This window comes from Schistocerca piceifrons, chromosome 5 (assembly GCF_021461385.2).
Source record: "Schistocerca piceifrons isolate TAMUIC-IGC-003096 chromosome 5, iqSchPice1.1, whole genome shotgun sequence".
NCBI classification, from domain to species: domain Eukaryota; kingdom Metazoa; phylum Arthropoda; class Insecta; order Orthoptera; family Acrididae; genus Schistocerca; species Schistocerca piceifrons.
Genome location: NC_060142.1, coordinates 143,311,743 through 143,383,831, shown reverse-complemented (window position 1 = coordinate 143,383,831; position 72,089 = coordinate 143,311,743). Strand labels below are relative to the sequence as shown.

At 43.5% G+C, this 72,089-nt stretch overlaps 2 protein-coding genes across 2 annotated transcripts; both read left to right on the top strand.

The window, feature by feature from the left end:
• The first annotated feature begins 18,752 nt into the window (after positions 1–18,752).
• LOC124798812 (probable cytochrome P450 6a14) lies at positions 18,753–31,888 on the top strand. The gene is made up of 7 exons (XM_047262341.1): positions 18,753–18,972; positions 19,970–20,208; positions 22,090–22,352; positions 24,055–24,224; positions 25,858–26,096; positions 28,204–28,390; positions 31,716–31,888. The coding sequence occupies exons 1-7, from the start codon at positions 18,753–18,755 to the stop codon at positions 31,886–31,888; spliced, it is 1,491 nt and encodes a 496-aa protein (XP_047118297.1).
• Positions 31,889–57,325: 25,437 nt separating this feature from the next.
• Positions 57,326–68,540, top strand: LOC124798811 (probable cytochrome P450 6a14). The gene is made up of 7 exons (XM_047262340.1): positions 57,326–57,545; positions 58,542–58,780; positions 60,657–60,919; positions 62,612–62,781; positions 63,856–64,094; positions 66,228–66,414; positions 68,368–68,540. Exons 1-7 carry the CDS (start codon positions 57,326–57,328, stop codon positions 68,538–68,540), a joined length of 1,491 nt encoding a protein of 496 aa, XP_047118296.1.
• The last annotated feature ends 3,549 nt before the right edge of the window (positions 68,541–72,089 follow it).

Genomic DNA, 72,089 nt, shown 5'->3' with positions numbered 1-72,089 from the left:
CACCACACATTAACCCGCCAAGGTCGCTGACGTTCCACTTGTCGCAGCCATCGTGGATTTTCTGTTGCCCAATAGTGCATATAATGCCGGTTTACGTTACTGCTGTTGGTGAATGACGCTTCGTCACTAAATGGAACGCGTGCAAAAAATCTGTCATTTTCCTGTAATTTCTCTTGTGCCCAGTGGCAGAACCGTACACGACGTTCAAAGTCGTCGCCAACGAAGCAAATACCGTCCGCACTGGCGAATGTTACGTGATACCACGTACTTACTCGTTTGTGACTATTACAGCGCCATCCATCACAAAGCGAAAAAAGTGGTCCAACAAAAATATTTATATTTCCTTACGTACTACACGAATATGTAATAAAAATGGTGGTTCCTATTTTAAAAAACGCAGTTGATATCCATTTGACCTATGGTAGAGCCATCTAGCGGGCCAACCATAGCGAGCGCCATCTGGTTCCCCCTTTCGAGCTAGACGAGTTTCGTTCTTTGTAGTTTTTTCGTTCGATGCTTATTCCGTGAGATATTTGGCCCGGTCACTATCAATGGACCATCCTGTATATTGTGAGGCCAACGTCAAAATACCCAGACTCGTGAACAGGGGTCGACAAGAGGTTTTTCGAACTTACATCACTTATTGCCCCAACCGCCCGTTTCTGAACCAAAAATATCATTTTAGAATGGGAAGAGTACCCCAAAATATAATACCATACGACATAAGCGAATGAAAATAAGGAAAGAAGACTAATTTTCCTGTCGAACGATCACTCACCTCAAATACCGTTCGAATAGTAATAAATTACTGGTTAGGAGCATTGATAAAGATTTACAGCCGCAAACTAAAAACAATACGGAATAATTGGAAGGAAGAGAGATGAGGCTTTAATGTTGTTCCGAAGTCTAGTTCAAACGCAGAATACTCAGATTACTTGAAGCCTACTGTACGAAGACCTTTTGCTTGCATCGGTGTCCGCAGCTCGTGGTCGTGTGGTAGCGTTCACGCTTCACACGCCCGGGTTCCCGGGTTCGATTCCCGGCGGCGTCAGGGATTTTCTCTGCCTCGTGATGACTGGGTGTTGTGTGATGTCCTTAGGTTAGTTAGGTTTAAGTAGTTCTAAGTTCTAGGGGACTGATGACCATAGCTGTTAAGTCCCATAGTGCTCAGAGCCATCTGAACCATTTTGAACCTGCATCGGTGCGTCCCATCTTCTTTTATTGAAATGCGTTTTAGGGATGGAATGGTAAACCTTATATTGACTGGGGACTGCTGGAAAAAAAGAGAGAACAAACTCAACGGCAGAATTTCAAATGGGAACATGGGGAAAAAGTAATTCCTTGAAAAGAGCTTTCAAAACCGATCTTTCTTTGTCTAAAAAGTTCTTTGCTCTTTTGCTCCATTTCGATAATACCAAGAGAAATCTCATATTTGCAAAGCGCTACGCCACGCCAAGGCATACCACTCAACTGAAGCGAATGGGGAGTGTCAGTCTACCCTAGACAGCGTTATTAGCATTTAGCCGCTAGTACTGCTAGTACTCGCGACTAACTAGGGACGTTTTGCTGGCCGCCTTCAGTTAGTTTTTGTTACTCTTGCAGTAACGCCTTATTCTAACGAATAAATACTTATGGTGATGGGAAAATGTCGCCAGAGTTACGCACAAGCAGAGCGGATTTGTACAGAGATATGCAGATGAACCACACGGGTCGGAATCCCGGTCTCCTCTTTAAACTCCAAACCTACGCCCTGCCTATCAATTTTGTCCGTCTGGTCGCTTCCTTCCTCTCGCACCGTCCTTCCTATGTCACCCTCCACAACACCAACTCCCGTATCTTTTATCCCACGGCTGGCGTCCCCCAGGGTTCTGTCCTCTCCCCTCTCCTTTATCTCTTGTATACAGCTGATATGCCCAAGCCACCCCCACCAGTTCACCTTCTCCAATATGCTGATGACACCGCCTTCCTGGCTCTCTATCCTACCCTTCAACGCTCTCAACGTACCCTCCAAACCCACCTTAACCAGTTCACCACTTGGTGTAACCAGTGGCTCCTCCGTCTCAACCCCTCCAAAACCCAGGCAATCATCATAGGCCGTACCACTCGCTCCTTTCGCCTCCAAGATTTCTACCTCACCCTTTATGGTCGTCCTATCCAACTCACCCCCACCCTGAAATACCTTGGCCTCACCCTTGACCGACACCTCACCTGGACCCCTCATCTCCTGACCATCCAGCAGAAAGCCCATTCCCGCCTCCGCCTGCTGAAACTCCTGTCCGGCTGGACATGGGGATTGCATCCTTCTACCATCCTCCACACCTACAAATCCCTCATCCGTCCTATCCTCTGTTATGCCAGCGTCGCCTGGATCTCCGCCCCCACCCGCTTTTACAAGGCTCTCCAAATCCTTGAACGCCATGCGCTCCGCCTTGCCTTCCGTATCCGCCTTCCTTCCCCCACACGGCTCCTGTATGAACTGATCCCCTTCCCCCACCTCCTCTTGTTCCTCCAACATCTCCACATCCTTTACATTGTTCGCAGGGTTGATCCCCCCCACCCTCTGGTTTCCTCCTTCCTCTCCACCCCCCACCCATTGCCGCGCCTCTATCGCTGTATCCCTCCCTCTCTCCACCTCCACACCCTCCATCTCCTTCATCAGGGCAATTTCCAACGCCTCCCCCTCCCGGATGACGAACTTCGCCGTGACATATACCCTTCCTTCCAACTATAACCCGGCCTTGTTCCCCCCCCCCCCTCCCCAGGGCCCCCTTCTCCTCTTTCCTCCTTCTCCCAGAGCAGATTTCCCTCCATCCCCCCCTCCCCTGAGACCCTGCGCCCCATACTTGCCTCTCTCCTTCCCACATCCCTCCCTACCTGGCCCTCTTCCGAGCGCCCCCCATTCCCCTCCCCCATCTCTTCCCCTACCTCCCTTCTTCAGGTCTCCCTCATCTCCTTGAACCTGGCAGATCCTCTGTATTGATCATCATCAGTGTGCCACGTCAGTGTTGTGTTTCGTGCTGTTTCTCGTGTGCGTCAAGAGGTGTGATTTTAATTGTGTACTGCCTTGAGGTTCGCCGTCAGTGTTACGTTGTGTGCTATGCCATCCGTCAACACCTTTATGCTCCAGTCATGCTGTGCCTTGTGTTCTTTTAATCGTCACAGTGTGTGGCTTTTGTGTGTGCAACTTTTCAACAGTTTTTTATCTCCATTTTACAGTCACCCCGTTTTTTGTATATTGCCTTCCATGATGTTCTCCCTTTTTTATATCTATGTTCGCCTTCTTCTCTCCTTTGCTGTTTTTAAATGTCTTCTATTGTTTTGTTCTATGTCTTTCGGCTGAAGAGCAGCGCATATGCTGCTGCCAGCCCGCCCCGATGAGGAATTGAAATACAATAAAAAAAAAAAAAAAAAAAAACGGGTCGGAACGCGGTATCAGTGGTTGAAGACTCAGATTCACAATGGTGGCAGGCGAAACCAACCAGTTTGTAGTATGTCAGAAGACACGTCACGAAACGACAAAAGTGCAATAAATCACGACCATTATTTCTCGCATAAAGAATAGCACGATATTCTACGACAGAATTCTGTATAACAGTTCTCTACATTCGCATCGCATCCATGTTCAACAGACTGTCAGGAAGGTAATTTCTATAAGTGAATTAGCTTCTGTACCTCGGTTTCTACGTCAAAATTTAAACCACACGGAAGCCAAACTGTAGCTGTTGAAGCTAAATTCAAATCTAACGGCGAGGAACATATTCACAATGTTCGTTATTGGTCGGAAGAAAACCCTCTCTGGTTATGCCAGCAAAATACTAGCACGTCTGTTGTTAATTATCTCATCAAAAATATAAATTTATGTAATTAATTTTTTGTTTGTTTGCAGTCCTGGCGCAGCCCACACCACAATATCATAGCACGGCGCTAGAAGAGAAAAGACAAAATGTCGTAGCCCACATATAAAGTGGTCTATTGTGGGCAAACTGATAAAGCAGTTAATGTTGTCAAACAAGTCTGTATGACCAGGAAAGAACCAGAAATCGGATGAGAAGTTGAGCCCATGGTGCTCGAAGAGCGATGTATCACAGTTGAGGGACTAGTGGAAAACTTGACAATAAGTCGTGGATCAGTAGATTATATCTTGCACAACGTTTTGATCATGAAATGGTCGCCACCAGCTGTATTTCGCGACAGCTCACACCATTACCAAAAGCACGATGAACCGAGACAGCAGCGGAAACGTTGCAGCTGTGACAGACCAATCAAGAGGACTCCTCTAGCCCCCAAATCACCATGGACGAGTGCTGGGTGTATCACTATGACCCACAGACAAAGATCTAGATTCACCTTCGCTGAGAAAGGCGAAGATCCAACCATAATTGAGCAATTTTTAACAAAGAAAAATCACCAAATAGGCGTACTTTTTCGGAAGTTGTTATTTAATTTAGACGACCAGTTTCAGCATTTCCGTAAGGCCATCTTCAGGCCCTTGCATATTAAAAACAAGTAGCATGTAGTGTATGTCAAAGTATGCCTCAGTTGACATTACAGAAAATGAAGTGAATAATTAAAGTCCTTAGAACTTGCAAACTCATAGTTATGTCTCCTTGAGATTTAGAACAGTGAGGTTGTTGCTGTTACCCTGTGGTGTGACTTGCTGTAATCAATTCGTTTGCATAGTTTTATTAGACTGTTGCATTTTTGACCCAAACTGACATATTACCCGGGTCAAATGTTGGGTAATTCTGTGTATCGTGACTGCAGCTCATTAGTTGCATTTTGGTTGGTTTAGTATAGTTGTAGGTTTGTGACCTGCCCGAGATTCCTGGCATATGTAGGCTTGTACTACTACTTTGGTTGTTTTATCCACTTCGTTTTCCTCATTATTTAGAAGTATTTGATTTAGTATTGATCCATTCCATGATTGGTTTACAGTATCAGGTCATTTAACAACTCCTTTTTCTCTCATAAACATTGCTCCTTTCTACACCATTATATTCATTAATTAGTGGGCTTTTTACTCTTATTGGTTTTCGCACATTCACCTTATTTTTTCACTTGTTCCACCCCCACACTACCTTTTGCGATACAGCTTGCTATGTATGTTCACCCCTCACTCGTTGTCAAGTGGAAGATCATTCCGAAGTTTGGCAGGCAGCGAAAAACTTTCTGTGGGGCCGATCGTAGGGCCTCCCTAGTTCGTTTGATGAACAAGTTTCGGGCGTTATCTGTGGCTGACGAAGTCTCTGAGTCGGATGCAGTCGTCCACCCTGTTACAGAGGAAGCTTCTCGGCCCGCATAGTCTGAGCATTCACAGAGGGTGGGTTTGTTGGTAGTTGGGAACTGCAACGCTAGACGCGTAGTGGGGCCCCTTAGGAACATGGCTGCCAAGGAGGGGAAGGAAGCCAGTGTGCACTCCAAGTCCATATCGGAGGGAGTCATGCCGGATGTGGAAAGGGTGCTTCCGGATGCCATGAAGAGTACAGGTGGTAGGCCATGTCGGTACCAATGACGTGTGTCGCTTTGGATCGGAGGATATTTTCTCTGGTTTCGGGGGCGAGAGGAAATGGTAATGACTGCCAGTCTTGCTTCCGAGATTAAGGCGGAGCTCACCATCTGCAGCATCTTCGACAGAACCGACTGTGGTCGTTTGGTGCAGAGCCGAGTGGAGGGTCAAAATCAGAGGCTCAGGCCGGTTCTGTGACCGTGTAGGCTGCAGATTCCTTGACTTGCTCCATCGCGTGGTGGGTTTCCGGGTTCCGCTTGATAGGTCAGGAGTCCACTGCACACAGGAAGCGGCTACACGAGTAGCAATGGCTGTGTGGAACGGACTGGGTGGTTTTTTCGGCTAGAGGGTCTCGGGAACCACAGAAAGGGCGTCCGTCTAAAAGGGGGCAGGCAAAACACAGTAAGGCAGTTGTAGAAACGATCTGTATTGTAGTTGTAAATTGTCATAGCTGTGTTGGGAAAGAACCAGAGCTCCAAGCCATAATAGAAATCACTGAAGCTCAAATAGTTGTAGGTACAGAAAGCTGGCTAAAGCCGGAAATAAGTTCAGCCGAAATTTTTTCAAACGATCTAACAGCGTTCAGAAAGGATAGATTAAATACAGTTGGTGGTGGAGTATTTATTGTTGTCAGAAGTAGTTTGCCTTGTAGTAAAATTGAAGTAGATAGTTCCTGCGAAATAGTATGAGTAGAGGTTATACTTGACAATCGGACTAAACTATTAATTGGATCGTTTTACCGACCCCCGCTTAAAGAAGATATAGTTGCTGAACAGTTCAAAGAAAACTTGAGTCTCATTTCAAACAGGTACGCCACTCATACAATTATAGTCGGTGGTGACTACAGTCTAACCTCGATATGCTGAAAAATTATTCATTTAAAGTCGGCGGCAGGCATAAACGTCATCCGAAATGGTACTGAATGTTTTCTCAAAAAATTATTTTTAATAATTAGTTCATGAGCCTACTGGAAGCGTAAATGGTTGCGAAAGCATACCTGACCTCTTAGCAACAAATAATCCTGGACAAATAGGGAGTATCATGACGAATACAGGGATTAGCGACCACAAGGCAGTTGCTGCTAGGCTGAATACCGTAACACCCACAACCATCAAAAAGAAACGCAAAGTACATCTATTTAAAAAAGCTGATAAAAATGCTCTTAACGTCTTTTTAAGAGACAGTCTCCACTCCTTCCGATCTGAAAAATGGTTCAAATGGCTCTGAGCACTATGGGACTTAACATCTGAGGTCATCAGTCCCTTAGAACTTAAAACTACTTAAACCTAACTAACCTAAGGACATCACACACATCCATGCCCGAGGCAGGATTCGAACCTGCGACCGTAGCAGTCGTGCGGTTCCGGACTGAAGCGTCTAGAACCGCTCGGCCACCGCGGCCGGCTCCTTCCGATCTGATCACGTAAGCGTAGAAAAGATGTGGAATGATTTGAAAGAGATAGTATCGACGGCAATTGAGAGATATGTGCCACATAAATTAATAAGTGATGGTACTGATTCCCCATGGTACACAAAAGGGTCAGATCGCTTTTGCAGAAGCAACGTTAAAAGCGTGCTAAATGTAAAAGAACGCAAAATCCCGAAGGTTGACAAAGTTTTGCAGGAGTTCGAAATATAGCGCGTGCTTCAATGCGAGATGCTTTTAATAATTTCCACAAGAAAACTCTGTCTCTGAATCTGGTAGAAAACTCAAAGAGATTCTGGTAATATACAAAGCACACCAGTGGCAAGACGAAATCAATACCTTCACTGCGCGATAACAACGGCGAGGTCACTGATAATAGTGCCATCAAAGCAGAGATATTAAACACGGTTTTCCGAAACTCCTTCACCAAAGAAGACGAAGTAAATATTTCCGAATTCCAATCAAGGACATCTGCGAACATGAGAAACATAGAAGGTGTAGCAAAGCAGCTTAAATGACTTAATAAAGGCAAAGGCTTCCGATCCAGATGGTATACCAGCCTGGTTCCTTTCAGAGTACGCAGATGTAATAGCTCCATATTTAGCAATTATATACAACCGCTCGCTCACAGAAAGTTCCGTACCTAAGACTGGAAAGTTTCTGAAGTCGTACCAATACCCAAAAAGGGAAATAGGAGTAATCCGCTGAATTACAGGCCCATATCACTAATGTCGATTTGCAGTGGGGTTTTGGAACATACACTGTATTCGAACATTATAAAGTACCTCGATGAAACCGGTTTACCGACACATAGTCAGCACCGATTCAGAAAATATCGTTCATGCGGAACACACCTAGCTTTTTATACTCATGAAGTAATGAGAGGTATCGACAGGGGACATGAAATTGACTCCACATTTTTAGATTTTCAAAGGGCTTTCTACACCGTTCCTCATAAGCGTTTTCTACCTAAACTGCGTGCCTATGGAATATCGCCTCAGTTGTGTGACTGGATGCGTGATTTCCTGTCAGAAAGGTCACAGTTCGTAGTAATAGACGGAAAGTCATCGAGTAAAGCAGAAGTAATACCCGGCGTTCCCCAAGCAAGTGTTATAAGCCCTCTATTGTTCCTGGTCTGTATTAACGACATAGGAGACAATCTGAGTAGACCTCTTAAAAAATGGCTCTGAGCACTATGCGACTTAACTTCTGAGGTCATGAGTCGCCTAGAACTTAGAACTAGTTAAACCTAACTAACCTAAGGACATCACACACATCCATGCCCGAGGCAGGATTCGAACCTGCGACCGTAGCGGTCGCTCGGCTCCAGACTGTAGCGCCTAGAACCGCACGGCCACTCCGGCCGGCCGAGTAGCCCTCTTAGATTATTTGCAGATGATGCTGTCATTTACTGTCTTGTAAAGTCATCAGATGACCAAAACGACTTGTAAAATGATTTAGATAAGATATCTGTGTGGTGCGAACAGTGGCAATTGTCCCCGAATAAAGAAAGGTGTGAAGTTATTCACACGATTTCTAAAAGAAATTCACTAAATTTCAATTAGGCGTTAAGGCACACAAATCTGAAGGCTGTACATTCAACTAAATACTTAGGGATTACAATTACAAATAATCTAAATTGGATCTACTAAAGATTTACTAAAGAGACTGCTTACACTACACTTGTCCACCCTATTCTGGAGTATTGCTATGCGGTGTAGGATCCGCATCAGGTGGGACTGACGGATGATATTGGAAAAGTTCAATGAAGGGCGGCTCGTTTTGTATTATCGCGTTGCGACGGGATCTTCTCATGAAATTTCTATAACCAGTTTTCTTCTCCGATTGCGAAAACATTCTGTTGCCACCCACCTACATAGGGAGAAATGGTCATCACGATAAAATAAGAGGAATTTGGGCTCGCACAGAAAAATTTAAGTGCTCGTTTTTCCCATTCACCGTTCGAGAGTGGAACGGTAGAGAGACAGCTTGAAGGTGGTTCATTGAACCCTCTGCCAGGCACTTAATTGTGAATAGCAGAGTAATCACGTAGATATAAATGTAGATATAGACGTAGACGTTTAGATGGGTTTCGTCATTCCATAAACGACACGATAGTGTGACATCTTATATTACCAAGGGAACAGTAGTTACATAGTCAGCTCATATTTTCGGTAGACTCCCCTTGATTAATATGGCACTTGGGAGTCCCTGTTTGTCTCTTCGATCATCAAGTAATTGATATGTAAGGATCACCAAGACACATCTTCTTATTTTTTTTGTGTGGTATATAATATTATGCCTTCTAGGTATTTTATAGGTACTCCTTGCAAGTTCTTTGCTTGTTGTTATTCACTTAGTAATTTGTCGGACGATGGGTTGCGTTTCTGGTAATGTGACAGATAATTTTGATATATCACTAGTATTGATAATACTGTCATTAGATGAGCACACTATTTTAAACTCCATAGGTTATATCGCGATATTTTTGTTTGAATGAGGATAGGTTTACAAAATTAACAATATCAGGCCCAGTTAGTTCAACTAGTCATCTTATCCACACCATTTATACAGGGTACGTCAAAAAAATGTATACACACTTTGAAGTGTCATAGAAAATTTATTTCCTGTTCTACAATGTTAAATTTCTGGAAATGGAAAGCTTTAAGTCCAATTGGAAAAATAAATGTACTTTGCAAATGTGATTAATGTTCAAACTGGTGGCCTTCAGCATCAATACATTTCTGAGAACGAGTCACCACTGATTCCGTACATTGTACCAAAGTGTCCAATGAGATTTCTGCACACACTACCTGAACCTCATTCCAAAGTGTGTCCAGGTTACGTGGTTTACATTTGTACACCTCATCTTTTACTGTGCCCCATAAGAAGAAATCCAGCGGCGTGAGGTCTGGAGAGCGTGCAGGAAGCTCGATTGGTCCCCTGCGTCCTATCCACTGGCCTGGCACATTGTGATCCAGGTATGCTCGTACATCCCTATTATAGTGCGGCGGGGGGCGATCTTGTTGGAAATAAAACTAATAATTACCGTATAATGCACGAATAGTGGGGAATATGGAGTCAGCAAGCATTGTTAGGTATGTTTCTCCAGTAACAGTACCTTTAAAGTGGAAAGGCCCAATGAGTCCCCTTGCAGACAAACCACACCACACATTTACACCAGGCAAATTCACAGCCTTTTCAACTGTAATGTGAGGATTATCTTCAGCCCAGTACACACAATTGTGCCTACTGACAGTTCCATTGAGTTTGAATTGGGCTTCATCCGACCAAATTATGCTACCCATAAATCCCAGTTTACGTCTCACCATCTCCTGAATCCATTCACAAAATTCTAACCTTCGATCTGGATCGTTGTCACTTAGCTGTTGCACCAGCCTTGGAATGTACGCACAAAACTTGCCTTTCTTCAGAATGCGTAGCACACTACTAGCACTTACATTACTGTCATGTGCCGCTTGCCTTGAAGATTTTTGAGGCGAACGCTGAAGCAGTTCCAAGACAGCAGTTGTGGAATCATCACTTGTAGCTGTACGAGGTCGCCATGATCAACCTTTATGCACATCACACACTGTTCCATGAACTTCGAATTTGTCTCGCAGAAGTGTAACTGTTAACCTTGAAGGTGGTTCCGTACCATACTCACTTCTCCACTGTCTTCGAACTGCATCTACATTCTCAAACTTCCAGTACCACTTAATTATCTGCTTCCGCGCTTCAAAGCTCAAACGCACGTCCGCCATGTTGCAGTTACTTCTTTTCCACTGCTGCCACCTGTTGAAGAAACATAACATTACTTTCTCGCAGATATTTAACCTTGTAGAACGGGAAATAAATCGTCTATGACAGTTCAAAGTGTGTATACATTTTTTTGACGCACCCTGTATTTTGAACTACAAGACCGTCACATCCAGTGATACACCATCGTCTTTATAGAAACAGGAAATCACGTAAGAAGTGGAGGTGGTGCCCGAATACCGGAGTAGCACAATCGAAGGAATAGTGGAAAACGTGAAAATCAGTTATGGATCAGTTTTCGACATCTTCCTCGGAGTTTTGAACTCGACAAAGGTGGCCGCCCGCTGTTTTCTGTGACTGTTCGCGCCCATTCCAAAAGCTCACTGAAGCGAGACAGCGTCGGAAATTTTGCAGCTGTATCGGGCTAATACAAATATTTCATTAGCCGCCAAATCACCATGGTCGAGTCGTGGGTGCACATCTATGACTCCGGTACAAAGGAGCAACGCAAGCAGCGGAAACATGTATATCCCCATCGCCGAGAAAGCTGGAACAGCGACCTACTCGTATATAAACAACATAGACTGGCGTAGGCGCCGCCATATTGGAAGCCAACTGAAAACTTTGCCGCCATGTTTTGCAATGTCAGGTTGGGAACTAGTCGTCTGCTGGCACGGGATCATATTTCGTTTGTTTTTGCTATACAACAGCATTCGCTGCTACCAGTCGCAGAAACGACCCGTTTCGGGAAATGATCCCGAAAATGAAGTGCGTTTGTCGTGTACTGCGTCATCAAGTGCGAGATATTTGCGATGTTCGAGCTCCTGCATTATTTTATTGACATTGCTGTAAAGTCAACAAGCGTATTTTTGTAATTACAGATGCATCTTTCCGCATAAACAGAAGCGAATTCATTTATAACCTTTACATTCGTTTATTCTATTTCTGACTCAAATGACATTTCACCTTTTGAGGTACTGTCTTGCATATTCATCAGAGGTATCTTCAACAGGTCGTTGGTATTTATAATAAAAGCAAATGTTGAGTAAATAAAGATTTAAAAACGTGCTTCAAATTCCTAATTATCATTGTTGTTGAAGAGGAAACGCTCTTCGTATTCCTAATAATTGTTGTCGTTGAGGAGAACTGCATATATGTAGGCAAGGTTTTTATTCTTATAGCGTAATGTCATTTTTGTGTGGCTTTGAGCAGTTGTAATGGAAGCTAGGACAGTCGTGTTTTACATCATATTGCTTTAGGATATTTGTTTCTAGGAAAAGAGCAAACACGAGATCCCCTACGATCAGTTTATTTACGATGAATATTAATATAATTGCGTAACCTCCTCTATGATTCAGTATCCTACAGGACACCGTAAATCTCATATCATCCAAATACTGTCATTGTATAAAACAAATCTTACTGTTTAACAAGCAAAATCATTGTTTTTAGCGATGAAGGCTTTTAAGCACCATAGTGGATAAAGTGAAACTGTAACGTATTGTTGTGTGTCGTGCACTGAGTTAAAAAACAAATATCTACTGGCCATCTAATATTGCTCTTATAAGACTTATACGAATAAAAAGAAATGAAACAAAAAACGTTTATGATGTACAGTAACTGACAAGTTCAATAATAATAAACATTGCCGATTACCTAGGCCTACAGTTGTTCCACAGTAAAATGTATCTAAGACTATATTTCCACATTAAGTAGGACAATTTACAAGAAAGGGCCGTAATTGCCTTTTAAACAGAATTAAATTTATGTACATTTGTCTTACCTGTTTTCCTCTGCCCTTCATTGTTTTAGTTTTGCACAAATGATGTAACCCACAAGTGAAGTGCCAGTAACCTTAGAACAACAGCTTTATTAGAATTGACTAATGACACTCCTCTCCAAATTCAGAGGAAACTATTAGGTGACCAAAACCAGTAAACAAACTCTGTCTATAGACATGAAGGAATTAAAGACACTAGCTGCCTGTGGGCATTCATTTATAACAATGGTTCAAGTTGAAAATATATACCGGGCCGGGATTCAAACCCGAATTTTGAACTTGCCCCATTGATATAAATCAAAGGCTACAGGCCGCTAATGTCTTTAATTCCTTTGTCTTGATTGATACAGGCTGCAGGATCAAAATGGCGTCTGCTTTTTGGGGCATATCGAAAAGAAGACACCACATATGTAAACTAGGTCTATGTCCCAACATTCTCAATACATCTCACCTATTGACGTTAGACAACTTTTTAATATCCTTTCTGCCACTTTGAACATTAACTAGGCATGATTCATAATTTAGACTAAAATAATTCCACGTTACATTTCGATCACAAAAGAAAGATAATGTTGCACCAGTATGTTTATTGAGGTCGTTGTGTTATACCCACCTTGTTAACAAATTGAGTGTGTTGACGTTACAAAATTATATACCTCTTTGCGCTAAACCCAACCACCATCAGGGAAAGGTGGTGCTGAGTGGTTTTTTTGGGATGCCATGATATAGTGCTAACATACTACGCTCGTAAGGGAAACCGTCACAGGAGCATTCTAACGAAATCTACTGTGAAGGTTGCGTGAGGGTGTCAAGTTGAAGTGTTGCTCGAGGCTGTCCAAGGGAGTGTTCATAATAAACAACAACGCCCCAACTATTTTTCAGCGGGAACAGTCATTCATGCTGCTGCTTTTGACTACTAAATTTTCCCTTCCGTCTCCCTTATCCTAGTGACACGACATGCAGCGATTTCCTCCCGTTTCCGTGCATAAAAAAGAATCAGTGAACTTCCGGTGTGAACGTACAGCTCTACAACAAAAGTCTCCTACAAGTAATGCACAGCATGGAACAGTGTGCTTCAGTCCAGAGTGAATGTGTAGGAAAGGATCAAATTTAAAGGTCACAGCTTGAAATTTTGAGGTGATAATCAAAGTTTTATGACTACCCTCGTAGAATGATCGACTGCTGTGCTAGTACGACAATGTATTTCAGTTAGGCACCAAATCATCAAAAGCTCACGGATTACTGTCGATTAATCTTGAAATACCGGTAGTTTAATGCGAACGAACTTTACCTAGAAATATAGGTCAACGTACATCTTGCAATCTTTACAGACATGGAGGTGAAACAGACTAAGATACAATCCACGTGGTGGATTAACGGTCGTTAGTCTGGTAAGCCAGCCTGCCTAGAGTAATTTTTCGACTGTTTTCCATGATCATTTAGGCAAAGGGCGGGCTGTCGCCGTCACAGGAAATACAATACATCAACTTTTAAAATACGAATACGCACAGAACAAAGTTCAAACGATTCAATAGTAGATGACGAACACGATTTCCCTCAGTTAGGTTATCTGAAGAAGTGTAGCAACAGGAAGGCCATCCGGCCGCAAAATTCAGTACAATGAAATTGCCGAGTGACGTAATACAGCTGATTCCATACATGGTGACAAACGCGAGAGAGGTGAGAGAGTGTGAACGTAATTAGCTGCAGTCTTCCTGTCGGTTTGAATCGTCTCTCTGTCACTTATCTCGTTATCTGATGACACAGACCTCTTATAAACACAGATGCCCCGCCATAACGCCAGTCAGAGCACAAGGTACATCACTGCAAGCTGCCTAAATCAGCCACGTGAAGATATCTTGGGACTGCACGTGGTAAGCATCTGACAAATACATGTTCTCAGCAAACGGTGTTTTAGGTGTTGTACACTAGTTGCGTATGGTGGAAAGGATCCGAATATGCAGACGGATCTGAAGGTGTAGCCTTCGTAGGCCTTCCTGATACAGTAACGGAGCTTGGGAGCTTAGAGATCACTTCATGGCTAGTTAACAACTCGTGTACAGTTCCTTCTATAGCCCAGTATGTCTGTGTTTGACTGCCTGTATAATATAACATTTGAATCTGCTTGGACATTCCAAACAATACGATTCTAGTTTCTTCTTAACTTCTTTCTTTTATTTCGATCTCGTTATCATCTGCGCTGCAGCAGGTTTTTGGTCACTGATACCAGATCTTTATTTAATTGAAAAACCCTTTAGATTCTGAACCCACTATCGCATGGTATTGCCATATGGCAACAAACCGTAATTTTACGTATAATGTTATGGAAACCACTCGTATAAGTATGATGTTGCCGCCTGGAAACACACACAGTCGGGCTGCACCGAGCTAGACTGTGTTTACCGTCATTATGCCGGCAGAAACAGTTGAAAATCTCTGCTGAATATCGAGTGTACGTAAACACACGCGAAAGCAGTTGAAACAATGATTTATATCTGCCACTTAGATCAGATCTATTTCGATTTTGAGACATCGTCGCCCAACACCGAAGGTAGAGTGCTGGGAAGGTTAAAAGTCGGTCGTAGAGTGACTAAAATTGGGCAGTCCACCAAGATGTGGACGGCAGTCAGAAGGGAGCCACAGCGACACTGTGGTGGGTCCTCGCAACTGTGAAGGTAACCATCTGTTAGCCACGTATGACCAATACGGAGCCGGCAAAGGACAACTGATTCCCTGCGAGAAGCTCGCATGGATGACCGCCACACATTCGTCGTCTCCGTAATAGCACGAAGTTTATTTGGTGTGCTCAGGGTGCGCCATTCAGTGTCCCAAATCGCGAAAGCTTTGCGGTGGAAGACTGCTCGCAAATCGGTCTCCAGGAGGCCAATGTCCAGAGATGGTTTACTGGTGGCCTGTTTGGCCAGGCGGTCAACATGTTCACTGCCCGGTATCCCGACATGGCCTGGAGTCCAAATAAAGATCACTGATCGGCCACTAGTGCAGAGGGCATAAAGAGACTCATGGATTAACAGTACCAAAGGATGCCTAGGGAAGCACTCGTCGAGAGCTTGTAGGCTGCTTAAGGAGTCACTACAAATGACGATGGACTCACCAGAGCAGGAGCGGATATGTTCAAGAGCGCGATAGATGGCAACCAGCTCTGCAGTGAATACACTGAAGCCATCCAGCGAGGAGCGTTGTTCCGTATGGCCAACGTGAGCGAAAGCCAAGCCAACAAGACCGTCGACCCGTGATCCATCTGTGTAGATTATTTCTGAGTCCCCAAACTCGCCAAGAACAGAGAGAAAATTCCGGCCGAAGACCTAAGGTGGGACTGAGCCTCTGGGGCCAAGCGATAGGTCGAGCCGAAGACGTTTTATCCTCCATCGGACAGATTGCCATTGGCGAGTATAGCGTGAATCATCTTACAGCAAAGCATCCAGGCAGGAGTAGGGAGCGTTATGATGTGGAGAAAGTTTTCGCTTCCTTTCCTAGGTAATCTAGTCATTCTGGAAGCCACAGTGGATCAACACAAGTGTGCTCTCCTCCTTGGGGATCATGTCCACCCCTACATGCAGTTTTCTTTTTCTCGGCACTATTGCATCTACCAACAGGACAACGCGTCATATAGGTCGCGGTGTACGTCTATGGTTCGTAGAGTACCAACCGAGTGTCTATGGGACCACTGTTCGCGCCATAGATCCTCAACCGAGAAATCTGGGACAGGTGGCCACGGCACTTATGTCAGCATGGTTCCATATATCTTTCGGTACCTTCCAGAATCTCACTCTTCCCGCACGTCTGAGCTGCAAAAGCTGCTTATTCAGGCATCTGAACAGGTGCTCACATTAACGTGCCTAGACCGTGTGTTTCATACATCATTTATTGCCAACAAACACGCAAAATAACATTGCATTCTTACTCTGTGTTTCTTTTTTCAGTTCAGCTCCCCATGTGGTAACTATTGAAAGGAGACTCGTTGTATACCTACATCAGCAGTCCCATACCACACCCTTGTGGCACACCTGACGTACCTTACACGTTTGGCGATTGCTCCCCGTTAAGAAAAACGCGCTGAGTTCCATTTGCCAGGCAGTCCTCTGTCCAATCACGAAGGTGTAGTAGAGTCTAGAAAACAAGATCGCTGACTGTGGTGGGGTTGGCGCTCGTGCTTCATGCTTCAACGTCAACCAATCACTTAATGCGCTTTTGCATACGTCTCTACGGCAATAGTGCTATCACAGCTCAGCAGACGACTGGTTGCTTCGTCTGCAGCTGTGGAAGCTTCGCAGGTGGAAGTCCGCATCAGCGCTGCCAGTTGTTAGGCGTCTTCTTTTTACCGACTCTTAAACAGATTGCTGTCCCCAAGCTTGTATTCGCGTTTGTAATAAAACGTCCACAGCAAGCAGCATATGACAGCGCTGTATTCCAGCCTATCTATTCCAACAAAATGCAGCTCAAAGGCAATGTGGGCCTGACTTACATTTTCACTAAATAACATAAAAAAATGATATGTTATTTTTTGATATAAACACTAAATCAGTGAATCAGTCATTGGAAATATGTACACTGCTGGCCATTAAGATTGCTACAACACGAAGATGACGTGCTCTAGACGCGAAATTTAACAGAAAGGAAGAAGATGCTATGATATGCAAATGATTAGCTTTTCAGAGCATTCACACATGGTTGGCACCGGTGGCGACACCTACAACGTGCTGACATGAGGAAAGATCCCAACCGATTTCTCATACACAAACAACAGTTGACCGGCGTTGCCTGGTGAAACGTTATTGTGATGCCTCGTGTAAGGAGGAGAAATGTGTACCATCACGTTTCCGACTTTGATAAAGGTCGGATTGTACCCTATCGCGATTCGGTTTATCGTATCGTGACATTGCAGCTCTCGTTGGTCGAGATCCAATGACTGTTAGCAGACTATGGAATCGGTGGGTTCAGGTGGGTAATACGGAACGCCGTGCTGGATCACAACGGCCTCGTATCACTAGCAGTCGAGATGACAAGCATCTTATCCGCATGGCTGTAACGGATCGTGGAGCCACGTCTCGATCCATGAGTCAACAGATGGGGACGTTTACGGGACAGCAACCATTTGTACGAACAGTTCGACGACGTTTGCAGCAGCATAGACTATCAGCTCGGAGACCGTGGCTGCGGTTACCCTTGACGCTACACCACAGACAGGAGCGCCTACGATGGTGTACTCAATGACGAACCTGGGTGCGCGAATGGCAAAACATCATTTTTCGGATGAATCCTGGTTCTGTTTACAGCGTCATTATGGTCACATCCGTGTTTGGCGACATTGCGGTGAACGCACATTGGAAGCGTGCATTCGTCATCGGCATACTGGCGTATCACCCGGCGTGATGGTATGGGGTACTATTGGTTACACGTCTCGGTCACCTCTTGAACGCACTGACGGCACTTGAACAGTGGACGTTACATTTCAGATGTGTTACGACCAGTGGCTCTACCCTTCATTCGATCCCTACGAAACCCTACATTTCAGCAGGATAATGCACGCCCGCATGTTGCAGGTCCTGTACGGGCCTTTCTGGATACAGAAAATGTTCGAGTGCTGCCCTGGCCAGCACATTCTCCAGATCTCTCACCAATTGAAAAGTCTGGTCATTGGTGGCCGAGCAACTGGCTCGTCACAATACGCCAGTCACTAATCTTGATGAACTGTGGTATCGTGTTGAAGCTGCATAGGCAGGTGTACTTGTACACGCCATCCAAGCTTTGTTTGACTCAATGCCTAGGCGTATCAAGGCCGTTATTACGACCGGAGATGGTTGTTCTGGGTACTGATTTCTCAAGATCTATGCACCTAAATTGCGTGAAAATGTAATCACATGTCAGTTCTAGTATAATATATTTGTCCAATGAATACCCGTTTATCATCTGCATTTCTTCTTGGTATAGCAATTTTAATAGCCAGTAGTATATTTCACCACACCCTTCTTGAGTGCCCTCCATTGTCAACATACAGCAGTCAGTTAGGCATGAATAGAGGAAGGTTACTTCATCAGCCCCACCATCAGTTCAGCTGCGTTACTTCGATTTTACGGTAGTATCTGTATACTGGTCTCTGCCTCGTAATGACTGTGTTGCGTGATGTCCTTAGGTTAGTTAGGTTTAAGAAGTTCTAAGTTCTAGGGGGCTGATGACCATAGCTGTTAAGTCCCATTTTTTTGTACACTGTTCGCAGAGGTCAGGATCATCTTGATAAGCGCAGCCTACACCAGACCCTCACCATGTTGGTGGAACTGGACTCGTGGATGGACGAACTGGCCCTCATGGTGATCGCCGCCGCGCTGGTGCTGTGGGTGTGCTACTTCCGGCACTTCAGCTACTGGACAGAGAAGGGCGCCCCCCAGTCGCGACCCTGGACGCCGTTTGGAAACTGTTACAAGTCCATCGTGCAGAAACAAATGCTGTCAGAGGACCTCGACGAACTCTACCATCAGTTCAGAGGTATGTACACTGTGGAGAAGAAATCATCAATCTGCAAAATACTATGGAATGCAGCATCACATTTAGATCAGCTACTTTTCGGCAGTTACCAACTGTCTACACACAGGAATCAGTAAGCTTCTTTCAAGACTATCACGATTTACACATCTGTGATAGGCAATAAAACCTCGTCACTCCAACTGTCTGCGGAAACCGCGTAATTCTAGTAACCAGTAAATCCATTATCAAAGACAAATTTGAAAGTGCATGGGTTTCTCTAATATGTCAGTAAATGGGCTTTCACTACATAGTTACACATGCAGGAAATATATCTGTAACACTTTTTTGCTCCTCCTTCAAAATTTATCAAAATGAAGTTACAATGTTTTCATTGCCGACCATCGATATGTGAAAAATATTAAACTTCAATGGTGTTTGCGATCGGCACAGAACTGTTAAGTTCTTTTACAATTGGCCTAGGAAGTAAGTTGGAAGGCTGTACCACCTCCAGTAGGGCCTTACGTAGTGAAGCACAGTGGTATTCATTCTTCATCACATAAAAAGATCTAACGAGAGTAATGTGGTGTTATTGACATGACCTGCAGGCGAACAGAAGCGCCAATCTGTGACGGACACTACATTATATTTTACTCCACTGAATCGTAATGATAACTGGCCTTCAATGCCACCTAAAAGCGTACAAACGGCATTTTGAGTCATACGACACTTCGTAAATTTGACGTAACCCTTGGTTCACTCCATAAGCGTTACAGGTAACCATCCTCAAGTTTCTCCAATCTTTCTCATCAAGGCCATTGGTGGCTGCTCCAGTTAACAGTATAAAACTTTTATGTGATTGCGTAAAATGGTAAGAGTGTAGTGACAGTCTTTTCATTGCATTTAATAAACTGTGGCAACCTTTTCGTCCATAAGACAATTGCTCGGTAGTTATTAAAATATACAGATCATATAGCAGGTGGAGTGCTCTTTTAACAGTCACTAATTGGATTTTTTTCAGATAAGCGCTACGTGGGCTACTACCGTGGACTTGAACCCCGCCTGCTGGTCATCGACCCAGATCTCATTCGTCAAATACTGGTCAAGGACTTTGACTACTTCACCGACCGAGAACCTGTCCCTGTAGACGACCCAATACTGGAGGGTCAGCTGTTCTTCATGAAGGGCGATCGATGGCGCCGTCTGCGCAACAAACTCAGCCCACTGTTTACCAGTGGCAAGCTGAAGAACATGTTCCAGGTGAGCAAATGTTCCAACGAACACAGAAAATTTTAACGAGCCCAGTCACGCTTTTTGAGCAGCGTGGTCTTTCTTCTACCTGGGATGATAGTAAGGTTATTAGGCATTTGTCACATTCTAAACAACAACTTTTATTTGCTCTGAGAGGCCTTGAATACTGGTGAAAATGATACGCATCAAACTGCCACCTTTAGAAATAAGATATAATGCTCTGTGTGTTATTAGTTGGTATCTATAGACACCCTGTCACTTTGGTGAGTGTGAACGCGCAATTTTTTAAATGGCTACAGCAATGGTTTTAGGTACTTAATAAAACAATTATGAAGTGCGTGAGGGTCCTATTTTCAGACTTTCGCATCCCAGAAGGATTAGGGAAACAAAAATAGAACTTATAATTCGGTAACATGCGACGCTTACTACTGTATCATAGAAGACCGATGACCAAGGTCTCACTGCCAGTTTTTATTATTTTTACTCTTATTTTCACAATTTTTCTTTTGATGTTATTCTACTCCCTCGTCCCTCAAGCTTAAGGGTGGCTGGCAACAAGCTACTATTAAGCTATTCAGCCAAGAAACTTTTGAAATACGAAGTTTGATATAAATATCAAAAATAAGATGGAATATTTCTATTGTTTTATGATTATTAAACTAGTTTCTATAGTGACCTTATTAAAACTACAAATAGTCACTGTAGACTTCAAAAGCTGTGTTTCTAAGATGCTGAACTTGTCGAAGGAAGTACTGTACTTTGCTGACTGGAAAGAAATTGCAATTGGAAAGAATAAATTAGGTGAGGTTAAGTGGACTGGCTTCATGGGGGTGTAAGAAGTGAGTTACCACGGCGTCATGGTCAATGGAATCTTGATTTACATGAAGTGAAACAGAAGTTGCGGTGAGATAGAGGAGTTTGAGTATGGGTAAGAGGAAAGGAACTCAGGGTATATATCGGATACGTGCAATGTGTCGATACAGTAGTGCAAAGGTTTATCAGTACTGGAAATTGGTGGTTTAGGGTTAGGGTTAGGGTAATAAGATTATTGGGGTCTGTTTTCTGGGAAGCACAAAATGTAAGCACAGGCGATCAGTGTAGATGAGGATGAAGGGTAATTTGATGAGTTGATAAACGATTATTGAAGACGAGGATAGGCGTGACCGGAAAGCAAGATAAGAGTGTACATGGCTCTGGAAGAGAGGTAGTTTGGTGGAGCGGAAACCCAGCTAACTCTATAGAGAAGGATATGTCATGTGAAGGCTTTGCAGGTGTGGAGGATGGTGAAGGAATGCAATTTCCATGTACGGACGATTAGTAGTTCTATTGGTTCTAGTTTACTGTGTGATTAATATTGGTTGGACAGTAATGGAAGAATGTCAACTACTAATTTAAGGAGGAAAGTTTGCCGAGGTATTTTATCGAGCTGGATATATTGGTCGTAAATGTAGAGGCAGATATTTTGGGATGTCTCTACTGTAGGTTCGTGGGACATGGTAGAGTTTGTCATAAGGGCCATTGTGTTTGACGAAGATGCAACCTTCTTCATCCACTTTTGGGTGGGATTTTTAAGATGTTCAGAAGCTCATAACAGTGGTGTTATTGGCACACAGCTGTGGTGATTTAACCATTTCAGTAGTGCCAAGGATATATAGAAATGTAGCTTACACGAATCCTTGGGCACAGATGTAATTCGTTGGGGGCTGTTAATGGTTACATGTCTTGGGTTATTGTGAGAGGCAGGTGCAACAAGCTGACGTAGAAAATGTAACTGTTTGGGTTAAGAGTCTGAGAATGAGATTAGAATGCCATACACAGTCAAGGGGTTTTAGAGGTCAAGGGACAGATCGATAGCTGGTGGACTTACCCAAAGCTGCGTTCCCTTCGCAGACGCTGAACGAGTGCGGCAGCGAGATGGTGGAGGTGCTGGCGGACGCCGCGCGGGAGGGCAAGGTGCTGCAGTTCCGAGAGGTGTTCGCCCTCTACACCACGGAGGTGATCGCCACGCTCGCCTTCGGCGTCAAGCTCAACTGCCAGAGAAACCCGGACTGCGACTTCAGGATGTGGGGCCGCATCCTCTTCCAGCCACGGGCCAGGCCCTTCAAGGAGATCGCCACCGAAATCTTTACGCCTCCGCTCAAGCGGTACTACGAGTGAGTAACTCATCTTTTTACTGTGGAAACTGTACCAAATTTGAAAATGGCATCTGGACTTCAAAGCACTATGAAAGTGTTCAAATTTTCTTATATATTCCTTTACTGTTGACCAACAGCATATCAGCATTTCCTTTCTGGTGCCTTCAAATGAAACTGTTCTTTGCTTAGTACCTTTTGAACGTTGTTTTGTTCATCCTGTACATTATTTAAGTCATCAGTTTGGAACAGTCAGGTGCAGACATGATAGTGAACTTATCTAACACCTAGGCTATAATTACAGGACGAACCAAGTTACCCTTTTGCCTCCATGGCCCCTACATAATAACTAAAAGCTGCCCTGACACTTAATAGCATTAAAACTGTTTACCTGACTGAAAACTCCTCCTCCTCAGACCTCTGCCAGAAGTTACTCTTGCTGCGTTATAGATTCAGGAGCGACTCAGGGTCCATCCACAGCTTCAATTCGGGCAGTATCTCTCTCCTGCGTTTCTGATTCCCAATATAATTAGTCTCTGCTGCATCCCTTGCTGGACTAATCGACCCAAAAGAAATGACATCACTGAGCAATGTCTTTTCCACAGCGTAGCGATTGTTTCCATAAATCTGCTTTCACTCTACTGTGGAGTGAGTGCTGTTTACAAAACGTTCTCCCACTAACCTCAGAGCGCAAAACAGCACATATCTCTTACCTCCTAACATCCAGTACGGTACTCACCGTAGTCTAAATATCCCCAAAATTATTGTAGGGCGAATACGGGGACTGCATTATCCCAAATTCGTCCACATTTTTAAAGCGTTGAAGTAACACATCTTCCTCTATGTAAACCTCACCCTGATTATCTCTGCCACACTGTTAAATCATTATCTTAAAACTCTATTACGCCTTGATCTGCTTCTCAGAATTCGCATTTGTTCGTCCTTTCCATCAAAAGACCTACACCATACCTTTATATTTCCTTCGCCCCCCTGTCCGTATTTTTTTCGTTCCGCAAACTCGATACGAACCATTTCATTTCCTCCTCTTATTTTTTATCTTTATCCATTGGTGCCCCTGTACGATACATACCCTGCACATTCTTCAAATATTCTCACAATGTAAATATAACGGACATCCACCCTGGTCCGAGAAAACTAATTACAGTCTTATCCATCAGTGAACTGTATTGGATAACATGAGTTTTAAGTGCAATAAATTTTAATGTGAATCTCACGAAGACTATATATTGAGTAATGTCCATGTCCTATGCGCACGAAAGATGTACATACTGGGGGAGTAATTCAGTATACCACTGTTGGGTTGCCAATTAACTGCATATTCTTATTCGTTTAGAGGTTTCATAACGTCAGCTTATTTCTGCAGAATTATTGTATGTACGTGGATGTCCGCATTGCTTTATCTAGTAAATGTTGCACACACGTGTTCTGTTTCACTGTCGTAGTTTTTTAATTTGAGATTCGTGAAGCTCACTAGCATTATTGTACTGCAAATTATTCCTCACACACAACCGCAAAAAGATAACTATGAAAAATAAAACTGCGGTAAATATCTCACCTAAATAACTAACAGAAATGTCTTACTGTTAGCAATTACAAGTCGCTTCATGACTTTTAGGATTCAAGTATTGTAATAGATATAGTTCTTGGTTAGCTATAAAAAAATCTTTCTGACATATTTCACAATTTTCCTTTTACACTTCAGTTCCAGAGCTCCTAGGAACAATACACTGCAGTTTTTCGACAATATGGTGAAGGAGACAGTCCACGATCGCTTAGAAAATTCCATCAGAAGGAACGATTTCATGGACCTGTTTATCCAGCTGCACACGAAGGGTTTCGTCGAAGGCGAGAAGCAAGGAGGCACTGACTGGAGTAAGTACCGACTTGTTCAGTTATTATTTTACGAGTAAATGTGTCTATTGATACTCTAATACTACAGAAAAGGCATATGCGCTTATAGCACGTAGCACCCCGTTTCGCCCTGATGACGGATGCAACGCATCGTCCTATGGATCAACGAGAGGAGAATATGTTGGAGAACTTTCGTAGTCCATAACCGCCCACCCCTACCACTCAAGCAGACTGCTTGGATCAGCAGAAATCAGGTCAGGTCACCAGGGGACAAACCGTCATGTACATGGTGTGGCCCACAAATCATCCTCTCGAAAGTCGGGGGCAATGGGCTGAAGCACTGTCTTTCCAAATGTTCAGGTTGACTGGAGTCTGCTGTAGGCATTCAGTTAGTTTCGTGTGAGGAGCAGGAGGAGATTCGTGGTGAACGTCCCGTCGACAACGAAGTCATTTGAGACGGAGCACAAGCTCCGATTAGGGAAGGATGGGGAAGGAAATCTGCCGTGCCCTTTGAAAGAAACTATCCCGGAATTTGCTTGAAACGATTTAGGGAAATCACGGAAAACCTAAATCAGGATGGCCGGAGACGGGTTTGAGCCGTCGTCCTCCCGAATGCGAGGCATTTCATGTGATAGTAGGGTATTGTTCACCTGGGAAACAACGGCAGGCGTGTCATGGAATCTAGCTGACATATTGTAAACATGCCCCACGGAAGGATACCTCCAACTCGTGCCAAAACAATCCCCTGTTGGACAATGAGTTGCATCGCCTCATATTTTCGACGAGTACCGTGCCATCAGCGCATAACAGCGCATCTGAAAATGTTCGACGACCGAAACCGGTCACAGCATGATAAATCTGTAATACAAGAGTTGGTGGTTTTCACTGATAATTGACTGAAATTTAGGAGTACGCACGTTAAATGAATGTCTGACTAATTCTTCTTGGAGCCATTTTCTTCAGGAAGGTCACTATTTGCATTTGTGTTGGCTTCAACAACAAATACATCTACCGAGTGAGGTGGCGCAGTGGTTACCACACTGGACTCTCATTTGGGGGGACGACTGTTCAAACCCACGTCCGTGATTTCCCTAAATCGTTTCTGACAAATGCAAGGATGTTTCCTTTGAAAGGGCGTGCCGATTTCCTTCTCCATCCTTCGGTAATCCGATGGGACTGATGACCTCGCTGTTTGGGTCCCTAACCTTGTACAAGGCGAAATCCTCATAAAACATTTAGTGCGGTGTCTTGTCAGCAGAAGAACAGGGAAAACAGTCAACAGACAAAGAATTTCATGTAGACAGTTGAGGAAATTGGACTACTTGTTTTATTCTTATTTATTTATTTATTTTTTTGGCTGGATAAAATTCATGGATGAAGCAGATGTAGAAAAGGGATAGGGTGATTCTTCGATAAATCTGAACTTTTACGTGATCGACGCTAACTACTTCCTCCAGATAGGACAAGCGTAAGACACTGAGGGCATATGCTCCAATAATAGTTCACCTTGACCTGGCAAATGTCCAAAGTTTCACGCCGAACTCTACATTCCACACATACTCACTCAAAACTATACTATAAAGATACTGTCCTGTGCAGTGAGGGGAGAATCTGAACTGTCCGTATTAAAAAAGCCACTCTCTTTGCTTCGCAGAACTGTCGGAGAACGAAGTGTCGGCGCAGGCCTTCCTGTTCTACATCGCCGGCTTCGAGACGTCGTCGACCACGATGAGCTTCGCTGCTTACGAGCTGGCTGTCAACCCGGACATCCAGCAGCGGGTGCTGAAGGAAATCGACTCCGTGCTGGCAGAGAGCGGCGAGATCTCGTACGACTCTCTCGCGAAGATGAAGTACCTCGACAGAGTGCTGTCAGGTAACACGCCCACTGTTATCGTACGACTGCATTCGAGCTTTCTCCAGATTCATAGCAAAGTGTGTGCGTTCATCAAATGTTAGTCATTTGGCGTTCCATGAACGATAAATGCGGTCTTCAGTCAGTTGTTGAACGTGTCATTTTGTGTAAACTTTTTCAGTGAAGAAGTTGGTAGCATACTTAAAACTTAAGTGACTTCCTTTCACGTGAATTCTACGCTAGATTTAATTTTTTTCACATGGTTTTTTATTCGTAACTCTATAATGCTACAGATTTAGAAATTCTTCTGCGAATTGGATAGACTTGTCAAACCACTATGACCTCGATAAACCTTCGTTTTCAGAGCAGTTCAATAGTGTTGTATGTCTTTAATCATGAACGGGATAAGCGGTGTGCATACAGTGCTGAATCTGTCAACATGCCTTGAATAATCGTTTAAAACATAGTCAGTGTTAACAGCGTATCTTCACAACAGTAAGGTTTGTCAGCTGGTAAAGTGCCCCGGTAACTGGCAAACCACACAGCGACGTCATTCGAATATTCATCCACTATTAGGGAACGGAAAATTTTGAAGATCTGTGTCATACTGATCGCCCGTGGTGAACTATATGTCTCGTTTGTCCCCCCAGCAAAATGCAACAGAATTGCACTTTGAATTTTGGTGGAAACTGGAACGGCTTTGTCGACGTTTGCATAGTTCAAAAATGTCTCCACACGATTAATGTAGCCTGTAGGTGTCCATTGCGAGAATAATAGCTTCAAGCACCATGGTGGTCTAACTAGGTGAGCAACGAAATGCATGGAATGAGACTTGCATCAATGTTGCTATGTTTTACTGGTTGACGAGTGCAGTATTCTTAGATGTATTAAGGACAACACTGTCACCTTGGTATACTGGTTTTATTTGGTGCTCCAGTGGACAGAAACGAATAAAATCAGTAAACACAGCTGACGTTGTTTTCTTTGCTACATGCAATATCCCAATACATACCAGAAGATCGATATACTAAAAGTGTAGGATTTTTCTGACACTTGATGATTGCTGTAAAAAAATGTGAGTCGGCCAGCTACCAATGTACGTCTCAGGTGTGCAGTCTTACGGGTTCATCAATGGTCGGTCAACCACATTTTGGGACATTACTATGTACAAATGTCAGTCGCTTCTCACGGTCTTGAAGGGTAGCATGAATGCTATTCAGCGTTGGGACAGGATTCTCCAACATCTTGTCCAGCTGTACAGTCAGCATTTCAATAACAACTTTCTCTTTCAATAAGATGATGCATGAAAACACCTCACTCATCTCGGGAACAAGATTCAATTGAGTAGGATACCATGAAACTGATTAAGCGTGGTTGGCAGCGTAGTCGCTGGAATGCTCCTAAAACATTAGATGACAGCAGTACCACCCTCCAAGAGCTGCAGACAGCTTCAAAATGGGTTGGGTGGAAGAACATGGTATTGAATATTACTCAAGAGCAGCTTTATGTTTCACAGATGTACAAAAATGTACAGTTCCGAAAAGACTATTTCTAATTTTAATTTTTTGTTTTTACTTTCATAGCACCTACTTTTCATCCCATGTACACATTGCATCTCAACCCACTTATATTTGTTGATATGCAAGATGTGCAAAACGTATTTGAGCACTGTATTTCAGCATACCCAGTAAATAAAGAAGGTGAAGTAAAAGTCGTTGATACAGCTCATATTTTTGCGACATGTAGACATCTTCTGGTTAATATGTTGTTTTCGATTACTCCATACCCACTCTCCATTCATCACTTCCAGCTTGTCAGCTTTCTTAGGTACCCCACACATAAGTGCAGCCTAAGCGCAGTCGTTGCTGAAGTGTAGCTATATATTGCGTTATGGTGGTTAGTAGTTGCTGCATCTCTCTAAGACAGTTGTCAGTCCCACTAATTTGTAATAACTCTGAATCCAGTTACCTATCCTTGGTTCCCCACTTGTGTCGTTTCCTCTGAGCTTCCCTACACCTGGCGGCCCACACTGCGTGTGCTGACGGGACGTTCGGCGCCGTTGCAGAGACGCTGCGCAAGTACCCGCCGGTGCCGACGCTGACGCGGCAGGTGCAGCGGCCGTACCGCCTGCCCGGCGCCGACGGCGAGGCCGAGAAGGGCGCGCTGCTCGAGCCGGGCGTCGTGGTGATGGTGCCCGCCTTCAGCCTGCACTACGACCCCACCTACTTCCCGGAGCCCCACCGCTTCGACCCGGACCGCTGGACCGACGAGGCCAAGGCGTCGCTGCATCCCTTCGTCTACATGCCGTTCGGCGAGGGTCCGCGCTTCTGCATAGGTCAGTTATGCAACTTCCGTGATTTCACTATCTTTTTTTGTCAAGGAAATTGAGGTAATGCGTGTGTTTGGTGCCAACTGCTTTACCGCATTGGTAGCAGTGGTGGTCTGTCAGATCACCGAAGTTAAGCACTGTCGGGTTTGGGAAGCACTCGGATGGGCCACCATCCAGGTCAGCCGAGCGGTGTTGGCAAGTGGGGTGCACTCAGTGCTTGTGAGGCCAACTGAGGAGTTACATGATTGAGGAGTAGCGGCTCCAGCCACGAAAAAAGACAAGGGCTGGGAGAGTGCTGTGCTGACCACACGCCTGTCCATATCGACATCTAGTGACGCCAATCGCCTCAGGATGACATGGCGGTTGGTCGGTATCATTGGGCCTTCCAAAGGCTGTTCAGACGCAATTTAGTTTCCTTTTTATGTTGATTTAGTGCGCTCACAATTCTGGGTTCATACCAACAATTAATATTGATCAGTTAGGTCGTAAGTGTATTTTCGACATGGAACTTTCACTTTTACTGCTGAATCTCATTACTGTTGAAGATTTTCGTTCAATCAGTGTGGTTCAAATCGAATCTTTCTGATTTTACATTAGTGATCTCCTCGGGAGGTATAAGTAGGGGGAAGCAATATATTCGATACCTCATCCAGAAACGCACCCTCTCGAAACCTGGACAGCAAGCTACACCGCGATGCAGAGTGCCTCTCTTGTAAAGCCTGCCACTTGAGTTTGCTAAACATCTCCGTAACGCTTACCAAATAACTCTATGACGAAATGCGCCGCTCTTCTTTGGATTTTCTCTATCTCCTCTGTCAACCTGACCTGGTACGGATCCCACACTGATGAGCAATACTGAAGTATAGGTCGAACGTGTGTTTTGTAAGCCACCTGCTTTGTTGATGGACTACGTTTTCTAAGGACTCTCCCAATGAATCTCAACCTGGCACCCGCCTTACCAACAATTAATTTTATATCATCATTCCACTTCAAATCGTTCTGTACGCATACTCCCAGATATTTTACAGAAGTAACTGCTACCAGTGTTTGTTCCGCTATCATATAATCATACAATAAAGGATTCTTCTTTCTATGTATTCGCAATACAATACATTTGCCTATGTTAAGGGTCAGTTGCCACTCCCTGCACCAAGTGCCTGTCCGCTAAAAATCTTCCTGTATTTCGCTGCAGTTTTCTAATACTGCAACTTCTCTCTATACTACAGCATCATCCGCGAAAAGCCGCATGGAACTTCCGACACTATCTACTTGTGATGGGAATTGTTTGCAACAGTACTGGAGGTGCTGTTAGGGTAGGATGATACACTTCAAACGTTCCTCTTAAATGCCTGCTGGGTTCAGAGATTGCGAACCATGTTCCTTCTGGGTGAGAGTCCAATACTTCAACCACTGCACCACATAACTCGGTATATGAAGTTTATAAATCTGTTATCTAGTGGATCGGCGCCTTGTACTTATTCTTCTGGCAAAAGAAGTAAAAGAAAGAATAGTTTCATGTGAGCATGAGCTGTCCTAACCTAGCGATGTAATTTGTTGATTTGGGAACCCTGTGCCTCCTGGATGACAGTGAAATGCTTTAACCGCCGCACCACTTCGCTCGATATATTTAATTGATGAATCTGTTAAGTTGCGGATTTTAATACTCTATACTTATCCTTGCGGTAAACCAAGTAACAGAAAAATGATTGTCCTTGTGAAGAAAGTGACCCTTTAATTAAAGGAGTAAGTAGGGCAGTTTTCCAGCAATTCTTTAATCTCAGATGCGAATACAACCGTTCCTTCCTCTGGTAATGATTTATTGGCGTGAAAAATGCAAGCTGTACCACGGTCCGGATTTGCGTTACACTATGGGTCCTTCTGTAACTGTGTTGGTAAGCCAGTTCAGAGGTCAAAGTAGTGAAAGGATATAAAACGCCCAATAGGATTACACTTACGAAATCGTTATGACCCACTCACCAAACTTCAGATCGAGGACAGCTTTATTTAATTTTTGAGGCAGAGGCTGGGCAGCAGAAAAGATGTATGCTCTGGAAAATGTACTGCAAGCGCGCTGCACACCAAAAAGAGAGTAAAACATGTCGTTCCTGCAGCAGGGACTTTTGTTAGTTGTTATCACTCTCTCTGGCCCCCCTTTTTTTCTTTTCTCTGGACTCCAACAATCCCTGAGAAGAGGACGGAGGATTACAATGTAACGCTTCTGTGCAATCTGATTTCTACCTGGCTATAAATTTTGGTAAGATAGTACACGTATTGTTACTTTGTGGCGGTTATTAATAACGGATCAGTTTGGTGTCTCATAAGATTGGTGAAGGAAAATGCCTACATGTTGTCTAGTGCACCGTGATATCACTCATACTGTCGGTTTGAAGTACATAGCCGGCCGTGCTGGCCGAGAGGTTCTAGGCGCTTCAGTCCGGAACCGCGCTGCTGGTACGGTCGCATGTTCGAATCTTGCCTCAAGCTTGGATATGTGTGATGTCCTTGGGTTAGTTAGGTCTAAGTAGTTCTGTGTTCTAGGGGACTGATGACCTCAGATGTTAAGTCCCATAGTGCTCAGAGCCATTTGAACCATTTTTATCTGAAGTACATACATGGTACAATAATAAGAGCCTTGGTTACCGTACCCCCAACGAGTACCTGTCTCACGTAGATGTATCAAAATTTTCAGAGGTCCTGACCACCACAGGTTATGCCAAACCATCTTCCCGTGACCTATCAAGTGAGTTTAGGAAGAAAATATTAGGCTCTCGTTTGGGTGGGCTAAACTAAAACTAAACTCCGTCCGAACAGGCCTAACGGTACTGACCGACCGTCGTGTCATCCTCAGCATTTAGGCGTCCCTGGATGCGGATATGGAGGGTCGTGTGGTCAGCACACCGCTCTCCAGGCCGTTGTCAGTTTTAGTGATCGGAGCCGCTACTTCTCAGTCAAGTAGTTCCTCAATTTGCCTCACAAGGGCTGGGCGCACCCTGCTTGCCTAAAGCTCTCGGCAGACCGAACAGTCACCTATCCAAGCGCTAGCCACGCCCGACAGCGCTTAACTTCGGTGGTCTGATGGAAACCGGTGTTACCACTGCGGCAAGGCCTTTGGCCATATGAGTGGACAGATAGTGAAAACTCTTCTAATGACTTTGAATGTTGTCAGGTTGCACGCAAGAATGTGGAAAAGCGTTAGCTTATTCGTGTTATGTAATCTCTTAATTTGTCAAAATAATAATGACAGGAACATCTTGACAGCCACTTTTAACGTTGGCATTGCAATTAATGTAGCGATGTGTACGTTGTTAAGAACGTGTTGGTGTTGCCGCAGGTATGCGCCTGGGGCTGCTGCAGTCGAAGCTGGGCCTGGTGCACCTGCTGTCGCACTACAAGGTGGACGTCTGCAGCGAGACAGACATCCCTCTTCCACTGGACCCCATGGCTGCCATCCTCGCGACAAAGAACGGTGTCCACCTGAAAATCACCAGTCGGAAGGCTGTCTAGGTTGCTCACTGCGAGGACAAAGCTCTCATTACTTCTACGTGTCTGTGTTACTTCTGAGTGTGACGTTGACTATTTATGTGGACGCTGTCTAGAAAGGATCTGTATAAGTATCTGTACATTTGTATATATAGTACGTTTTCTATGTAGTTGATCGTCTATCGTCTTTCAATTTTTTACATCGTTTCGACTATATATATCATGTAACATTAAATAAATATAATTAACACAAGGCATATCGTCTGTCTCCTGTTTCCATCCACTGCACTTTGTTCAGAGAGTATGGTTAAAACGCAGCCGGATCCAGAGGTCTACACCTACGTCTACAGGGATACTCTGCAAATCATATTTAGGTCCCTGGCAGACGGTTCATCGAACCACCTTCACAATAATTCTCTATTATTTCAATCTCGTACAGAGTGCGGGAAAAACCAACACCTATATCTTTCCGTGCGAACTCTGATTTCCCTTATTTTAATATGATGATCTTTCCTCCCTGGCCGACCGGAGTGGACGAGCGGTTCTAGGCGCTTCGGTCTGGAACCGTGCGATCGCTACGGTCGCAGGTTCGAATCCTGCCTCAGGCATGGATGTGTGTTATGTCCTTAGGCTAGTTAGGTTTAAGTAGTTCTAAGCTCTAGTGGACTGATGACCTCAGATGTTAAGTCCCATAGTGCTCAGAGCCATTAGATCCATTTTTTTCCTCCCTGTGTAGGTCGGCGTACACAAAATATTTTCGCATTCGGAGGAGAAAATTGGTGATTCAAATTTAGTGAGAAGATTCTGCCGCGACGAAAAACGCCTTTGTTTTAATGACGTCCACCTCAATGACGTCCTGTATCGTTTCAGTGACGCTCCCCTATTTCGCGATAATACAATAAGTGCTACCCTTCTTTGCACTTCCTCGATGTGCTCCATTATTCCCATCTGGTAAGGATCTCACACCGCGCAATAGTATTGTAAAAGAGGACGGAGAAGCGTACTGTAGGTAGTCTCTTTAGTAAATCTGTTACATTTTCTAAGTGTCCTGCCAATAAAAGGCAGTCTTTGGTTAGCCTTCCGCACAACATTTTCTATGTGTTCCTTCCAATTTAAGATGTTCGTTATTGTGATTCCTAGGTATTTGGTTAAATTTACGACCTTTAGATTTGACTCATTTATCTTGTAATCGAAGTTTAATAGATTCCTTTTAACACTCACGTGGATGACCTCACACTTTTCGTTATTTAGGGTCAATTGCCAATTTTTGCACCATACAGATATCTTCCCTACATCGTTTTGCACATTTTTTCGATCTTCTGATGACTTTACTAGTCGATAAACGACAGCATCATTTGCAAACAACGTAAGACGGCTGCTTAGATTGTGTCCTAAACCGTTTATACAGACTTTTATAAGTCACTGAAGAATACATCATGGTTTAGTTACAGCCAGCGTGACATCCGGAAATTCACTCGTTTAGTTAAGAAATTCTGAATTTCATGTCCCTATAAATTTTATTAACTCTTGAGAAAAAATCACGAGTGGAAGTCTGTCGGGTCAGCAAATATGTGGTGGCCAAACTATAAGAGGCCCCGTGTTATTTTGAACGTGATATTTGAGCTATAACCTATCTGAGTGTTGTTATTTCTTAAAGCTAGGACGGCCCTTAAGCGGCGTCAGGTGATGCCAACGGCAATTTAGTGATCAATGCTGCGTTGTCAGTAGTCAGTATGAAGTTTGTTGTGAAACAGTGCTGCAGAATGCTTTTTTCAGTCGAACAAAGAGTGTTTATTGTTGAAACTTTGGATGTAAATCGTTTAAAACGTTAAATGAAGGGTTCACGATAAAATATCCAGAGACAGCTGCTCCTGCAAAAAATGTTGTGCAGAAACTGATCACTAAATTTAGAACAACAAATTCAGTCGCTAACACCAAACGCAACCGAGTAAAGAAAGTTTCTCGCAGAAAATACTGAACATATTCATGCCACACTGGTAAGATGTCCACGAAAATCAAGTAGTCGTCTACCCTCCCTACTAAACATCAAACGAACGTCATGCCATAACATGTTGAAGTGTCACAAATGTGATCAAACAAACTCAGTATGATGTAAGCATTAAAGCCTACGGATTACGCACTACCAGAACACTACTGCAAATGGTTACTCACGCATGTCACTGATGGTTATCTGGATCAAAATCTTTACATCAGCTCAGACGAAACATGGTTTCACCTTAGTGGGTACGTGAACTCTTAAAACATACGGCCCTGCTCAACAGACAATCCCAGGGAACGCTTTGAGATGCCTCTGCGTAGTTTGAAAGTAAGCGTTTGGTGGGTCAGTGGATTGCAGCCCCCATTTTCCTTTACACCGTGAAGTCTCAAGTGTTTGTAACAAAATTGTTGCAAACCATTCAAAGCGCAGCTAACAGAGGAAGAACGATAGTATTCTCTTTTCCAGGAAGAAGGCGCTTCGACACCATATGCCCATGAAGTTTTCGGAGAAGAATGTACAGTTTCCGCTGATTTATGGCTTCCCAGATCGCCCGGTTTTTATTTATGGGGTAATTTAAAGGGTAAAGTCTACAGCAATAACCGGCATGCAATTGAAGATTTGAAAACAAACATTTGCAATGTGATTGCGGAAATCACACCTTGTGAATGCCGAAAGTTTCCAGAAACACATTGAGAAGTTCTGAGTTGCGTATTGAAGTTTATGGTGAACATCTTCAGCAGCTTATGCCAACTGTTGACCTACTGAATGTTCAGTACGTTGTTTTTCGTAGCTACTCCGCATTCTGTATTTACAATAAAGGAGTGAATTATCTGTATGCTGTTCATAAGACAAGGAACATCTTTAATTTTGGCCACACTGTTTTTAAAGATGTTGTCAAATTAGATAAACATAAATCTCTTCACTTATATAATATATGGAGCGCACAATATGTGGTGAAACTTGTAAGAGTTATTATCATTTTCACTTCTAGTTTTCGTGTTGTAGATCGTTATTAATCTACATCTTCATACATACTGCTCCGGAAGCCAGCGTACGGCGCGTGGCGGATGGTATCCTATACCACTACTAGTTATTATTGTTCTTGTTCCAGTCGCAAACAGTGCTAGGGATAATTGACTGTCTACATGCTCCCGTAAGAGCCCTAATTTCTCTTACCTTATCTTCGTGGTTCTTAAGCGAAATGTTCGTTGACGGCAGTAGAATCCTTCTGCAGTCACTTTCAAATGTTGGTTCTCTACATTTTCTCGGGGCCCAGGAAATGACCTGGAGGGGGGGGGGGGGTCTCTGCAGACACCACGAGACTCTGGCATAAAATGGGTGTGATACGCGATTGCAAGAACTCAGCAAGAGAGTTCTCACAGCCTCTGTCACCTCAATTCTCCAACTTCCTACCTACACGTGGTGCCCCTGTTAAGCCGAGCAACTCAGCGAAAGGTTGGGTAACCAACCCCAGCGGGAAACTGAGTCGGTGAACAGATAGGAGTTGGAGGACAGTGGAAGGCAACGGGAAACCACCACTGAACTATCCCAAGAAAACCCCCTGGCTTCGCTCAGCTCAAAATGTTCGGGGGTTTCAAGTTCCCCGATCGGATCTCGGGGGAACCAGGTTGAGATGAGCTTCACGAAGAGTAAGATGGTGCAAAGAGAAGCACTGCATAGGAACATGGAATGTAAGATCCATGTATCAAGGAAAATTAGACATAGTGAAAAGAGAAATGGAGAAAATTAACATCGACATATTGGGAATAAGTGAAATGAGGTGGACTGGCATGGGAGAATTTGCTTCGGATGGCCATATGGTGTATTATTCTGGGCACGATAACAACAGAAGTAATGGAGTAGCCTTCATAGTTAGTGATAAAGTGAGAAAAGCTGTAATGGGATGCAAATATTAAAAATGCTAGAATGATGTCCATCAGACTTCAAGGTCAGCCCCTCAACATCACAGTAATTCAAGTTTATGCGCCAACAACCGATGTTGAAAAGGAAATTATTGGCCAGTTCTATTGAGATTTACAAGAATTACTACTGCCAACACCAAAAAAGGATATCGTCCTCTGTTGGAGATTGGAATGCAAAAGTGGGAAATCAAGCTGTAGAAGGTGTAACAGGGAAATATGGTCTTGGTACAACAAATGAAGCAGGACAGAGACTCCAAGAAATCTGCCAAGAAAATTCATTGATAATTACTAATACACTGTTTCAACTACCAAGACGACACCCATATACCTGGACTTCGCCAGATGGCCAACACCGGAACCAAACTGATTACATACTTTGTAATCAGAGGTGGAAGAGCGCGGTTCAGTCAGCTACAACAAGACCTGGGGCTGACTGCGGATCAGATCATGAGCTCCTGATTGCAAAATTTCGGCTGAATCTTCAGAATGTAGCAAAAAGTATCCCAACTTGCAGATACGACCTTAACTCTATACCCTCCGACTACACCGTAGAGGTGCAAAACAGATTTAATGTATTAGAGCTGGAGGACAAAAGCTCACAAGAGATGTGGACAGAAGTAGCTAATACTGTCAAGGAGGCGGCAGAGAAACACATTCCCAAGAAAAGGCACAGCAAGAAGGCTAGATGGCTATCAGTTGAGGCACTGCAAGTTGCAGAAGAACGAAGGAAAGCAAAAATCAAAGGAGATAGATCATCTATGTTTGAATTAAATAAAGATTTTCAGAAATTAGCTAGAAAAGATAAAAATATATTCTTTAATGAACAGTGCAAGGAAGTTGAAGATAGTAGCGGAATGGGGAAGACAAGAGATCTTTATAAGAAAATTAGAGAAATTAAAGGAAAATTGGAATGATAAAAGATACAAACGGGAAAGATCTGAGTGAAGCAGAGGATGTTAAGGAAAGATGGGCAGAATATGTAGAAGACCTATACAAGAAAGAACTGCATAATGACAGGGCTCCTACTGCTGATGTTAATGTTAATTTAGAACTAGAGCCAGATATTTTGGAGAGCGAAATCCAGTGGGCCCTTGAAAATATGGCTGATAACAAAACTAGTGGACATGATGAAATACCAGCAGAATTGTTAAAAGTCACTGGAAAGGATGCAGTGAAACTGCTGCACTCAATATGTCAAAAAATATAGATCACGCAGCAGTGGCCAGAAGACTGGAAAAGATCAGTATTCATCCCCATTCCAAAGAAGATAAGTTCTAAAGAATGCTCAGATTACCGAACAATCGCACTTATCTCAAATGCTAGCAAAGTCATGTTGAAAATCTTACAAAATAGACTTCGCCAATACCTAGATCGAGAGCTACCAGAAGAACAAGCTTTATTTAGGAAAGGAAGAGGAACTAGAGATCAAATTGCTAACATTCGGTGGATCATGGAAAAAGCAAGAGAATTCCAGAGAGATGTGTACCTCTGCTTTATTGACTACCGAGCGAGGTGGCGCAGTGGTTAGACACTGGACTCGCATTCGGGAGGACGACGGTTCAGTCCCGCGTCCGGCTATCCTGATTTAGGTTTTCCGTGATTTCTCTAAATCGCTCCAGGCAAATGCCGGGATGGTTCCTTTCAAAGGGCACGGCCGACTTCCTTCCCCGTCCTTCCCTAATCCGATGAGACTGATGACCTCGCTGTCTGTCTCCTTCCCCAAACCAACCAAGCAACCTTTATTGACTACGCCAAAGCCTTTGACTGCATCGATCACAACAAATTATGGAACGTACTGAAAAACGTGAGTGTACCAGATCATCTCGTTCATCTGATACGGAGTTTATACCTTGACCAAGAAGCCACGATGAGAACTATGTATGCAACAACGTAATGGATAAAGATTCAGAAAGGGGTCCGGCAAGGCTGCATACTGTCACCGTACTTATTCAATCTGTATGCAGAACGTGTTACGAGGAATGCGAAGCTAGATGAAGGAGAAACAGGAATTAAAATAGCTGGAATAAATGTAAACAGCATAAGGTACGCGGATGATTCGATCCTGATGGCAGAAAGTGAAGAAGAATTGAGAACACTCTTGCTGAATTTGAAAGACGAAAGTGAAAAGGCTGAATGTGAAGAAAACGAAAATTATGGCAACTACACTTACCAACTCGTGGGATATAGCAGGAGAAACCATGGAGGTAGTGACCACATTCAGTTATCTCGGTTCCCAGATATCTGCTGATGGCGACTGCAGCCATGAAATCCGGAGACGCCTGTTGCTCGGTAGACAGGCGATGTCAATCCTTGACAAGGTTATAAGGTCCAGAGATATAACACTAGCAACAAAGATCCGTATTGTGAGGGCTATGGTCTTTCCAGTTGTGATGTATGGATGTGAGAGGCTGAAAGGCTGAACGGCGAAGAATTGACTCCTTCGAATTGTGGTGTTGGAGGAAACTTCTTAGAGTTCCATGGACTGCAAAGAGAACCAACAAATCTTGGAGCAAATAAAACCAGATTTCTCACTGGAAGGTCTAATGTTAAAACAAAAGTTGACCTACTTTGGACACACAGTGCGAAGGCATGCCTCGCTGGAAAAAACATTAATGCTGGGGAAGATTTAAGGAACTAGAAGGAGAGGACGTCAGAGGGTGAGATGGATCGATGGCATCACAGAAGCAATGTGTTCCAACCTGGAAGGTCTACGGGAGAAACTGAAAGACAGGAAAAAGTGGCATGATTTGGTTCATGGGGTCACGAAGAGTCGGAACCGACTAAACGAACAGAGAGAGAGAGAGAGAATTTTCTCGGCAGTGTTCCTCGAATAGAACGTCGCCTTCTCTCCAGTGATTCACATTTGAGTGCCGAAGCATCTCCGTAATACTTGCGTATCGTACGAACCTACCTGTAACATATCTAGCAGCCCGCCTCTTAATTGCTTCAATGTCTTCCTTTAATCCGACCTGGTTCGGATTCCAAACACTTGATCAGTATTCAAGAATGGATCGCACTAGTGCACAAAATTCGATCTTCTTTACAGGTGAACCACACCTTCCTAACATTCTCCGAATAACCCGAAGTCGACTATTCGCTTTTCATACTACAGTCCTCACATGGTAATTCCATTTCATATCGCTCTACAACGTTACGCCTAGAACGACTTGACCATGTCAAGCAGGACACTACAAATACTATATCCGAACATTATAGGTTTAATTTTCCTACTCATCAACTTTTCTACTTTTATAGCTAGCTGCCGTTCATCACAACATCTATAGATGTTATCTAAGTTATCTTGTATGCTCCTACAGTCACTCAACACCGATAAAGTCCCATTTACCACACCATCATCAGCAAACAGCCGCAGATTGCTGCTCATCCTAGCTGCCAGATCATTTATGTATATAGAAAATAATAGCAGTCCTATCACACTTTCCTCGGGCACTCCTGACGACAACATTGTCTCTGATGAACGTTCGCCGTCGAGGACAACGTGCAAAGTTCTGTTACCTGAGAAGTCATCGAGCCACTCACATATCTGGGAACCTATTCGGTATACTCGCACCACCGTTAACAGACTGCATTGGGCAACCGCGTCAAACGCTCTTCGGAAATCTAGGAATAAGTAATCTGCCTGTTGTCCTTCATCTATGATTCTCAGGATTTCATGTGAGGAAAGAGCACGTTGAATTTCGCACGAGTGATGCTTTCAATAACCATGTAAATTCGTGGACATAATCTTTCCCATCACATAGAAATTTATTATATTTGAACTGAGAATATGGCGAAGAATTTTGCAGCAAAGTTGTGTTAAGGATATTGGTCTGAAATTTTGTGGAGACTTAGTGTTACTGGATACTGTGAAACAAATTATCGACGTAAGTACAACCGTATAGCAATCAGCAGAAGTTATGTAACTGCGGTGAGCAAATTTTTGAGAGGGAATGTATTTCAAATCTTAGAAACTAAGAACATATAATGAACCGATAGGCTTAGCTAACCTTCATATCCAAGACGAAATTCCAGATTAGTGAATCATTATTTAGCCAGGTTAATTCTGTACAATACTGTAACATAAACCAAATAACAAGAAATGAATTTGTAGCTTTCACTATTTTCAAACTTACACATAATTTCTTAGAGTAAAAATATATTTAAAATCCGCAGAAGTAGAAATATACTAGACTGCTGCACCTGGGAACATTTTTCAGACTTCCGCCTCTATCCAGCTCTGTAACAGAAGTCTAATATATTTTCTTGTTCCTTTTTAAACGATAGCATTCCCTGTTTGAGTACTGCAGAATTTTGCTGAAATTACAAAGATTACTCTCGAAAAGTGACGTTTCTCCACATGTCAGGAAATACTATTTACAGGATTAACTATAAACAATACATTATTAAAAATCCAGTTTACAATTATATTTATTGGAGTAAACTTAACATTCTTCCCTCAACACTTCTTAGGGTTAGCAGGAATACCACGACGATATTCAGACTACCCAGGCGCATATACATCATGAAATGTAGTATCAAGAATTGGATCTACAATTTCTATTGTAGGAATTACCATATTCATTGTAATCATATGAGAAAGATTGGTTACAAACCGAGCAATTATATTTAGAGCTAATATAAGAAGATCAACAAAATGACTACAAAATAATCCACAGTTACTCAGAATTACCATTAATCTCTAGATTCTAATATGGCAGATTAGTGCAGTAGATTTAAGCTCTACAAATAAAGGTTTGACCTTTTATTAGAAAATATTCAAATGGCAACATGATCAAACTTATCCCTTCCTCTGAATAACATGGTCATGTTCCTACAAAAATAAATATTCCATTGACATTTGAAAGTGTTGTAGTCGTGAAAATCTAGTCAGTATGTAATCTCCCCACGGAAAATTACCCTCTACCACGCAATAATTAATAATGGTCAACCAAATCATCCACATGTATTTACGTTTGAAAAGTATCTGATCAGATTTTCTAGTAATATATGCGCCGACAGCTCGTCGACGCCAAGGTATTTTTCTAGTACGTTTATTCTTTGGAACAACAGAGGTACAGAAATGTATGCTCCATGGTTATTATAGAGAGAGAGAGAGGAACAGCTTCGGAAGTATCGGTTGGAAGATTGTCGGATTGCTAAAGGAGATTTATTTACTCTTCTTCGCGCTAAAGCGAGCAAGGAAAGTTTGTGCCGCTAGCGTGATAGACAAAGAGAAAGAAAAACCTGTAAAAGAAAATTACATGAGACTTGGAACCAACAGAAAACGGAACATGTACGGAAATGGATTCAATATACAGTTTTCCTCAGAAATAAGGTTTGTGACCATTTTATTCTAGAGTGAATGACGAATGAGTTCTCTGTCTGAACCATTGATGATTGTCTGGGCCCTGTAATTAATTGGGAAGTTTCAGCTGTGACGAAGAGAGCCTGCAATCTCTGAGTTTTTTGAAATCGTCCAAAAAGGCTTCGTCCACATCTGAAATTTTAGATCTGTCGTAAACTGAACGAATTGTTCAAACGATCGATTTTCCCAACTGAATGCAGCGCTTAATAATAATAACAAATGTAAAGATCTTTTCTAGCAAGCCAGCCGCTGAATATTAAGACGAAGGGCTCCCCCAGAGATTCTACTAGGCTGATTTCACGTAAATAATATATTTTAACTGTACACAGATAAAGGACAGAGAGAGAGAGAGAGAGAGAGAGAGAGAGAGTGAGAGAATCCTCCATTAGCATAATTGTTTCTCTGTCTTTTCACGGATCAGCCTAACTAGAAAACACGAAGCCCTGACTTTATTGTACCGATTTATGTGTGAGAGGAAAAGAGCGATAAAGGCGACAGATACACTTCTGTACAGACAAAACATTACACCAAGTTAGCGACAAGCTGCATTCACATAGACTTTCATCATTTACAAAAGCAGAGTAGAATTCATTATAAGTACTGAATCCAATAACTGTCTGTCATAATATTAATCTAGCGCCCACCAATAATCACTAAGTGAAATGAAATTAAATTGAAATATTATATAAAAACAGTTACAAGTTAAATACAAAATTTCATATTTCCATTTTCAAGACAGATAAAATTGTTAAGACCTTAAAGAAACTCCGCTCATTAGCAAATATCATATGTACCATGGTAGAAGACCCTCTTCCGTTTCACGGCATAAGACAATACACAGTAGGGATGGCGATTACCGCTGAAACAATCGATTTTCGCCAACACCGGCTTTTTGGTCTCCACTGTAACCTACTAAAACCGCTAAAAATAATAGGCTTGTGAAATAATCGGTTTTATTGTTACCGTTTCCAGTGATAAATGCTAACGTTGAACGAAGATTGAAAGTTCTAATGAATCTGAAGGAATAGGAGATCTGCATCGATATAGTGTGGAGGTTGTGGCAGAAATCGTTCTCTATGTCTCCGGCAAAGACGGCGGAGGTCAAGGAAGCGGGCGTTGTGACAGCGAGAGGACTTTTGGACGGTATCAATTTTTCGGCCTAAAGCAACACCGATATTAGAGATTCAGTTATTATCTCAAGTCTATAGCACGCCAATAAAATTATAGGTATATCAATCAAAATTACCTTCTCTTCCAAGGAGCGCTGTGAATGTTTTCTCCTTACATGTTGTCGCAAGTTTGTTGTATCTACACGTATTCTTAATATTTCAAGGCAAACGGTGCGTTGTACTTCGTTGTTATCACACTTCATAAAATACTTCCAAACTAGGGGTGATGTTAATCTGCAATAGAACCGATTACCGAAGACGACAGTGAGAAACTATCGTATTGACCAAATATGCCGTTTAACAGGGCACGCCATACAGCAACAGGTCCATTATAGTCTCTGAAGTGCTGTACCTATTCTTTTGTCGTATGTTTATTGCTCGTTACTAGCTCCATAAGTTGTTAAAATAGCACTGATTGCCTTTCCGATTTTATGCAATAACCCCAGAAGGCTTTTGACACTTTTACCACACAAGTGGCTTTTAGAGAAATTGCGTGCATATGGAATATCGTCTCTGTTATGTGACTGGATTCGTGATTTGCTGTCATTGACGCCACAGTTCAGAATAATTGGCGGAAGGTCCTAGAGTAAAACAGAAGTGATTTAAGGCATTTCCCTGGTAGTGCTATAGGACCTCTGCTGTTGCTTATCTATATAAACGATTTAGGAGACAATCTGAGCAGCTGTCTTAGGTTCTTTTCAGATGATACTGTCGCTTCAGAAGATCGTCATCAGAAGATCAAAGCAAATTGCAAAACGATATCTGTACGGTGCAAAAATTGGCAATTGACCCTAAATAATGAAAAGTGTGAGGCCATCCACATGAGTGCTAAAAGGAATCCGTTAAACTTCGGTTATACGATAAATCAGTCAAATCGAAACGCCGTAAATTCAACAACGAGTACGTACCTAGAAATTAGAATAACGAACAATTGAAATGACGAACACATAGAAAATGTTGTGGGAAAGGCAAATGAAAGACTGAGTGTTATTGGCGGAACACTTGGAAAATACACTCCTGGAAATTGAAATAAGAACACCGTGAATTCATTGTCCCAGGAAGGGGAAACTTCATTGACACATTCCTGGGGTCAGATACATCACATGATCACACTGACAGAACCACAGGCACATAGACACAGGCAACAGAGCATGCACAATGTCGGGACTAGTACAGTGTATATCCACCTTTCGCAGCAATGCAGGCTGCTATTCTCCCATGGAGACGATCGTAGAGATGCTGGATGTAGTCCTGTGGAACGGCTTGCCGTGCCATTTCCACCTGGCGCCTCAGTTGGACCAGCGTTCGTGCTGGACGTGCAGACCGCGTGAGACGACGCTTCATCCAGTCTCAAACATGCTCAATGGGGGACAGATCCGGAGATCTTGCTGGCCAGGGTAGTTGACTTACACCTTCTAGAGCACGTTGGGTGGCACGGGATAAATGCGGACGTGCATTGTCCTGTTGGAACAGCAAGTTTCCTTGCCGGTCTAGGAATGGTAGAACGATGGGTTCGATGACGGTTTGGATGTACCGTTCACAATTCAGTGTCCCCTCGACGATCACCAGTGGTGTACGGCCAGTGTAGGAGATCGCTCCCCACACCATGATGCCGGGTGTTGGCCCTGTGTGCCTCGGTCGTATGCAGTCCTGATTGTGGCGCTCACCTGCACGGCGCCAAACACGCATACGACCATCATTGGCACCAAGGCAGAAGCGACTCTCATCGCTGAAGACGACACGTCTCCATTCGTTCCTCCATTCACGCCTGTCGCGACACCACTGGAGGCGGGCTGCACGATGTTGGGGCGTGAGCGGAAGACGGCCTAACGGTGTGCGGGACCGTAGCCCAGCTTCATGGAGACGGTTGCGAATGGTCCTCGCCGATACCCCAGGAGCAACAGTGTCCCTAATTTGCTGGGAAGTGGCGGTGCGGTCCCCTACGGCACTGCGTAGGATCCTACGGTCTTGGCGTGCATCCGTGCGTCGCTGCGGTCCGGTCCCAGGTCGACGGGCACGTGCACCTTCCGCCGACCACTGGCGACAACATCGATGTACTGTGGAGACCTCACGCCCCACGTGTTGGGCAATTCGGCGGTACGTCCATCCGGCCTCCCGCATGCCCACTATACGCCCTCGCTCAAAGTCCGTCAACTGCACATACGGTTCACGTCCACGCTGTCGCGTCATGCTACCAGTGTTAAAGACTGCGATGGAGCTCCGTATGCCACGGCAAACTGGCTGACACTGACGGCGGCGGTGCACAAATGCTGCGCAGCTAGCGCCATTCGACGGCCAACACCGCGGTTCCTGGTGTGTCCGCTGTGCCGTGCGTGTGATCATTGCTTGTACAGCCCTCTCGCAGTGCCCGGAGAAAGTATGGTGGGTCTGACACACCGGTGTCAATGTGTTCTTTTTTCCATTTCCAGGAGTGTACAACAGATCTACTAACGAGAGCCGCGCGGTATTAGCCGAGCGGTCTCGGGCGCTGCAGTCATGGACTGTGCGGCTGGTCCCGGCGGAGGTTCGAGTCCTCCCTCGGGCATGGGTGTGTGTGTGTTTGTCCTTAGGATAATTTAGGTTAAGTAGTGTCTAAGCTTAGGGACTGATGACCTTAGCAGTTAAGTCCCATAAGATTTCACATACATTTGAACATTTTATTAACGAGACTGCCTACACAACGTTTGTCCGTCCTCTTTTCGAGTAATGCTGCGCGGTTGGGATCCTTACCGGATAGGATGACGGAGTACATCGAGAAAGTTCAAAGAAGAGCAGCACGTTTTGTATTGTCGTGAAGTAGAGGAGAGAGTGTCACTGACATGATGCAGGATTTGGGGTGAACGGCATTAAAACAAAGGCGTTTTTCGTTGAGGCGGAATCTTCTCACGAAATTTCAATCACCAACTTTCTCCTCCGAAATATAAAATATTTTGTTGACGCCGACCTACAAAGGGAGGAACGATCATAATAATAAAATGAGGGAACTCAGAGCTCGGACCGAAAGATATAGGTGTTTGTTTTTCCCGCACGCTTTACGAGATTGGAATAATAGAGAATTATTGTGAAGGGGATTCCATGAAGCCTTTGCCGGGCACTTGAATGTGATTTGCAGAGTTCCCACGTAGATGTAGCTGTAGATGTCGATGAATATTTCTAAGCAATAGAAATTTTACGAATAAACATTACTAGCTTTTTTTAAAAAAAAAAGTTTATTTCAAAAAACAAACATTTTAGCACTCCTGCTATGGAAACTGATAAGCTGTTTTTTTACGTAGTTATTGGCAAAAAATGAAAAATGTTACAACCGTGACCAAACAAATACAGAAAACTACTGGTTATTCAGCACTAAAATACCGATATCGGTTTTAACCGGTCGGTTTTTCGCATACCTAGTGCACGGCCCATTATGTATGGCTTAACCGTCCACACGTCATATAGCTTTGTCTAAAAATAAATAAACGTACGTCACTGAACCACTAACAATACTTTCCAGTTGGTTTACCCGCTATACAGCTGTTAAATGTGTCTAAATCAAAAGACGACCTCATGTCTCGGACAACAAAAACAGTAGAAAACGCCGGAAAGTGCTTATGGTGGTCTCTATGGTGGTCATGATTCTAAAATCGGTCACTAGGCTGAAACACCAACCAGGATACATCATGTGCACTAGCCTCAAGGTACAACACTCTCCCCTACGAACGGAAATTTGCATGGTTCCATTTACAGTATTGCATTATTTGTTTCTGCCAGTCATTATTTTTATACATTCTTTTAATCTTGACTATGGCACGTTTCGGGAAATAATTCATATTGTAGAATGCAATTTTTATTAGCTATGTCGTCTCAAATTTTAAAAAAATGCGTTTTACCTGTAAGCATCGTCTGCAAGATAAATTAGACGTCAATGATTTGAGTTTTGATTTGAAACCACGATTTTTAGTGTGTCAGTGATTCAATAACCAATTTATGACAACAAGACAAATACAAACGAATTTTTGCAGTGAATATTAAGAAAAAGAATTGATTAGTTGAGTGAATATTTTGAAGAAGTTCAATGGACATTTTAAAAGAGACTGGAGGCTTAAAATGGACATAGTAACGAAATTTAATTCCTCTCTTTTCTGTAGAATGAGGTATATCAGCAGTAAAAGTGCTTCATGAGAGGATGTACAGTTATTTGAAGGCTGTATGTTCTATTAGTGTCAGCAATCAATAAGTATATTCTATTCCCATGTTTGCCACATACAATATTACAATAATAAAGCAATAAGAAGTGCACCTTTAATAATGTAAACAGTATGTTTTGTTCACGATTTCTGTGATCTAGGATGTCTGAGTTATACCAAGAAAAATATATGTTCAGAAAACGAAAATGCAGATGTTGGAAGATGGTTACCAAGCAAATTAATGAACTTGTTTCTAAGTAATGATCTGTTCACATACTGTAACAAGTTGAGCGCTAGGCTACGAGACGGAGAGATGAGGCAGAAAAATCTCGAATCTTCGCACTACTAAGCTGCAGACCATTAGTTTCCATTATCGTAATTTCCTATCACACAATCACACAAATTCGGCTCTATCTCCTCTTCAATACATAACACGCAAATACCGGCAGTTAAAGCACAAAATACACGTCGATCACCAGGTGATCAGTTTTGTTAGGAGAGCAGCAGTAGATGCTGAACAAAAGTATACAAGGAAATTAAAAAATCAAAAAGAGACTAAAATATTACTTACGGAATAGAGGAACTGCCCATTAGAGCTTAAATTGCAATTAAATAATGGCATGAAATGTCGATGAGCGAGCAGGCTGTAGAGGCACACACAGCAGAGATTACACAGTTGCGAGACTGCGGCAGCTCTTCCATGGATGATGCTGTAGGGTCCGAAAGACACTAGTAGACAGTGGCTACTAGCCACTGATATCAGTGACAGTGTCATGACGAACAAGGTCTCTCGCTTGTGAACGCTGTTATGTAGGATATTGCCAAAAAGAAATTAATTACATTATTCTGATAAAAGTGTGAGATGTGCGTTAAATTGGAATAAAAATAAGTTTATAATTTGATATTTACTCAGATAAGTGGCGATGAATATTGTACTTCATGTCCTATACAATTAGATAACAACATATGTAAAAGTAAAATATATTTATTTAGAGTGAAGCACGAAAAACAGTTCTACGTATTATTGCTCTGTTATCAGCGAACTAAAAGTAAAAGTTTCCATCCGGCACTGATATTATGCTTGTGCAGCGCAAATAGCTAAACCTCTTGTTGATCTGCACTTCTGCACGTTCATCCGCTATAGACTGTCAAGCTAGTACAAACGTATGGGTAATCATTACCGTGTCGTAGAACTGTGTGCCTCATTGTTAAATTGAAGATTTTTGGAGTACTGTGCCCAACTATTTTTGATATTTGAATGGTTTAAATGACTTATCGAGCAAATAAATGTGATATAAACATTCCTGGCTGTTATTTTGCAGTACCCTTTTTCAGCAACATCGTCTTTTGAACTGATTTTCAGCGTCGCCACTTTCTGCAGCATTATTTCTTCTTCTTCTTCTTCACCTTTAAGTCTTTCATGACAGTTATTCACCCCATTTCCGAGACCCATTGCTAAATGATTGAAGTTTTGCCTTGAAAGAGTTTTTCGTTGAATAATTGTATATAAAAGTTAACCCAGCATTTTGGTATTTGCAAAATACCAACGAACACACATATCTTTAAGTTCTGTTTCATCTGCACATCACAAGGAAATGAATAAATATGCTTCATATTACTTTTTCGATCCAAAAGGTAATAAAAAAACAGTGTGTTTCAAGTGGTAGGCAAACAATATGTTGCATGGCAGGAAGCAGAAGAATAGCACTAAAACCGGAACAAAGACATATACAGAGCAGCATCTACGAAATTAGCCACTGATGGTGCCTCTCAAATAATAAAGGTGGAACGTGTATATCACGAAAAATTCGTTTTATTCTTTTGTAATCATATGAATCCAAAGTGATAATTGTCAATATAATAAGAGACAGATATGTTCTACTGGACTTATGTGGGCTGTGCCGCGTAAAAGTTATGAATGTACTTTTTAGTCATGGCTTATGAGCTGTAAATATACACGACATTTTGCGTTCTTCTTTTATATTTTCTTTGGTAGAATATGTGAGGCGAAACAAGCGCTTTATCATTGTAAGAGGTACAGAGGTGAGCGACTGTTCTGGGACTTACACCAGTTCACTACTACCAGCGCTACGTCATCATAACGTGCCTGTGCTTAACATACAAAGAATTGCACCAAAATTTAAGAGTGAAATTAAGATTAAAATAAACTTCTTCAGTATATGCTTAAGTACATTAATATTAACATTAAAAAGTCGCAGAATGATCAAATGAATATGTTACGCAAAATGTAGCATCTTAAGAAACAATAATTGGCGCTGAATAATACAACTAGAAAGCTATTTTTCGGTTTGGTGTATAATATTATGCCTTCTAGGTATTTTATAGGTGTTCCTCGCAAGTTATTTGCTTAATGTTATTCACTTAGTAATTTGTCAGGCGTAGGGTTCTACTTGTGGTTTCGTTTCTGGTAATGTGACAGCTAATTCTTGTATATCACTAGTCGTGATAATACTTAGTCACTAGATAAGCGCACTATTGTATACTCCATAGGTTATATCGCGATGTTTTTGTTTGAATGATGATAGGTTTACGAAATTAACAATATCGGGCTCAGTTAGTTCAACTAGTCATATTATCCACACCAATTATATCTTGAAGTACAAAACCCTCACAGTCAGTCATACACCATCGTCTTTTTAAAACCAGGAAATCACTTAAGAAGTGGAGGTGGTGCCCGAAAACCAGAGTAGCACAATCGAAGGAATAGTGGAAAACGTGAAAATCAGTCATGGATCAGTTTTCAACATCTTCCTCCGAGTTTTGAACGCGACAAAGGTGGCCGCCCGCTGGTTTCTGTGACTGTTCGCGACCATTCAGAAAGCTCACCGAAACGAGACGGCGTCGGAAATTTTGCAGCTGTATCGGGCTAATATAAATATTTCATTACCCGCCAAATCACCATGGTCGTGTCGTGAGGGCACATCTATGACTCCGATATAAAGGAGCAACGCAAGCAACGGAAACATGTGCACCCCCATCGCCGAGAAAACTGAAGCAGCGACCTGGTCGTATACAAAGAACATAGGCTGACCTAGGCGGCGTCATATTTGAAGCCAATTGAAAACTTTGCCGCCATGTTTTGCAACGTCAGGTTGGGAACTAGTCGTCTGCTGGCACGGGATCATATTTCGTTTGTTTTTGCTATACAACAGCATTTGTTGCTACCAGTCGCAGACTCGACCCGTTTCGGTAAATAATCCCGAAAATGAAGTGCGTTTGTCGTGTACTGCGTATCAAGTGCGAGATATTTGCGATGTTCGAGCTCCCGCATTATTTTGGTGACTTTACTGTAAAGTCAACAATCGAATTTTTGTAATTACAGATGCATTTTTCCGTACAGAAAGAAGCGAATTCATTTAGAACTTTTATATCCGGTTATTCTATTTCTAACTCAAATGACATTTCACGCTTTGAGGTACTGTCTTGCATATTCATCAGAGGTATCTTCAACAGGTCATTGGTATTTATAGTAGAAGCAAATGTTGAGTAAATGAAGATTTAAAAACGTGCTTCTAATTCCTAATTACCGTTGTTGTTGAGGAGAACTGCGTATATGTAGGCTGGGTTTTTATTCTTGTAGCGTTATGTCATTTTTGTGTGGCTTTGAGCAGTTGTAGTGGAAGCTAGGACAGTCGTGTTTTACACCATATTGCGTTGGGATATTTGTTTCTAGGAAAAGAGCAAATACGAGATCCCCTACGATCAGTTTATTTACGCTGAATATTAATACAATTGCGTAACCTCCTCTATGATTCAGTGTCCTACAGGATACCGTAAATCTCATATCAGCCAGCTAATGTCATTGTACAAAAAAGCATGTCTTACTGTTTAACAAGTAAATCATTGTTTTTATCGAAGAAGGCTTTTAAGCACCATTTGATAGTGGATAAAGTGAAACTGTAACGTATTGTTGTGTGTCATGCACTGAGCTAAACAGCAAATATCTACCGGCAATCAAATATTGCTCTTATAAGGCTTATATGAATAAAAAGAAATGAAACAAAAAAGGTTTATGATATGATGTAACTGACAAGTTCGATAGCAATAAACATTGCCGGTTACCTAGGCCTACAGTTGTTCCACAGTAAAATATAGCTAAGACTGTATTTCTACATTAAGTAGGACAATTTACAAGAAGGGCTCGTAATTGCCCATTAAACAGAATTAAATTTGTGTACATTTGACTTACCTGTTTTCCTCTGCCCTTCATTGTTTTAGTTTTTCACAAATGATGTAATCTACAAGTGAAGTGGCGGTAATAACTAACACTCCTCTCCAAATTCAGAGGAAACTACTGGGTGATTAAAGCCAGTAGACAAACTCTGACCATAAACATGAGGGGATTAAAGACACTAGCTGCCTGTGGGCATTGATTTATAACAATGGTTCAAGATGAAAATTTTTGTTGGACCCAGATTCGAACCCGAATTTTGAACTTGCCCCATTGATATAAATCAATGGCTACAAGCCGCTCATGTCTTTAATTCCTTTGTGTCTTGAATGATACAGGCGGCAGGATCAAAATGATGTTTGCGCTTTGAGACATTTCGAAAAGAAGATAACTCTGCCTATGTCCCAACATTCTCAATACATCTCCCCTACTGACGTTTGACAACTTCTTAATATCGTTTCTGCCACTTTGAACATAAACTTGGCATGATTTATAATTCAGACTAAAATAATTCCACGTTAGATTTCGATCACAAAAGAAAGGTAATGTTGCCTCAATATGTATATGGAGGTCGTTGTGTTATACCCACCTTGTTAATAAGTTGAATACAGTTGACTTACAAAATTATATACGTCTTTGCGATAAACCCAACCACCGGCGGGGGAAGGTAGTCCTTTTTTTTTTTGGGATACCATGATACAGTGCTAACATACTACGCTCGTAAGGGAAACCGTCACAAGAGCATTCTAACGAAATCTACTGTGAAGGTTGCACGAGGATCTCAAGTTGAAGTGTTGCTGGAGGCTGTGCAAGGGAGTGTTTATAATAAACGAAAACGCCCCAACTATTTTTCAGCAGGAACTGTCATTCATGCTGCTGCTTTTGACTACTAAATTTTCCCTTCCGTCTCCCTTATCCTAGTGATACGCCATGCAGCGATTTCTTCCTGTTTTCTTGCATAAAAAAGAATTAGAGAACTTCCGGTGTGAACGATCAGTTCTACAACAAAAGTCTCCGACAAGTTATGCACAGCAGCGAACAATGAGCTTCAGTCCAGGGTGAATGTGTAGGAAAGGACCAAATTTAAAGGTCACAGCTTGATGTTTCGAGGTGATAATGTTTTATGACTACCCTCGTAGAACGATCGACTGAGGTGCTAGTCCGACAATGTATTTCAGTTGGACACCAAATCAATACAAGTTCACGGATTCCTGTCGATTAATCTTGGAATACGGATAGTTTAATGCGAACGAACTTTACCTACAGATATAGCTCAACGTACATCTTGCAATCTTTACAGACATGGAGGTGAAACAGACTAAGATACAATCCACGTGGTGGATTAACGGTCGTTAGTCTGGTACGCCAGCAAGCCTAGTGTAGTTTTTAGGCTGTTTTCCATGATCATTTAGGCCAATGGCGATCCGCCGCCGTCATTGAAAATACGATACACTAACGATTAAAATACGAATACGCACAGAACAAAGTTCAAACAACTCACTGGTAGATGACGTACACGATTTCCCTCCGTTAGGTTATCTGAAGAAGTGTGGCGACAGGAAGGCCATCCGGCCTCAAAGTTCAGTACAATGGAATTGTCAAGTAGCGTAACACAGCTGATCCCATACTTGGCGATAAACGCTAGAAAAGTGAGAGATTGTGAACGCAATTAGCTGCAGTCTTCCTGTCGGTTTGAATCGTCTCTCTGTCGCTTATCTCGTTATCTGATCACACAGACCTCATATAAACACAGATGCCCCGCCATAACGCCAGTCAGAGCACAAGGTACATCACTGCAAGCTGCCTAAATCAGCCACGTGAAGATATCTTGGGACTGCACGTGGTAAGCATCTGCCAAATACATGTTCTCAGCAAACGCTGTTTTAGATTTTGTACACTAGGATTGCATATGGTGGAAAGAATCCGAATATGCAGACGGATCTGAAGGTGTAGCCTTCGTATACCTTCCTGATACAGTAAATGAGCTTGGGAGCTTAGAGATCACTTCATGGCTAGTTAACAACTCGTGTACAGTTCCTTCTAAAGCCCAGTATGTCTGTGTTTGACTGCCTGTATAATATAACATTTGCATCTGTATGGACATTCTAAACAAAAAGATTCTCGTTTCTTCTTAATTTCTGTTTCTTTTTTCGATCTCGTTATCATCTGCGCTCGAGCAGTTTTTGGTCACTGATACCAGATTTTTATTTAATTGAAAAGCCATTTAGATTCTGAATCCGCTATCGCATGGTATTTCCATATGGCAACAAACCGTAATTTTACGTATAATGTTATGAAAACCACTCGTATAAGTATGATGTAGCCGCCTGGAAACACACACAGTCGGGCTGCACCGAGCTAGACTGTGTTTAGCGTCATTATGTCGGCAGAAACAGTTGAAAATCTCTGCTGAAGATCGAGTGTACGTAAACACACGCGAAAGCAGCTGAAACAGTGATTTATGTCTGCCACTTAGATCATATCTATTTCGATTTTGAGGCATCGTCGCCAACATCGAAGGTAGAGTGCTGGGAAGGTTAAAAGTCGGTCGTAGAGCGACTAAAATTGGGCAGTCCACCAAGATGTGCACGACAGTCAGAAGGGAGCCACAGTGACGCTGTGGTGGGTCCTCGCGACTCTGAAGGTAACCATCTGTTAGCCACGTATGGCCAATGCGGAGCCGGCATAGGACAACTGATTCCCTGCGTAGAGCGACTAAAATTGGGCAGTCCACCAAGATGTGCACGACAGTCAGAAGGGAGCCACAGTGACGCTGTGGTGGGTCCTCGCGACTCTGAAGGTAACCATCTGTTAGCCACGTATGGCCAATGCGGAGCCGGCATAGGACAACTGATTCCCTGCGAGAAGCTCGCATGGATGACCGCCACACATTCGTCGTCTCCGTAATAGCACGAAGTTTATTTGGTGTGCTCAGGGTGCGCCATTCAGTGTCCCAAATCGCGAAAGCTTTGCGGTAGAAGACTGCTCGCAAATCGGTCTCCGAGGCCAATGTCCAGAGATGGTTTACTGGTGGCCTGTTTGGCCAGGCGGTCAACATGTTCACTGCCCGGTATCCCGACATGGCCTGGAATCCAAATAAAGATCACTGAGCGGCCACTAGTGCAGAGGGCATAAAGAGACTCCTGGATTAACAGTACCAAAGGATGCCTAGGGAAGCACTGGTCGAGAGCTTGTAGGCTGCTTAAGGAGTCACTACAAATGACGATGGACTCACCAGAGCAGGAGCAGATATGCTCAAGAGCGCGATAGATGGCAACCAGCTCTGCAGTGAATACACTGCAACCATCCAGCAAGGAGCGTTGTTCCGTATGACCAACGTGAGCGTAAGCGAAGCCAACAAGACCGTCGACCCGTGATCCATCTGTGTAGATTATTTCTGAGCCCCCAAACTCGCCAAGAACAGAGAGAAAATTCCGGCCGAGGACCTGAGGTGGGACTGAGCCTTCGGGGCCAAGCAATAGGTCCAGCCGAAGACGTTTTATGCTCTGTCGGACAGATTGCCATTGGCGAGTATAGCGTGAATCATCGGACACCAAAGCATCCAGGCCGGAGTAGAGAGCGTTATGACGTGGAGAACGTTTATGTGGCATTTTCTGGGTAATCTCGTCATTCTGGAAGGCGCAGTGGATCAACACAAGTTTGCTTTCATACTTGGGGACCATGTCCACCCCTACATGCAGTTGATATTCTCAGCACTATGGCATCTACCAACAGGACAACGCAACTTGTCAGACAGCTCTCGGTGTATGTCTATGGTCCGTATAGTACCAATCGAGAATCTGCAGGACCACTGTTCGCCCCATAGATCCTCAACCAATAAATCTTGGACAGGTGGCCACGGCACTTATGTCAGCATGGTTCCATATATCTTTCGGTACCTTCCAGAACCTCATTCTTCCCGCACGTCCGCGCTGCTAATGGTGCTTATTCAGGTACCTGAATAGGTGCTCACATTAACGTGTCTAGACCGTGTGTTTCTTACATCATTTATTGCCAACAAACACGCAATATAACATTGCATTCTTTCTCTGTGTTTATTTTTTCAGTTCAGCTCCCCATTTGGTAACTATTGAAAGGAGACTCGTTGTATACCTACATCAGCAGTCCCATACCACACCCTTGTGGCACACCTGACGTACCTTACACATTTGGCGATTGCTCCTCGTTAAGAAAAACGCGCTGAGTTCCATTTGCCAGGCAGTCCTCTGTCCAATCACGAAGGTGTAGTAGAGTCTACAAAACAAGATCGCTGACTGCGGTTGGGTTGGCGCTCGTGCTTCATGCTTCTACCTCAACCAATCACTTAACGCGATTTGGCATACGTTCAAATGGTTCAAATGGCTCTGAGCACTATGCGACTTAACTTCTGAGGTCATCAGTCGCCTAGAACTTAGAACTAATTAAACCTAACTAACCTAAGGACATCACACACATCAATGCCCGAGGCAGGAGTCGAACCTGTGACAGTAGCCGTCGCACGGCTCCAGACTGTAGCGCCTAGAACCGCACGGCCACTCTGGCCGGCTTTGCATACGTCTTTACGGCAATGGTGTTACCACAGCTCGGCAGACAACTGGTTTCTTCGTCTGCAGCTGTTGAAGCTTCGCGGTGGAAGTTCGCATCAGCGCTGCCAGCTGACAAGCATCATCTTTTTACCGACTCTTCTACAGTCCGCTGTCCCCAAGAATGTATTCGCGTTTGTAACAAAACGTCCACAACAAGTAACATATGACAGCGCTGTATTCCAGAATATCTATTTCAACGAAATGCAACTTAAAGGCAATGAGGACTTTCAAAACACAACTGTTTAGCAGATCAGGATGACACCTGACTTACATTTTTACTAAATAACATAACAAAAATTATATGTAATTTTTTGATATAAACACTAAATCAGTGAACCAGTCAACGGAAATAAGTACACTACTGGCCATTAAAATTGCTGCACCACGAATATGACGTGCTATAGACGCGAAATTTAACCGACAGAAAGAAGATGCTGTGATATGCAAATGATTAGCTTTTCAGAGCATTCACACAAGGTTGGCGCCGGTGGCGACACCTACAACGTGCTGACATGGGGAAAGTTTCCAAACGATTTCTCATACACTAACAGCGGTTGACCCGCGTTGCCTGGTGAAACGTTGTTGTGATGCCTCGTGTAAGGAGGAGAAATGCGTACCATCACGTTTACGACTTTGATAAAGGTCGGATTGTAGCCTATCGCGATTGCGGTTAATCGTATCACGACATTGCTGCTCGCGTTGGTCGAGATCCAATGACTGTTAGCAGAATATGGAATCGGTGGATTCAGGAGGGTAATACGGAACGCCGTGCTGGAACCCAACGGCCTCGTATCACTAGCAGTCGAGATGACAGGCATCTTATCCGCATGGCTGTAACGGGTCGTGCAGCCACGTCTCGATCCCTGAGTCAAAAGATGCAGACGTGGGACGTTTGCAAGACAACAACCATCTGTACGAACAGTTCGACGACGTCTGCAGCAGTATAGACTATCAGCTCGGAGACCATGGCTGCGGTTACCCTTGACGCTGCATCTGAGACAGGAGCACTTGCGATGGTGTACTCAACGACGAACCTGGGTGCACGAATGGCAAAAAGTTATTTTTTCGGATGAATCCCGGTTCTGTTTACAGCATCATGTTGGTCGCATCCGTGTTTGGCAACATCGCGGTGAACGCACATTGGAAGCGTGTATTCGTCATCGCCAAAATGGCGTATAACCCGGCGTTATGGTGTGGGGTACTATTGTTTACACGTCTCGGTCGCCTCTTGTTCGCATTGACGGCACTTGAACAGTGGACGTTATATTTCAGATGTGTTACGACCCTACATTTCAGCAGGATAATGCACGACCGCATATTGCAGGTCCTGTACGGGCATTTCTGGATACAGAAAATGTTCGACTGCTGCCCCGGCCAGCACATTCTCCACATCTCTCACCAATTCGAAACGTCTGGTCAATGGTGGCCGTACAACTGGCTCGTCACAATACGCCAGTCACTACTCTTGATGAACTGTGGTATCGTGTTGAAACTGCATGGGCAACTGTACCCGTACACGCCATCCAAGCTCTGTTTGAGTCAATGCCCAGTCGTATCAAGGCCGTTATTACGGCCAGAGGTAGTTGTTCGGTGTACTGATTTCTCAGGATCTATGCACCCAAATTGCGTGAAAATGTAATGACATGTCAGTTCTAGTATAATATATTTGTCCAATGAATACCCGTTTATCATCTGCATTTCTTCTTGGTGTAGCAATTTTAATGGCCAGTAGTGTATTTCACCACACACTTTTTGAGTTCCCTCCATTGTCAACATACAGCAGTCAGTTAGGCACGAATAGAGGAAGGTTACTTCATGAGCCCCACCTTCAGTTCAGCTGCATTACTTCGATTTTACGGTAGTATCTGTATACTGGTCTCTGCCTCGTAATGACTGGGTGTTGTGTGATGTCCTTAGGTTAGTTAGGTTTAAGTAGTTCTAAGTTCTAGGGGACTGATGACCATAGCTGTTAAGTCCCATAGAGCTCAGAGCCATTTTTTTGTATACTGTTCGCAGAGGTCAGGATCGTCTTGATAAACGCAGCCTACACCAGACCCTCACCATGTTGGTGGTACTGGACTCGTGGATGGACGAACTGGCCCTCGTGGTGATCGCCGCCGCGCTGGTGCTGTGGGTGTGCTACTTCCGGCACTTCAGCTACTGGACAGAGAAGGGCGCCCCCCAGTCGCGACCCTGGACGCCGTTTGGAAACTGTTACAAGTCCATCGTGCAGAAACAAATGCTGTCAGAGGACCTCGACGAACTCTACCATAAGTTCAGAGGTATGTACACTGCAGAGAAGAAATCATCAATCTACAAAATACTAAGGAATGCAGCATCACATTTAGATCAGCTACTTTTTGGCAGTTACCAACTGTCTACACACAAGAATCAGTAAGTTTCTTTGAAGGCTGGCACGATTTACACATCTGTGATAGGCAATAAAACCTCGTCACTCCAACTGTCTGCAAAAACCTCGTAATTCTAGTAACCAGTAAATCCATTATCAAAGACAAATTTGAAAGTGCATGGGTTTCTCTAATATGTCAGTAAATGGGCTTTTACTACATAGTTACACATGCAGGAAATATATCTGTAACACTTTTTTGCTCCTCCTTCAAAATTTATCAAAATGAAGTTACAATGTTTTCATTGCCTACCATCGATATATGAAAAATATTAACCTTCAATGGTGTTTGCGATCGGCATAGAACTGTCAAGTTCCGTTACAATTGGCCTAGGAAGTAAGTTGGAAGGCTGTACCACCTCCAGTAGGACCTTACGTAGTGAAGCACAGTAGTATTCATTCTTCATCACATAAAAAGATCTAACGAGAGTAATGTGGTGTTACTGACATGACCTGCAGGCGAACAGAAGCGCCAATCTGTGACGGACACTACATTATATTTTACTCCACTGAATCGTAATGATAACTGGCCTTCAATGCCACCTGAAAGCATACAAACGGCAATTGGAGTCATACGACACTTCCTTATTTTGACGTAAGCCTTGGTTCACGCCATAAGCGTTACAGGTAACCATCCTCAAGTTTCTCCAATCTTTCTCATCAAGGCCATTGGTGGCTGCTCTAGTCAACAGTATAAAACTTTTATGTGATTGCGTAAAATGGTAAGAGTGAAGTGACAGTCTTTTCATTGCATTTAATAAACTGTGGCAACCTTTACGTCCATAAGACAATTGCTCTGTAGTTTTTAAAAGATACAGATCATATAGCAGGTGGAGTGCTCTTTTAACAGTCACTAATTGGAATTTTTCAGATAAGCGCTACGTGGGCTACTACCGTGGACTTGAACCCCGCCTGCTGGTCATCGACCCAGATCTCATTCGTCAAATACTTGTCAAGGACTTTGACTACTTCACCGACCGAGAACCTGTCCCTGTAGATGACCCAATACTGGAGGGTCAGCTGTTCTTTATGAAGGGCGATCGATGGCGCCGTCTGCGCAACAAACTCAGCCCACTGTTTACCAGTGGCAAGCTGAAGAACATGTTCCAGGTGAGCAAATGTTCCAACGAACACAGAAAATTGTAACGAGCCCAGTCACACATTTTGAGCAGCGTGGTGTTTCTTCTACCTGGGATGATAGTAAGATTATTATGTATTTGTCACATTCTAAACAACAACTTTTATTTGCTCAGAGAGGCCTTGAATACTGGTGAAAATGATACGCATCAAACTGCCACCTTTAGAAATAAGATATAATGCTCTGTGTACTATTAGTTGGTATCTATAGACACCCTGTCACTTTGGTCAGTGTGAACGCGCAATTTTTTAAATGGCTACAGCAATGGTTTTAGGTACTTAATAAAACAATTATGAAGTGCGTGAGGGTCCTATTTTCAGAGTTTCGCACCCCAGAAGGATTAGGAAAACAAAAATAGAACTTATAATTCGGTAACATGCGACGCTTGCTACTGTATCATAGAAGACCGATGATCAAGGTATCACTGCCAGTTTTTATTATTTTTACTCTTATGTTCACAATTTTTCTTTTGATGTTATTTTACTCCCTCGTCCCTCGCGCTTAATGGTGGCTGGCAACAAGCTACTATTAAGCTCTTCAGCCAAGAAACTTTTGAAATACGAAGTTTGATATAAATATCAAAAAGAATATTGAATATTTCCATTGTTTTATGATTATTAAACTAGTTTCTATAGTGACCTTATTAAAACTACAAATAGTCACTGTAGACTTCAAAAGCTGTGTTTCTAAGATGCTGAACTTGTCGATGGAAGTACTGTACTTTGCTGACTGGAAAGAAATTGCAATTGGAAAGAATAAATTAGGTGAGGTTAAGTGGACTGGCTTCATGGGGGTGTAAGAAGTGAGTTACCACGGCGTCATGGTCAATGGAATCTTGATTTACATGAAGTGAAACAGAAGTTGCGGTGGGACAGAGGAGTTTGAGTATGGGTAAGAAGAAAGGAACTGAGGGTACATATCGGATACGTGCAATGTGTCGATACAGTAGTGCAAAGGTTTATCAGTATTGGAAATTGGTGGGTTAGGGTTGGGGTAATAAGATTATTGGGGTCTGTTTTCTGGGAAGCACAAAATGTAAGCACAGGCGATCAGTGTAGATGAGGATGAAGGGTAATTTGATGAGTTGATAAACGATTATTGAAGACGAGGATAAGCGTGACCGGAAAGCAAGATAAGAGTGTACATGGCTCTGGAAGGGAGGTAGTTTGGTGGAGCGGAAACCCAGCTAACTCTATAGAGAAGGATATGTCATGTGAAGGCTTTGCAGGTGTTGAGGATGGTCAAGGAATGCAATTTCCATGTACGGACGATTAGTAGTTCTATTGGTTCTAGTTTACTGTGGGATTAATATTGGTTGGACAGTAATGGAAGAATGTCAACTACTAATTTAAGGAGGAAAGTTTGCCGAGGTATTTTATCGAGCTGGATATGTAGATCGTAAATGTATAGGCAGATATTTTGGGATGTCTCTACTGTAGGTTCGTGGGACATGGTAGAGTTTATCATAAGGGCCAATGTATTTGACGAAGATGCAACCTTCTTCATCCACTTTTGGATGGGATTTTTAAGATGTTCAGAAGCTCATAACAGTGGTGTTATTGGCACACACCTGTGGTGATTCAACCATTTCAGTAGTGCCAAGGATGTATAGAAATGAAGCTTAGACGAATCCTTGGGCACAGATGTAATTCGTTGGGGGCTGTTAATTGTTACATGTGGTGGATTGTTGTGAGAGGCAGGTGCAACAAGCTGACGTAGTTAAATGTAACTGTTTGGGTTAAGAGTCTGGGAATGAGATTAGAATGCCATACACAGTCAAGGGGTTTTAGAAGTCAAGGGACAGATCGATAGCTGGTGGACTTACCCAAAGCTGCGTTCCCTTCGCAGACGCTGAACGAGTGCGGCAGCGAGATGGTGGAGGTGCTGGCGGACGCCGCGCGGGAGGGCAAGGTGCTGCAGTTCCGAGAGGTGTTCGCCCTCTACACCACGGAGGTGATCGCCACGCTCGCCTTCGGCGTCAAGCTCAACTGCCAGAGAAACCCGGACTGCGACTTCAGGATGTGGGGCCGCATCCTCTTCCAGCCACGGGCCAGGCCCTTCAAGGAGATCGCCACCGAAATCTTTACGCCTCCGCTCAAGCGGTACTACGAGTGAGTAACTCATCTTTTTACTGTGGAAACTGTACCAAATTTGAAAATGGCATCTGGACTTCAAAGCACTATGAAAGTGTTCAGATTTTCTTATATATTCCTTTACTGTTGACTAACAGCATATTAGCATTTCCTTTCTAGTGCCTTCAAATAAAACTGTTCTTTGCTCAGTACCTTTTGAATGTTGTTTTGTTCATCCTGTACATTATTTAAGTCATCAGTTTGCAACAGTCTGGTGTAGACGTGATAGTGAACTTATCTAAAACCTAGGCAATAATTACAGGACGATCCAAGTTACCCTTTTGCCTCCATGGCTCCAACATAATAACTAAAAGCTGCCTTGACACTTAATAGCATTGAAACTGTTTACCTGACTGAAAACTCCTCCTCCTCAGACCTCTGCCAGAAGTTACTCTTGCTGCGTTATAGATTCAGGCGCGACTCAGGGTCCATCCACAGCTTCAATTCGGGCAGTAATTAGTCTCTGCTGCATCCCTTGCTGGACTAATCGACCCAAAATAAATAACATCACTGAGCAATGTCTCTTCCACAGCGTAGCGATTGTTTCCATAATTCTGCTTTCACTCTACTGTGGAGTGAGTGCTGTATAGAAAACGTTCTCCCACTAACCTCAGAGCGCAAAACAGCACATATCTCTTACCTCCTAACATCCAGTACGGTACTCACCGTAGTCTAAATATCCCCAAAATTATTGTAGGGCGAATACGGGGACTGCATTATCCCGAAATCGCCCACATTTTTAAAGCGCTGAAGTAACACATCTTCCTCTATGTAAACCTCACCCAGATTATCTCTGCCACACTGTTAAATCATTATCTTACAACTCTATTACGCCTTGGTCTGCTTCTCAGAATTCGCATTTGTTTGTCCTTTCCATCAAAAGACCTATACCATACCTTTATATTTCCTTCGCCCCCCTATCCGTATTTTTTTCGTTCCGCAAACTCGATACGAACCATTTCATATCCTCCTCTTATTTCTTATCTTGATCCATTGGTGCCCCTGTACGATACATACCCTGCACATTCTTCAAATATTCTCACAATGTAAATATAACGGACATCCACCCTGGTCCGAGAAAACTAATTACAGTCTTATCCATCCGTGTACTGTATTGGATAACATGAGTTTTAAGTGCAATAAATTTTAATGTGAATCTCACGAAGACTATATATTGAGTAATGTCCATGTCCTATGAGCACGAAAGATGTACATACTGGGGGAGTAATTCAGTATACCACTGTTGGGTTGCCAAGTGTGAGGAAACACTTAACAATTAACTGCATATTCTTATTCGTTTAGAGGTTTCATAACGTCAGATTATTTCTGCAGAATTATTGTATGTACGTGGATGTCCGCATTGCTTTATCTAGTAAATGTTGGACACACGTGTTCTGTTTCACTGTCGTAGTTTTTTAATTTGAGATTCGTGAAGCTCACTATCATTATTGTACTGCAAATTATTCCTCACACACAACCGCAAAAAGATAACTATGAAAAATAAAACTGCGGTAAATATCTCACCTAAATAACTAACAGAAATGTCTTACTGTTAGCAATTACAAGTCGCTTCATGACTTTTAGGATTCAAATATTGCAATAGATATAGTTCTTGGTTAGCTATAAAAAAATCTTTCTGACATATTTCACAATTTTCCTTTTACACTTCAGTTCCAGAGCTCCTAGGAACAATACACTGCAGTTTTTCGACAATATGGTGAAGGAGACAGTCCACGATCGCTTAGAAAATTCCATCAGAAGGAACGATTTCATGGACCTGTTTATCCAGCTGCACACGAAGGGTTTCGTCGAAGGCGAGAAGCAAGGAGGCACTGACTGGAGTAAGTACCGACTTGTTCAGTTATTATTTTACTAGTAAATGTGTCTATTGATACTCTAATACTACAGAAAAGGCATATGCGCTTATAGCACGTAGCACCCCGTTTCGCCCTGATGACGGATGCAGCGCATCGTCCTATGGATCAACGAGAGGAGAATATGTTGGAGAACTTTCGTAGTCCATAACCGCCCACCCCTACCACTCAAGCAGACTGCTTGGATCAGCAGAAATCAGGTCAGGTCACCAGGGGACAAACCGTCATGTACGTGGTGTGGTCCACAAATCATCCTCTCGAAAGTCGGGAGCGATGGGCTGAAGCACTGTCTTTCCAAATGTTCAGGTCGACTGGAGTTTGCTGTAGGCATTCAGTTAGTTTCATGTGAGGAGCAGGAGGAGATTCGTGGTGAACGTCCCGTCGACAACGAAGTCATTGGAGACGGAGTACAAGCTCGGATTAGGGAAGGATGGGGAAGGAAATCTGCCGTGCCCTTTGAAAGAAACTATCCCGGAATTTGCTTGAAACGATTTAGGGAAATCACGGAAAACCTAAATCAGGATGGCCGGAGACGGGTTTGAGCCGTCGTCCTCCCGAATGCGAGGCATTTCATGTGATAGTAGGGTATTGTTCAGCACTGGGAAACAACGGCAGACGTGTCATTGAATCTAGCTGACATATTGTAAACATGCCCCACGGAAGGATACCTCCAAGTCGTGACAAAACAATGCCCTGTTGGACTACTTGTTTTATTGTTATTTATTTATTTGTTAATTTTTTTGGCTGGATTTAATTCATGGATGAAGCAGATGTAAAAAAGGGATTGGGTGATTCTTCGATAAATCTGAACTTTTACGTGATCGACGCTAACTACTTCCTCCAGATAGGACAGGCGTAAGACACTGAGGGCATATGCTCCAATAATAGTTCTCCTTGACCTGGCAAATGTCCAAAGTTTCACGCCGAACTCTACATTCCACACATACTCACTCAAAACTATACTATAAAGATACTGTCCTGTGCAGTGAGGGGAGAATCTGAACTGTCCGTATTAAAAAAACCACTCTCTTTGCTTCGCAGAACTGTCGGAGAACGAAGTGTCGGCACAGGCCTTCCTGTTCTACATCGCCGGCTTCGAGACGTCGTCGACCACGATGAGCTTCGCTGCTTACGAGCTGGCAGTCAACCCGGACATCCAGCAGCGGGTGCTGAAGGAAATTGACTCCGTGCTGGCAGAGAGCGGCGAGATCTCGTACGACTCTCTCGCGAAGATGAAGTACCTCGACAGAGTGCTGTCAGGTAACACGCCCACTGTTATCGTACGACTGCATTCGAGCTTTCTTTAGATTCATAGCAAAGTGTGTGCGTTCATCAGATGTTAGTCATTTGGCGTTCCATGAACGATAAATGCGGTCTTCAGTAAGTTGTTGAACGTGTCATTTTGTGTAAACTTTTTCAGTGAAGAAGTTGGTAGCATACTTAAAACTTAAGTGACTTCCTTTCACGTGAATTCTACGCTAGATTTAGTTTTTGTCACATGGTTTTTTATTCGTAACTCTATAATGCTACAGATTTAGAAATTCTTCTGCGAATTGGAAAGACTTGTCAAACCACTACGACCTAGATAAACCTTCGTTTTCAGAGCAGTTCAATAGTGTGGTGTGTCTTTAATCATGAACGGGATAAGCGGTGTGCATACAGTGCTGAATCTGTCAACATGCATTGAATGATCGTTTAAAACACAGTCAGTGTTAACAGCGTATCTTCACAGCAGTAAGGTTTGTCAGCTGGCAAAGTGCCCCGGTAACTGGCAAACCACACAGCGACGTCATTCGAATATTCATCCACTATTAGGGAACGGAAAATTTTGAAGATCTGTGTCATACTGAACCCCCGTGGTGAACTATATGTCTCGTTTGTCCCCCGAGCAAAATGCAACAGAGTTGCACGTTGAATTTTGATGGAAACTGGAACAGCTTTGTCGACGTTTGCATAGTTCAAATATGTCTCCACACGATTAATGTAGCCTGTATGTGTCCATTGCGAGAATAATAGCCTCAAGAACCGTGGTGGTCTAATTAGGTGAGCAACGAAATGCATGGAATGAGACTTGCATCAATGTTGCTATGTTTTACTGGTCGACGAGTGCAGTATTCTTACATGTATTAAGTACAACACTGTCACCTTGGTATACTGGTTTTATTTGGTGCTCCAGTGCACAGAAACGAATAAAATCAGTAAACACAGCTGACATTGTTGTCTTTACTACATGCAATATCTGAATACATACCACAAGATCGATATACTAAAAGTGTAGGATTTTTCTGACACTTGATGATTGCTGTAAAAAAATGAGAGGCGGCCAGCTACCAATGTACGTCTTAGGTACGCAACCTTACGAGTTCATCAATGCTGGGTCAGTCGCGTTTTGGGACGTTACTACGTACATATGTCGGACGCTTCTCGTGGTCTTGAAGGGTAGTATGAATGCTATTCAGCGTTGGGACAGGATTCTCCAACATCTTATCCAGCTGTACAGTCACATTTCTCGTAGCTCCCTCTTTCAAGAAGATAATGCATAAACAGACCTCACTCATCTCGGGAACACCTGCTTCCAGAGCGCAAGATACAATTGAATGGAATACCACGAAACTGATTGAGCGTGCTTGGCAACAGTTGAAAATTGCGGTGCTTAGTCGCTGGAATGCTACTAAAACAATACATGATAGCAGTACCACCCTCCAACAGCTGCAGACAGCGTCAGAATGGGTAGGGTGGAAGAACACGGTATTGAGTATTACTCAAGAGCAGCATTATGTATCACAGATGTACAAAAATGTACAGTTCCGAACAGGCTATTTTAAATTTTTTGTTTTTACTTTCATAACACTTACTTCTCATCCCCTGTACACATTGCATCTCAACTCACATATATTTGTTGATATGCGGAATGTGCAAAACGTATTTGAGCACTGTATTTCAGCATACCCAGTAAATACAGCAGGTGAAGTAAGAGTTGTTGATACAACTCATATTTTTGCGACATGTAGGCATCTTCTGGTTAATATGTTGTTTTCGATTACTCCATACCCACTCTCCATCCAGCACTTCCAACTTGTCAGCTTTCTTAGGTACCCCACACATAAGTGCAGCCTAAGCGCAGTCGTTGCTGAAGTGTAGCTATATATTGCGTTATGCTGGTTAGTAGTTGCTGCATCTCTCTAAGACAGTTGTCAGTCCCACTAATTTGTAATAACTCTGAATCCAGTTACCTATCCTTGGTTCCCCACTTGTGTCGTTTCCTCTGAGCCTCCCTACACCTGGCGGCCCTCACTGCGTGTGGTGACGGGACGTTCGGCGCCGTTGCAGAGACGCTGCGCAAGTACCCGCCGGTGCCGACGCTGACGCGGCAGGTGCAGCGGCCGTACCGCCTGCCCGGCGCCGACGGCGAGGCCGAGAAGGGCGCGCTGCTCGAGCCGGGCGTCGTGGTGATGGTGCCCGCCTTCAGCCTGCACTACGACCCCACCTACTTCCCGGAGCCCCACCGCTTCGACCCGGACCGCTGGACCGACGAGGCCAAGGCGTCGCTGCACCCCTTCGCCTACATGCCGTTCGGCGAGGGTCCGCGCTTCTGCATAGGTCAGTTATGCAACTTCCGTGATTTCACTATCTTTTTTTGTCAACGAAATTGAGGTAATGTGTGTGTTTGGTGCCAACTGTTTTACCGCAGTGGTAGCACTGGTTTCTGTCAGATCACCGAAGTTAAGCGCTGTCGGGTTTAGCTACCACTCTGATGGGGGACTGTCTATGTCAGCCGAGCGCTGTTGGGAAGTAGGGTGCACTCAGCCCTTATGAGACCTACTGTGGAGTTACATGATTGAGGAGTAGCGGCTCTGGTCACGAAAACTGACAAGGGCCGGCACAGTGGTGTGCTGACCACATGCCCCCCCCCCCCCCCCCATATCCGCATCCAGGGACGCCTATCGGCTCAGGGTGACACGGTGATCGGTCGGTACCGTTGGGCCTTCTGAGGCCTGTTCAGACGGAATTTAGTTTACTTTTTATGTTGATTTAGTGCGCTCACAATTCCATGTTCATACCAACATGTTTAATTGATATTGATCAGCTAGGTCTTAAATGCAATTTCGACATGGAACTTCCACTTTTATTGCCGAATGTCATGCCTGTTGAAAATTTCGTTTAATCAATGTGGTTCAAATCGAACTATCCATTGCTACTCTCTATGCAGGCAAGACGACGTGCTAGATAGGTAATCCCACTACTGGTCAACATAATTATTCCATGATTTGCCGATAAAACCTCATATTCGTGTTCTCACATGTAATTCTGCCAGTGCTATGTTCATAAAAATGTTTTAATAAGAGTTGTCTAAGTGATCCCTGTTAAGTAGTGAAGCAGTGAAGTACTTCAGACACTGGATATATATGTAGAAAGGCGACAGTTCAAAACTTTAGTTCTCTGTCTAGCCAACCTGAGTTTGGTATCCATTAATTCATTAAAGTGGATAACAGGATGGTTTATCTAACAGATATCCTGATATGACGATGAACGATTATAATCGCCATGGAGCTGGCGGTGCTAGGCTGGAGGGGATCTGCCTAGCGCTTGAGGGCGAGTTCTGGGTAACCAGTTGTAAGGAATGAGGCGGTATACAGGATGGTCCATTCATCGTGACCGGGCCAAATATCTCACGAAATAAGCGTCAAACAAAAAAACTACAAAAAACCAAACCTGTCTACCTTCAAGGGCGAAACCAGATGGCGCTATGTGTGGCCAGCTAGATGGCGCTGCCATAGGTCAAACCGTACCCCCAACGAGTGTCTGTCTCACCTAGATGTATCAAAATATTCATGAGTCCTGACCATAGGTCAAACCGTATCCACAACGAGTGCCTGTCTCACCTAGATGTATCAAAATTTTCATGAGTCCTGACTACCACAGGTCATACCAACCCATTTCCCTGTGACCTATGAAGTGAATGAGAAAATATTAGGCCCTCGTATGGGTGGGCTAAACTGAAATTAAACTCTGTCCGAACAGGCCTCGAAAGACCCTAACGGCACTGACCGACTGCTGTGTCATCCTCAGACTTTAGGCGTCCCTGGATGCGGATATGGAGGGGCGCGTGGTCACCACACCGCTCCCCTGGCTGTTGTCAGTTTTCGTGATCGGAGCCGCTACTTCTCAGTCAAGTAGTTCCTCAATTTGCCTCACAAGAGCTGGGTGCACCCTGCTTGTCAAAAGCTTTCGGCAGACCGAACAGTCACCTATCCAAGCGCTAGCCACGCCCGACAGCGCTTAACTTCGGTGGTCTGATGGAAACCGGTGTTACCACTGCGGCAAGGCCTTTGGCCATATTAGTGGACAGATAGTGAAAACTCTTCTAATGACTTTGAATGTTGTCAGGTTGCACGCAAGAATGTGGAAAAGCGTTAGCTTATTCGTGTTATGTAATCTCTTAATTTGTCAAAATGATAATGACAGGGACATCTTGACAGCCACTTTTAACGTTGGCATTGCAATTAATGTAGCGCTGTGTACGTTGTTAAGAACATGTTGGTGTTGCCGCAGGTATGCGCCTGGGGCTGCTGCAGTCGAAGCTGGGCCTGGTGCACCTGTTGTCACACTACAAGGTGGACGTCTGCAGTGAGACGGACATCCCTCTTCCGCTGGACCCCATGGCTGCCATCCTCGCCACCAAGAACGGCGTACACCTGAAAATCACCAGTCGGAAGGCTGCCTAGAGTGCTCAGTGCGAGAACAAAGCTGTTTCTACTTCTGCGTGTCGCTATTACTTCTGAGTGTGATATTATTTATGCGGACATTTTCCCGACAAGATCTGTATAAATATCTATATATTTGTGTATATAATTCGTTTCTATGTAGCTGATCGTCTACTGTCTTTCAATTTTTGACATCGTTTCGACTATGTACATAATATAAGATTAAATAAATATTATTATCACAAGGCATATCGTCCAAGTTTTCTGCTTCCATCCACTGCATTTCGTTTAGAGAGCAAGCTTACACCACAGACGGATCCATAAGTCACTGGAGAATTCATCACGGTTAAGTTGCAGCCAATGTGACATCCAGAACCCGCCAGGGTAGCCGAGCGCGCTAACACGCTGCTTCCTGGACTCGGGTTGGCGCGCCGGCCCCAGATGTAATCCGCCCAGTGGATTAACGACGACGGTCGGTGTGCCAGCCAGCCTGGATGTGGTTTTTAGGCGTTTTTCCACATCCCACAAGGTGAATACCGGGTTGGTCCCCACGTTCCGCCTCAGTTACACTACTCGCAGACATCTGAACACGTTCGCACTATTCCATGACCTACACTAATCGCAGACAGCAGGGGGTACACTAATTCCATCCCAGGGGGTACGGGGTGGTGGCAGGAAGGACATCCGGCCACCCCTTTCCACTAACCTTGTCAAATCCGTTCATAACAATGCCGACCCTGCGTCAGCGCGGGACATGGCACCACTGAAAGAAAGAAAGAAATGTGACTTCCAGAAATTCACGCATTTAGTTAACAATTTCAGACTTTTATATCTCTACAAATTTTATTAACTCTTGAGAAAAATTCACGAGTGGAAATCTTTCAGGTCAGCAAATATGGGGTGGCCAAGCTAAAAGAGGTTCCGTTTTATACTGAGCGTGATATTTGAAGCTATCTGAGTGTTGCTATTTCTTAGCGCTAGAGCGGCACTCGAGTGGCGTCACGTGATGTCACGTGACGTCGAATGGTGATTTAGTGATCAGTGCTACGTGGTGATTAATCAGTTTGAAGCTTGTTGTGAATACAGTTCTGCAGAATGCCTTTTTCAATCGAACAAAGAGTGTTTTACTGTTCAAACTTTCGATGTAAACCGTTTAAAACGTTAAATGAAAGGTTTACGATAAAATATCCAGAGATAGCTGCTCCTGCAAAAAGTGTTGTGTAGAAACTGATCACTAAATTAAGAGCAACGGATTCAGTCGCTAACGTCAAACGCAGTCAAGTAAATAAAGTTTGTTCTCTGGAATATATTGAACGTGTTCACGAGACTGTGGCAAGACATCCACGGGAATCAACTAGACGTCAATCCCCGCGACAAAATATCAAACTAACGTCATGCCAGAACATGATGAAATTGTAACACATGCGATCAAGCAAAGTTAGTGTGATGCACGCATTAAAGCCTACAGATTACGCACAATGACAATACTATTGCAGATGGTTATCCACACATGTCGCTGATGGTTATCTGGATCCAAGTCTTTAGTTCAGCTCAGACGAAGCATGGTTTCACCTTACTGGATACTTGAACTATCAAAACACACGCTACTGGTCAACAGACAATACCAGGGAACGCTTTGCGATACCTCCACATGGTATGAAACCAGGCGTTTGGTGTGTCAGTGGATTGCAGCCCCCATTTTCTTTTACACCATGAACTCTCAAGTACAGGGCTATTACAAATGATTGAAGCGATTTCATAAATTCACTGTAGCTCCATTCATTGACATATGGTCACGACACACTACAGATACGTAGAAAAACTCATAAAGTTTTGTTCGGCTGAAGCCGCACTTCAGGTTTCTGCCGCCAGAGCGCTCGAGAGCGCAATGAGACAAAATGGCGACAGGAGCCGAGAAAGCGTATTCGTGCTTGAAATGTACGCACATGAGTCAGTCGTAACACTGCAACGACACTTTAGGACGAAGTTCAACAAAGATCCACCAACTGCTAACTCCATTCGGCGATGGTATGCGCAGTTTAAAGCTTCTGGATGCCTCTGTAAGGGGAAATCAACGGGTCGGCCTGCAGTGAGCGAAGAAACGGTTGAACGCGTGCGGGCAAGTTTCACGCGTAGCCCGCGGAAGTCGACGAATAAAGCAAGCAGGGAGCTAAACGTACCACAGCCGACGGTTTGGAAAATCTTACGGAAAAGACTAAAGCAGAAGCCTTACGGTTTACAATTGCTACAAGCCCTGACACCCGATGACAACGTCAAACGCTTTGAATTTTCGGCGCGGTTGCAACAGCTCATGGAAGAGGATGCGTTCAGTGCGAAACTTGTTTTCAGTGATGAAGCAACATTTTTTCTTAATGGTGAAGTGAACAGACACAATGTGCGAATCTGGGCGGTAGAGAATCATCACGCATTCGTGCAGCAAATTCGCAATTCACCAAAAGTTAACGTGTTTTGTGCAATCTCACGGTTTAAAGTTTACGGCCCCTTTTTCTGCTGCGAAAAAAACGTTACAGGACACATGTATCTGGAGATGCTGGAAAATTAGCTCATGCCACAACTGGAGACCGGCAGCGCCGACTTCATCTTTCAACAGGATGGTGCTCCACCGCACTTCCATCATGATGTTCGGCATTTCTTAAACAGGAGATTGGAAAACCGATGGATCGGTCGTGGTGGAGATCATGATCAGCAATTCATGTCATGGCCTCCACGCTCTCCCGACTGAACCCCATGCGATTTCTTTCTGTGGGGTTATGTGAAAGATTCAGTGTTTAAACCTCCTCTACCAAGAAATGTGCCAGAACTGCGAGCTCGCATCAACGATGCTTTCGAACTCATTGATGGGGACATGCTGCGCTGAGTGTGGGAGGAACTTGATTATCGGCTTGATGTCTGCCGAATCACTAAAGGGGCACATATCGAACATTTGTGAATGCCTAAAAGAACTTTTTGAGTTTTTGTATGTGTGTGCAAAGCATTGTGAAAATATCTCAAATAATAAAGTTATTGTAGAGCTGTGAAATAGCTTCAATCGTTTGTATTAGCCCTGTATTTGTAACTGATCTGTTGCAAGCATAGGAAGAACGGTAGTATGCGCTGTTCCAGCAAGATGGTGCTTCGATACCATACTCCCATGAATCTTTCTGAGAAGAACATACAATTTCCGCAGGTTTATGGCCTTCCAGAAAGGCCAATCTGTCTACCTTTCATATTTTATTTGTGGGGTAATTTAAAGGCTAAAGTCTACAGTCACAATCTGCCTACAATTGAAGATTTGGAAACAAACACTCGCAATGAGATTACCGATGTCACACCACATGAATTGGCGAAAGTTTCCTGCAACACCCCACTCCGACATAAACACTCCCATCACAGCACAAGACATTAAACTTATCCTCTGGTCCAAATGCAACACGGCCCCTGGTCATGACTGTCACCTACCACCACATTCGAGAAAGCCCCTATTCCTTCCTGACTGTCCTCGCCCATCTCTATAATGTCATCCTCTCTACTGGCTTCTACCCTGACCTGTGGAAGACCTCCCGCATCCTC

What these genes read in the sequence shown, in the direction of transcription:
- LOC124798812 (XM_047262341.1), top strand. Translation starts at nt 18,753, where the DNA reads ATGTTGGTGGAACTGGACTCGTGGATGGACGAACTGGCCCTCATGGTG. An exon ending in AGCTGAAGAACATGTTCCAG is followed by an intron (nt 20,209 to 22,089) that starts GTGAGCAAATGT and finishes TTCCCTTCGCAG; the next exon opens with ACGCTGAACGAGTGCGGCAG. An exon ending in CCGCTCAAGCGGTACTACGA is followed by an intron (nt 22,353 to 24,054) that starts GTGAGTAACTCA and finishes TTTACACTTCAG; the next exon opens with TTCCAGAGCTCCTAGGAACA.
- LOC124798811 (XM_047262340.1), top strand. Translation starts at nt 57,326, where the DNA reads ATGTTGGTGGTACTGGACTCGTGGATGGACGAACTGGCCCTCGTGGTG. An exon ending in CCGCTCAAGCGGTACTACGA is followed by an intron (nt 60,920 to 62,611) that starts GTGAGTAACTCA and finishes TTTACACTTCAG; the next exon opens with TTCCAGAGCTCCTAGGAACA. An exon ending in GGGTCCGCGCTTCTGCATAG is followed by an intron (nt 66,415 to 68,367) that starts GTCAGTTATGCA and finishes GTGTTGCCGCAG; the next exon opens with GTATGCGCCTGGGGCTGCTG.